Source organism: Solanum verrucosum, unplaced genomic scaffold, assembly GCF_900185275.1.
Source record: "Solanum verrucosum unplaced genomic scaffold, falcon-dt-bn FXZP01000182.1, whole genome shotgun sequence".
NCBI classification, from domain to species: domain Eukaryota; kingdom Viridiplantae; phylum Streptophyta; class Magnoliopsida; order Solanales; family Solanaceae; genus Solanum; species Solanum verrucosum.
The window spans coordinates 4013466-4078860 of NW_026020378.1; the positions used below are offsets into that span (position 1 = coordinate 4013466).

General features: G+C 33.6%; 2 protein-coding genes and 1 non-coding gene across 3 annotated transcripts; all 3 read left to right on the plus strand.

The window, feature by feature from the left end:
* Positions 1 to 11911: 11911 nt before the first annotated feature.
* On the plus strand, positions 11912 to 26573 carry LOC125838713 (probable 1-deoxy-D-xylulose-5-phosphate synthase, chloroplastic). The gene is made up of 10 exons (XM_049517753.1): positions 11912 to 12188; positions 15437 to 15556; positions 15638 to 15802; positions 15966 to 16116; positions 16382 to 16650; positions 20756 to 21038; positions 23315 to 23601; positions 25099 to 25374; positions 25710 to 25994; positions 26334 to 26573. Exons 1-10 carry the CDS (start codon positions 12045 to 12047, stop codon positions 26481 to 26483), a joined length of 2130 nt encoding a protein of 709 aa, XP_049373710.1. The 5' UTR covers positions 11912 to 12044; the 3' UTR covers positions 26484 to 26573.
* Positions 26574 to 51774: 25201 nt separating this feature from the next.
* On the plus strand, positions 51775 to 51847 carry TRNAR-CCU (transfer RNA arginine (anticodon CCU)). Its single transcript has one exon. It is a non-coding gene; the product is annotated as a tRNA-Arg (tRNA).
* Positions 51848 to 54521: 2674 nt separating this feature from the next.
* LOC125838768 (probable boron transporter 7) lies at positions 54522 to 60418 on the plus strand. Its single transcript, XM_049517806.1, has 14 exons — positions 54522 to 54584; positions 55032 to 55143; positions 55245 to 55327; positions 55410 to 55602; positions 55703 to 55841; positions 55976 to 56141; positions 56244 to 56410; positions 56851 to 57024; positions 57125 to 57220; positions 57307 to 57423; positions 57594 to 57913; positions 58251 to 58506; positions 60060 to 60185; positions 60278 to 60418. The coding sequence occupies exons 2-14, from the start codon at positions 55040 to 55042 to the stop codon at positions 60305 to 60307; spliced, it is 1971 nt and encodes a 656-aa protein (XP_049373763.1). The 5' UTR covers positions 54522 to 54584; positions 55032 to 55039; the 3' UTR covers positions 60308 to 60418.
* Positions 60419 to 65395: the final 4977 nt, after the last annotated feature.

The following is a 65395-nucleotide window of genomic DNA, read 5'->3' on the forward strand; positions in this document are numbered from 1 at the left end:
TAGTAAAAAAAACTAGATAATGATGGTATGCAATTGATATCAACTGAAAATTCAAATCTTAGTATGAAATTGGTATACATTTGGTATCCAACTGATGTCCCAGCGATAGAATTGAAAAAAAAAACTTGTAATTGAGATTTCAACTGAAATAGCCAACCTAAAACTAGTTAATGTTGCATCTAATTTGTATACATTTGGTATCGAATTGATATCACATTGAAAAAATTGAAAAAAGGGCATGTAATTGAGATTTCAACCGAATTAGACAATCTAAAACTAGTTAATTTTATACCCAATTGGTATACATTTGGTATCTAATTTATATCCAATTGGAAAAATTGAATAAAACATGTAATTGATATTTCAACTAAATTAGTCAACCTAAAACTAGTTAATTTGTACCCAATTAATGTACACTTGGTATCGAATTGATATCCCATTGGAAACATTAAATAAAACATGTAATTGAGATTTCAACTAAATCAGACAACCTAAAACTAGTTAATTTGTACCCAATTGGTGTACACTTAGTATCGAACTGATATGCCATTGGAAAAATTGAAAAAAACATGTAATTGAGATCTCAAATGAATTTGCCAGCCTACCAACAATATTCATGTTTCATTCCGATACCAACTTCATTTTATAAGTAGTTATAAATTAATTATTTCACATAATTTATACAAAAATTAAATCAATTTCATATCAACATTCATACACTATATATAAAATTCAGTTCAGACCAATATTATTCATGTTTCATTCCATATTCATGTACATAAATTTTAATAAAACAATATACCATATTTGAAAAAAAATTCACACCAATATTATTCAAACATCATACCAGATTTCATGTGCACTGTGGCATTTAACAAACGACACTAAAATCAACTAATTGGGCTACTGATATCAAACCAATATCAAATAACACATCATACCAGTTGAATACCAACATTCCATCACATTTCATACAATATTCATATATCATATATTAATGTCATATCATACAAATATTATTCAAATTTTGTACAGTTTTCACATCAATATAAGTTTCGTAACAACAATAATCCTAATACAATATTTTTAACACAAAAAATACTCAATTGAATAATTCAAAAATAAATTAAATAAAATACTTATCCTAACCACTTTTTTGCCTTTTTTTGAAATTGGGATTTCTGAGTCCTCCTTCCTTGTTATTCTTCTTGTTGATTGGTTTGAAGACTGACAATTTCGACATTTGTTGCTTTTTTATTTTTTTCTTTTTAATCTCGCTTACGAAATCTGAATCCGAATCCGAATCCGAAATAGAATGAGTCGCTTCTACAATTTTCACCTTCCTCTTTTTTTCCTTTTGATTTGCATGACTAACTGTTTTCTTTGCTTGACTAATCTTCGACTGAGAAGAAGCATCTTTTACCGAAATTTCATTATTTGTTGGCATTGCAGCACTTATCTCTAGTTCAAGAGCAGAAATCTTGACCAACGCCTCTTCTCGAGCTGCCTGCTACCTACAACAAAAGAGTTGATAGAGAGAACAAAAGAATAGAAAGAAATTTTTCATATCTGACATTCTTTTCTGCACATATAATTTTTAAAACATGTGCTAATTTTAAAACAAATACAGATCCACTTCTAGTGGGGCACAAGTAAGCATTCGCTTCTTCCAATTATCAAACATAACAAAAAATTCATACAGAAAGGAAAGTATGTTATCTTACTTTTTTCCTTCCACATCCATGGGGCTCAATCGTGAGTTCTGCTGATTTTCTCTTTTAATGAAGAAGACGAACGTTGAAGACGGTGAGAGAGAGAAAAATAGGTCTATGTAAAAGAGGAACGTGGGGGTGGGGGCGTGAAAACTGGGAAAAAAATCTTTAAAATGGTGTAAGAGATAATGTCAATTGATTCTCTATTAATGTTATCCCAAAAATGGTGTAAGAGATAATGACAATTGATTATCTTATTTCTCTTACTTATTAATTGTAAGGTAATTATAAAAATAATAATTAATTAATTAAATCAAATAAATTAAATTATGGATTAAAACTAATCTATTAATACTTGTAATTAAACTGTTATAAGTTGTAATATAAAAAAAGTACATCTAAAGGCTGTAATATTAGATATGTGGGGTGAATTTTTCTTATTTTTTTTTGTTAAGTTTGTTTTTACGTGAAATTGGAGAAAATAAATTTGATGGATGTAAGGTGGTGTTCGTTATGTAAAATGTTAATTTTTCTATATTTGATCAGTTAAAATCTTTGCAATATATTTTCTCTAGAAAATAATTTTTTTCCTTTTAAAATGAGGAAATGATTTCTATAATAGACGTATTAAAAAAAAAGTTACACATGATATTCTACATTGATAATGTCTTCCTTCGTTTTCAACCACACCTCATTTTTACCCCATAATATCGAGCTCCCCCCATCTTTATCCCCACCACCACACACATCCCTACCCTCTACCTTCACCTCTTATAGTATTTGTCTAAATTATATAAAAATATTTTTAGGATAATAATTTTTGCCAACCTATCAAAAACAAGAAAACAAATAAGAAACATATTTATTTTCCTAGAAATCATTTCTAAAATAATATTTTTAATCTTAACAAACACATCCTAAGTAATTATTAATCATATATAGTATTGCATACTAAAAATTGAATACGCTCTCGATCCATGAATAAATGTTGATTGTCAAATAATAAATTATTATACTCATGGAAACATTATACCATTAGATACTTAAAGCGACACTTTATACACACAGAGAGTATTACTATTTATATATTAGAAAAAGATGATACATTTTTTCAATAGTCATCAAGGTTCTTATTTTTAGTTTTTTTTACCAAAAACATATTACGGAATAATTTTATTAATTATATTTTAAAATTTATTATTAATATATCATTGTTAAAATAACAATTAGGATAAAAATAAAGAAAATGTGCATACTCTACTAATTAATTTAATTTTAGAATCCCAATTATCTAAGAGTTTAACTTGACTATTAGTATTTTATAGAATTACTTAATGATAATGACAAAGTCAGGCAAAAATAATTAATTTTCTTAATTTATTAAAATAAACAAGTAGAACATTAATTTATTATTATATGAGTCAAATTAATAAATTTTCATTAGAATAACAATTAGGATAAAACTAAAGAAAATGTGCATACTCTACTATTTAATTTAATTTTAGTCTCTCAAATATCTAGTAGTTTAACTTGACTATTAGTATTTTATAGAATTATTTAACGATAATGATAAAGTCAGGCAAAAATAATTAATTTTCTTAATTTTTTAAAATAAACAAGTAAAATATTATTTTATTATTATAAGAGTCAAATTAAAGATAACATTTACTATTTACTTTATTAATTATAATTAGTGGATATGAATTGATTTTCGAGAAAACTCTCAGCTAATAAGAGGATAACATTTTCCTTGATTCCTATAATTGATTCTTCTCATTATTTATCCTTTCTACCATCTCTTCTCATTATATGTTATGTCAGCTCATTTTTACTTGTCATATTTGGACTTATATATTCATTAATAATAATAATTTATAAGTTAAATAATTAATACTAAAAATATAATATAATTTTTAAAATTTTTTTATTCTTAATATATGAAAATTGACATTAAAAAAAAATTATTTTTAAATAATGGACAAGTAAAAGACGGATGAAGTATGTACTCCCTCCGACCCTTTTGACTTGACACACCTCTTAAGAAAATAATGATTGGTATAATGAGTTTATCATTTTACTCTTATTAATTGATAACGTTTTAAACATATTTACTCACTACATTTAAAAAAAATATTAATTTAATGTTAATAAATTGAAAGGTATAATAGGAGAATTTTTTTTTCTTGATTTGTTAAATATATTTGACAAATAAATAAAAACGGAGAAAGTATCTATTAAATTTATGCCGAATGGAAGAGGAAAAAAACGGAAGTGGACCAAAGCCCACGTCTTGTGATACTTATGGCAAATAAAAAAGTGAGGTTCATCATATTCTTCAATGACAGGGCAAGATTTGTAATTAAATAAAAAATATTGGACTTTTCTTAAAGTTCTTGCTGAGGTACAAAAAACAAAGCAAGAAATACAACTTTTTGAAGCCAGTTTAACTTGCAAAATCTTTTGTAAGACTTTAATAACATTTATGGCAAATAGAAAGTGGGACCCATCATATTCACCATGGGCAAGGCATAGTTTGTAATTAAATAGAAGGGAAAATACATTAAAAAAAAACCCCGAACTTGGCACAAAAACTTACTTTAGTACTTAAACTACACGGGTGTTTATATACCCCCCTTAACATCTTTTATGTGAATTATTTTCAACCCTTCGAACATCAGCCCAGTTGAAGGTTGGACATTGTTACACACACGCGTTTTCATTGGTCCACGTCGCAAAGGGTTTTAAAAATATCTTACCCGTTTTATATAACCCACTCGTTCCCAAAATACAACCCAACCCATTTTAAAACAAATATCCCTAAATCTCTCTCAAATCTAAAGACCTAATATGAAGAATAACAAGTCATTAGCGTGAAGGATTTGTTGAGTTTAGGATTTTCGTGAAGAAACAAAGGATTTACGTGTAGAAACAAAGTTACCAGGTTAGTAATCTTCGTTTAGATGATTGTAACATTTGACCGAGTTTAGGATTTTCGTAAAGCTTAGTTTTTTTTTATCTTTTCAGTTTGACGATGGATGTGTACGTTACCTTAAGGTTTCACCATGGTGGAAAACTACAACAAAAACCTCGTATTAAGTATGAAGGAGGTATTGTCACTGATTGTTTTGATGTAGATGTTGATAAATTGTCCTACTTTGAATTTGTTGATATAGTTAAAGAAATTGGCTATAACTGTTCTGCTTGTGTTGTTTATATTAAACCACCTAAATGTCGACGTGTTGTTGAAGTTAAAAGTGATAGGGATATTATAGGTATTGTACATAAATTAAAAAATAATGATATTGTTGAACACTTTATGTGACTCATTTAGTTGAAGAAGTTGTTGTGTCCTCCCCCCCCCCCCCCCCCCGAAATTGGATATCTAAATGATGTGGGTGGGGAATCTAATACTACTTTTGATAAGGAATCTAGTCAAACATTGGAAGGTAGTGAAGGTTTAGGATTTCAAGAGGCTGCACAACCTGAAAAACCTATTGTGGGTGAAGAGTTGGGTGAAGTGTTGGGTAGGACTTCTGCTAGTGTTGGAGAGGACTTGGGTAGGGCTTATGCTGGTGTTGGAGAGGACTTGGGTAGGGATTCTGTTAGTGTTGGAGAAGACTTGAGTGGTACTTTTTCTGCTACTGCTGCATCTGATATTCCAGAAGTTGGGTCTGATTGGGAAAGTGAAACAGAAGCAAGTGATGATTCAGACAATGCAGATTTGTCTGATGAAGGAGAAGATAAGTATGGTAGTGATGTTCATAATCTTAGGAAAGAGAAAAGGGCTGCTAAAATAAAAATAAAAAAAGAGAAAAGAAAGGGGCCCTAGATCTGAAGGAGTTGATTTAGGAAAAAAAAGAGTTGATTTGGGATATGATGAATATTTATCCAAGAAACAAACTATTTTTGAGGGTAAGATAGCTGGAGATGAGCCATACTTTGATTCAGATGAAGCTGTTAGTTTTGAAATAGATATTGATGAAGATGTTAATGAAGAATATGAGGTTGAACAACCTATAAGAAGACAAAGAAAAGCAAGAAGAGCAAAAAGAAATAAAAGAAAGTTGTCTTTGATCCTACCTGTCAGTTAATAGTTTGGGAGACTGGTCTTGCTTTTGAAAGTGTTAAGCAGTTTAGAGAAGCTATTACTAGATATGCAGTTCAAGAACATGTTGAATTAGATAAATATGTTAATGATGCAACTAGGGTAAGGGTAAAGTGTACAACTGGTTGTCCATGGTTGTTGTTTGGAAGTATTGATTCAAGAACATGAGATTTTGTGGTGAAGAATTGTAATCCAGTACATAAATGCAATGGCACAACCAAAAATAAATTGGTGAATTCAAAGTACTTATCAGAAAGGTACAAGAACAGAATTATTTCTGAGCTTGGCATTAGAGTTTTTCAGTTTCAAATTTTAGTGAAGAAAGAGTTGAATGTGTATGTAGGGAGGACTGTAGCAAGGAAAGCTAGAAACATTGTGTTGAAACAAATTATGGGTGATCATGTGGAGGAGTTTAAAAGAATTTTAGATTATAGAGATGAGCTCTTAAAGACTAATCTAGGCAGCACATGTGTGGTGAGACTTAGTGAAGAAACTTTTGAAGGTGACAGAAAAATGTTTCAATCATTTTACATATGCTTTGATGCTTTAAAGAAGACATTCAAAGCTGGAGCTAGAAGATGTATATGATTTGATGGTTGCTTCTTGAAAGGTGTTTCTAGAGGTCTATTACTTGTGGTCGTTTGTAAGGATGGGAACAACCAAATGCTACCACTAGCATGGGCAGTTGTTGAGGTTGAAAACACATTCACTTGGAAATGGTTTATCAAGCTTGTAAGACATGATCTTGAGCTAAGAGATGGAACAGAATTGACAACCACTACTGATATGCAGAAGGTATTTTTGTTTTCTTTTTCATTTATTCATTTGTTTGCTTTTTCATTTATTCATTTATTTTCTTTTTATTTATTCATTAAGTTAGATCTCATGTTATTCTAAATGTTGTTGTTTAAAGGGTCTTGACAAAGCTATTCAAGATCTTCTGCCAAATGCAGAACCAAGAATGTGTGCAAGACATGTTCTAGCCAACTGGTCTAAGAATTGGAAAGGCATTGAAAGAAGAAATTATTTTTGGAGATGTGCCAAATCTACATATGAACAAGAATTGAAAAGAAATTTGAATCATATGGAGAAGTTAGGCACTAGAATATATGATAACTTATTGTGGTACAATATAGAGAGGTGGTCTAAATTATACTTTAAGTTTTTCAGTTGTTGTGATAGTGTTGACAGCAACATGGCTGAAAGTTTTAATTCATGGATTTTGGGGCCAAGACACAAAACTATCATCACAATATTTGAAGAAATAAGGATCAAAGTGATGAGAATAATAGGACAATTGAGGGAGTTATGTGATACTTGGATAACAAACATATCTCCAATAGCCCTAAAGGTATTGACAGAGAACACAACAAAGTCAATGAAGTGTAACCTTGAATGGAATGGTGAATGTGGTTTTGAGGTTAAAGACAATTGGGATAACACATTTATTGTGAATCTAGGCAATTTAACATGTACTTGTAGATCTTGGATGCTAAGAGGTATACCTTGTTGTCATGTTATAGCTGCACTTCATTTTAGAAAATTGGAGCCCATTAACTATGTAGCACATTAGTATAGCAATGAGACTTATCTCAAGGTCTATAGTCACTACATTCAACCAGTTACTAACATGAAAATGTGGCCACAGTCGGCCAACCCTTCTGTTATACCACCTGCTATAAAAACACTACCAGGAAGGCCTAGAAAGTGTAGGAAAAAGGAGCAGAATGAAAACAAAACAGGAAAATTGTCCAAGAGAGGTGTTGAGATTAACCTGCATTCTTTGTCATGCAAAGGGTCATAATAAGAAGGGTTGTCATTTGAATAATCAAGCTAATGCAAGCAGAGGAAGAGAAATGGGGAGAGGATGTGAGCCTAGTTCAACAAGGTCAAGTGTTGGTTCTTCTAGAGCACCAACTGAATCACAATCAAGCACAAAGAGAGGAAAAGGTCGACCAAGAGGTTCTACAAAACATGTAATGTTTATAGTAATTCATTTAGTTGTTAATTTACATCTTAATCAGTCTAATATTTTTGTTAATCAACTTATGTTATAGGCTAGTGCTACTGGAAGGGGAAGAGGAACTGCAACTGGTAATGGAACAGGGATTGGTGTTATTGCTGATAGTTCTGGTGCCATTGGAAGGGGAAAAGGAACTGGAACTGGTTTAGCTGGAAGGGGAAGAAGAACTAGTGTAACTGCTACTGCTACTGATGTTCCTGGTGCTACTGGAGGAGGGAAGATGCCAAGAATGGTTGGAATGGGGATATTACATACACAAAGTGATTTTACAATCCACAATGTAAGTTGTCTTAATTATTTACTCACTTTTTAATTTTAACTTGTGAAGCATCTAAGACAACATATTTTTCTGAATCTAGCCTGGAATGCCTATGAACTCTTCAATAGTGACTGGAAATCTTGGGCATCATAAACCAAAATCAGACTTAAAATGGAAAGGAAAGGTTGCTGTAACTCAACAAGGTCTTCAAGAGATGAGAGAAAACAAAAGAATGAGAACAAGGTCCAATAATGCTGAAGTTTGATATGGAGACTGCTTTAGTTTGATATTTTAGCTGTTTTTGGAACAATTATATTGCATTTGTGACTGCATTAGTTTGATCTGTTTGTTTTTGAAACAATTATATTACATCTGTGACTGCATTAGTTTGATCTATGTTTGTTTTTGAAACAATTATGCAGTTGTGACTGCATTAGTTTGATATTTTAGTTGTCTCTTTTTGAAACAATTATGCAACCAGTTTTGCATTACTTTTTTGTGTATAATTATGCAATTGTGACTGCAATTTAGCGAATGCAGTTGTAAATAAAACACAAACAAATACACAAACCACCAAATTACATTAAGAGAATAAGAAGAACTCATTACAAAAGAGTCTTGCACCTAATTGGTTACAACACAAACAGTGCTACACTACACCAACATTGATCTCACTACATCAACAACTTAAGGTAACTTCATTGAACCTTTCTTCATATTTATCACCTAGAACCAATAGCTTATAGCTATAACCATAACACAACAACAAGCTACAACAAAAAAGAGCACATTCTGCTATGTTCTTCTCCATTTATTCTGCATTTCATCTTCTCAACCTCTTCTTGCAACATTTTCAATTTCATACCTAGACAATCATCATCTTGTTTGAAATCTCCCGGCTTGTCAACTTCTTCAGTAACCTCAACCAATTCAAATGCAGTGGCTGAGGTTTGAGAGGATTCTACTATATTCTCAAGCTCACTCAATTTCTGTATTAGTTTAGGAATCACAAATTTTGACCTCGGATCAATATTTTCTTTATCCTTCCAACACCAAAAGTTGCAAGATCTAGGACCCTTCAATAATGAAAAAGGATGAAGGAATTAGTGGTTAATCAAATTCTTAATCGGCTAAAAAAATTTAAACAAAAATGATCTTTACCCCATAATAAGGACATGACCAATATCTTCTTCCGGGGTTATTTGAAGTCCAAGATGTTTTCAAACGCACCACAAGTCCATGATTACAACAAACTTTTTTCTTCATAGTATAATCATCTTCTTCCATACAAAGATTTGTCAAATTAATTGATCTCATTGTGTGCTACAATTTTGTGCAAGAATTAACGAGAATCTGGAAAAAAGAGAAAATAAGAAAAAGGGAGGAAAGAAAAATCAAAATAATAGATGAAGAAGAATAGGTTTGAATCTTACATTTTGAAGAACAATTCCTTCAAAGATTCAACTTTTAGGTTTGAATCTTACATTTTGAAGAACAATTCCTTTAAACATTCAACTTTTAGGTTTGAAGAGCTAAGATTTGAGAAAAATAATGAATTAGGTCACCATTTTTTGAATGATTGGTTTGGTGAGGGAGAAGAGGTATTTAGGGTTCTTCAAAAGTGAAGATTGTTCTTCAAATGGGTAATGGGTCGGATATTACCGTTGAAGGGGTAAATTTAATTTTAAAAAAATGTTAAAAGATGACTAACGCGCCGTTCTAAGCTGTAACAACACGCGCACAAGGTTGGTGTTCGGAGGGTTGAAAATAATTCACATAAAAGATGTTAAGGGGGGTATGTAAATACCCGTGCAGTTTAAGTACTAAAGTAAGTTTTTGTGCCAAGTTCAGGGTTTTTTTTTTTGTATTTTCCCTAAATAGAAAAAGGAGAATCTTTTTAAGAGTTCTTACTTAGGTTTAAATAACAATGCAAAAGTTACAACATTTTAAAGCAAGATTATCTTGCAATTTTTTAAAGGACTTTAATACCTCCAAACTTTAATTTAATGTCAGAAAACTGACATGTTGAAACTGTCCTTTCTAATATATAGAAATTTGGAAAAATAGCTGATATATCGCTTAACTTTGTCATTTAGAACTGATATACCCCTCGTTATGAAAGTGACTCATATATACTTTTACTGTTATATAAATGCCTTACATATACCCTTTTCCTCGAACGGAAGTGAAAAAATTAATATTAATTTAATTTTTTAATTATTTTTTTGAAAAAAATATAATCCATATAGGATATATATGAGCCACTTTCATAATGGAGGGGTTAGGGGTATATCAACTCTAAATTGCAAAGTTGAAGAGTATTACTCCCTCAATTCACTTTTACTTTCGGCATATTTTTAAAAATAAATTTTTATTTATTATTTATTATTTTAAATATATTAAATAAAGACTATTATTAATACACTATATATCAGTTAGTATAAATATTATAATAAAATATTCATATTAATAACTATTTCTTAAAAAATGTATAAAATTCAAAATAAACAAATAACAACGAACGGATGAAATACTTTTTAAATATGTAAGATATGGATCGGGTATAGAATATGGATCTTTTTAAATTTTGTTTAAATTTATGTGATTTATGTCTGCGTGGTATAAATTATTAATATTTTTTGTTATGTCATGTTTTTTTAATAATTAATTTATATAGTTGTGATTGTACGAGAGAAATTTTTCAAGTGATTTTACTTATATATAATAAAGTTGAATGACTTTGTTATATAATTTCTCATAGACTTTTTGAGACAGTTATACTTAAAAGAACAATTTTTTTTTTACAATTTATAGAATTTTATCTTAGGTAGTTCATAATTTCTCTTGCGTTTTCTTTGTGCATCTATTATTTTTTGAGAGATATAAATTGATCGAATAATATTTTTTCTGACACTATATTTCCTTTTCTAAATTTTGTCCTAAAATTTTATTTATAAAAATGACCTCTTTTTTTATTTTACTAAATATTATTTATAATTTTTTTAATTAAATACAATTTTCACTATCAATTTTAGAAATTTCAAATAAAATAATAACAATGATAATACTAATACTAATACTAATAATAATAATAATAATAACAATAATAGTTCCTATGTGAATTTAATTTATGACATTAGGTAACTTATCGCAGCAGGTACTTTCATCCAAATTTGTTTCTCATAATAAGAAGTAATTTTTCTTCAACATGTGAATATTGAAGTACCACGTGGAAAGTGGCTAGCCTGCCTTATTTATCGAGTAACTTATATATTTATGAGCTAATTATATAGATATATTTTTATTTGTAATACTATGAATTTTATGAGATTTTGATATCGTCTAAATATGTTCAGATACATGTATCTCAAGATATATAGAATCAAAATTAAGTGTAATTTATATTTAGATACATTGTATGCATGTATCAAGATACATAGATAAATATAATTTGCCTCCCTCGCCTCACTCGTCACTTTCCTTTCTCGCTCGCGTATTTGATCTATTAAATACATGTGAATCACACCATTTACATATTATCTAATGTGTATCTATTATGGTTTACATGTAACTAAGATGAATAAGCAAATCTCACTTGTCTTCCTTCCACTTGCCTCTGTCCCTATTTCAGACATGTGATAGCAAAAAATATGTATTTAAATATATTTGATTTAAAATTTAAAATAAAATTATTAATTAAAGAAATAAAATATAATTATTTTAAACTATATAAATGTTTGTGTAATTAGCTAACGTCCTTACTTACTTATCTAGACGGGCCCTTTTCTGACAAACCAAAGTGATATTTGACCCATATACTTTTCATTCACCATCACTACATTTCCAGAAATGCTCTGTTTGTCCCGTTATACGCCATTTTCCAGTTGATTTTTCCGCAAGCTCTCAATTTCATACTCTAAATCTCATTTTTACCGAATTGAGTGGATGGTTGCTGTTACTTCTCAGTATCCATTTGGTATCTGCCCTCAATTCCATGGAAATTCAAGGTTACTTTCCCCAGAAACGGACTTCTCTGCTCTCAATTTTCCTTACAGACTGGGATATTCAAGATTGACTCTTCACCCCAAGGTACTTCTTTTTTTCTTCTTATCATTTTGGCATTTGATGTTGAACTATTCTTCTCATGTGCTTTTTAATTAATTTGAAGTTAGATAAATTAATTGTGTAGTAAAAATGGGATTTTCCTTCGATTCTGTTGCCTAGAGGTTCAGCTTAATCAGAGTGTTGTTTGTGTAGAACACGATTAAGTTAAAAAAGTTCTTTTCTAAAAAGTATGAAGATGGTACACTGCGTATTTCTTGAAAAGTGAAAGAAAAGAAGCATTAACAGACTAAAGTTTGAGTGAGATTACTGGTGCTATGTTACCTTTATGGTTTCATAAATTAGGGAATGTGATGCAATGCTAGTTGAGTGAGCATGTAAGTTACACATTATCCATGAGGTACCGGTAAGAAGTTGGGTGGTTGAAATAATTTTTTAAACTATAGTGTGCAAGTCAACTCGAAGGCACGTCGACTATTCCGATGGTACTATTACCGAGTAACTCTGTCCATTCAAGCTTAATCAGAATGCAAAGAGGGTTGGAATAATAATAATAATAATAATAATAATAATAATAAATATCTCGAAAATATAATTTTTTTTTTTTTTTTTTGATTTGCACCGGGTGTCCGAGTCTCTTTGAGCCCCGACTAATCCCGGGGGTGCACAGGCCCTCGGCAAGGAGTTTCCCGCAAGTGCACCACGGTTAATTCAGGTTTTACCCAGTCCGATGGCCCTCAGAAATTGTTTGCACCTAGTGGGTTTCGAACTTGAGACCTTGAAAGGGAGCAAACCCCAAGGCTCAAGTCAATTGCCAGCAGGGTTCGAAAATATAATTTTTTAATGACAGGGAAAACCAGAATGCAAAGAAGGTTGGAATAATAATAATAATAAATATCTCGAAAATATAATTTTTTTAATGACAAGGAAAACCCGCAGCCGCTACCCTTTGAGTGCGCATGGGGTAAAACCCTTGTTCCTATGCAATAGGTCGCAAACCACACAGAAAAGGTAACCTGCACTAGGCAAACCCGGTGCGACGAGCTCGACCCACAAGGCAAACCCCTTGCTTTCGCTGACAAGGGTTTTCGAACTTGAAACCTCCAACATGAAAGTCTCAGACCCATACCATTGGGCCACCCCAAAGGGTTATAATGTTCGTTTTTTAGAACTTGTAACGTCTATTTTGTGACCACATTGATTACATTTATTAGCCTTCAATTCCTTCATCAATTTGTTCAATTGAATTTGGTCTTTGAATAGCTAGACTTCAATAGAATTGAATGGCCTTTAACAATGCCATAATTGCTCAACGTATGGATGCACCATGGCGTGCTCATTTCTTCACTATAAATATCCATTATCATCCATAGGATTAAAATGGTGGCAGAGGTCCATTTCCTCGTCAATAATTTAATTCTTCTACTTCATTTTGAGCTCATGGAACAAGAAGAATAATTCTTTCTCTTGGTTCTTCTTCCTATATTTTGTAGTGGTGGATTTTGATTTATTTAATCTTTGTTAGATTCTCACTCCTAGTTTTATACTAGAAGAGTTTGTTGAATCCTAGGGATACACCTATACCAGATGAAATATGGTCAATGACATTGTCTTTGACACACGTCAAGCTTTGAAAAAAAATTCTACAATGTTCGCGGTTAAGTATTTTCTTAAAGATTTCCTCTAACATTTATTTGCCTGTGCTAGGATTTTAATCTTGGCCTCCTATGGTTTTCAATTAATCGCTCGACCACACTCTCAGGTGATGGTCGGGTTGAATCATTATAGGAGAGACCTAAGTTGCTTAGACTCTTCACTTTCGGTGCTGCACCTGTGTCCACAAGACGCGGGTGTAGGATCCATTCCCTATCCGGTCAACCGATTAAGTGTACTTTGATCAAATTCGAGGGATAAATTCTGGAAAAATTCAATGATTTCTGTAATAAAAACAAAACCTAATGTGAAATTGAAGAAAATGGAATAAACCTTCTATATACAAATTTCTATTGTCACTCCCTTTCCTATTATCGCTTTTCAGGATTCTCCTCTTGATCAATATTTTCTCTACATAATATCTCATAATTTAGATTTTAGAACTCTATTTAGATATTTGGATTATCTTTATAGCCGAATCCCCGCACCCGTATCCATACATGGATCCGTACCGTATCCCTGAATCTTTAAATTTAGATCATAGAGCATCCGACCTCTAGATCCGCACCCGAGTCCGAGCAACTTATGGAGAGGCATTATATCTTTGATGGGAAGATCACAGTTTGGTCTTAGAGCGGGATGCATCTACAGGTCCTTGTTCTTATAGTCGACTCCTAGTTGTTAGCCCTAGCCTCAAGCTAAATGTATCTCATTGCATGATTCGTGTGGGTTATCTCTAGTTTGGGTAGTATATTTGTGTAGTTGTCTGTGTGAAGACTTCTCAAGTAAGCATAATGAGGCTACTATAGTCAATGCAGCTTGTTGTTTGGAGCTGGTACACTGCCCTTCAATAAAAATGAATACTTTGTTAAAGTGAAGTGATAGATCAAAGTGGTTGGTGAATGGTGATTGTAGTCAGGAATCAGAGAATAGGACCGTGTTCGGTGGCATGCTTTTACTATATCAGAATTGAGAAAATTGTCAAAAGAATAAAAGAAAAAAGTTAGTACTATAGTGTGTAATCTCACACTTATTCCCACCGAAGAATCTAATCAAATACACAGTTTGCGGGATCATTGAATTTATTTCACTAGTCTAATAGTGCAATCACATGTATATGAATATGAAATACACTGAAGTATCACTCACCGGAGCTTTACTGGAATTGGAAAAGGTAGAAGGAGAAAATATTTTGTCGTTCTTGTTTTGTTTTGTAAAGCAAGAGTTCTGGCTTATTTAACAGAGACAAGACACCGGTTCATGAGGAGTCCTAACCATTGTGTCTTTTCATTATTTAATAATAATTAAATATATAACACATATATATTTATTTATTATTTATATGGATCCGGGTTGACCCACAGGGTGATGCGAATCTAATTCCTTCACCCACTATTCAAGATAATCCATGGAGAGGTATGTCTACCTTTCATGTATTGGATTTTCTAGGACTCAATGAAAATCTGTCAGTGTCTGTAATGCTAATGTGTGCAACACAATAATTACAATCATCTGCCTATGCCAATGGCCTACACAATTTTAATATTCAATGTCATTGCTTGTCTGTATGCCAAAAGCTTTTGAATTAACTGTTGTTTGGTCTTCAACTCTTCTTATTACAGGGTCATGTTGCTGAAATACATTCTTTGCCACATGCCGGTGATTTCACTGGTGAAAATGAGCCAACACCAATTCTTGATGCAATTGAAAGTCCCATGAACCTAAAGAATTTATCAACTAAGGTCAAATAATTAGCACTTCTCCTCATTTGACCCTTGATAATCACGGGACCATATTGGCTGACTGTGACCAACTTGGTGCAGGAACTGAAACAACTAGCTAATGAAATTCGATCAGAATTATCTTTTATCATCGCAAAATCTCAAAAACCTTCAAGTTCCAGTCTGACTGTTGTGGAGCTGACTGTTGCTATTCACCATGTATTTCATGCCCCTGTGGACAAAATATTGTGGGATGTGGCTGAACAAGTAAGATCCACTTGGTAATATACCAGAAAATGGTAGATTTCCAAGTAAATGAGTTATACTAAATAACATGTGAAGCTAGCTTTAGTTATGCAGCTCCCAATTCAGGTTTTGATTTGAGAATTTTTTGTCATCGTAAAAATTTCTATTTTGACGTTTTGGACAGACATATGCACATAAACTTCTCACTGGAAGGAGGCAGATTATGCAAGCACTTGAAAACTCAAAAGGCCGGCCTGTGGCAGCGCCAGATTTTGAGAGCGGATATGACCCCTTCGGAGTAGGGCATGGATGCAACAGTGTATCTGCTGGACTTGGTAAAAATCATGCTTCTGCTTTTCCCTTTCTCAGCTGAGGATATCCTACTTCTGCTTCTTCAATTATTTTTCAAAATTCACCACGGAAGGTTACTATAGGAAGTGCTTTCTTGTTTTATAATTTAATTCTTGTTACAAATTATTTCATAAAAAGTTGCCTGCTAAATCCATCAAAAAATTTGAATGTTTTTCCAGCCTAGATTTATATAATATTCTCATCAATCATGTAATATAGATACTTAGACTGTAGTGTCACCTTCAATAGGAATGGCCATTGCCCGAGATTTTAAGGGGAAGCGTGATCGTGTAGTGGCAGTGATCAACAATGAAACAATTATGGCCGGCCAAGTTTATGAGGCAATGCGCAATTCAGGCTATTTGGACTCAAATATGATTGTGATATTAAATGATAGTCGGCATTCTTTACACCCAAAGGTTGAGGAGGCCTCTAAAATACCTATTAATGCTTTCTCAAGTACTCTCAGCAAACTTCAGTCAAGTAAACTTTTCCGGAGGTTTAGAGAACTTGCTAAGGTATGTCCCTGCTATATTTACAAAAGTACTAACAAAATACTCCTATCCACGTTAATGTAAAGAGTTGGTTCAAATGCAAAATCCTAATTTGATATACATGTTGCACAAGTAATATGCCTTTTTCAAGCACCAAAAAGAAGAATTCTGGAATTAAACAAAACAGAAATGTTATGTTCTTCTTTTCTTTTTCGAAATTAATTATCAAAAAGAGAGCAAGATAAACCTATTGTGGCTTGCAGTTAAGGTTTTTAAAATAGTTTGTACATCACTTATTATACTCACAAAATCTACAACAAAAGTTTTTCGATTTCCACTACTTTTACTAATTGAGGTCAAGCGTGCATCTTTGTTCTATTTTTCAATAGGGTAAAGTAGATTTCATTATCCCACCACAATTTGTGGGATAAGACAACTAAATGCATTAGGAAGTAGCTAAAGAGGTGTTGGGGGTCTCGAGAGGTAACACAGGTGATCGCTGAGGGGATTGGTGGTGGAATAGAGCAGTCCAAAAGAAAGTGGATGCCATGAAGGTTGCTTATATGAAGAATAGAGAGAAAAGACGAGGATGAAAAGAGGGCTAATAGGAAGAAGTATAATGCGATGAAGATGGTAGTGAAGTTAGCGGTTACAACGGCTAAAACAATAGCGTTTGAACAAGAACCAATTTGGAGGTGGAGTACAATGATCCCAGTGATATTCAGAATTGCAACAACTACTGGGGTATCAAGCTACTAAGCCAACTATGTAAGATTGGGAAGAGGGTGGAAATGTGTCACCAAGACTTAAAGGTAAGTTTTATCAAGTGGTTGTCAGACTGGCTATGTTATATGGGCGGTGTGTTGGCCGGTCAAGAACTCGCACTCTAGAAAATGCAAGTAGCAGAGATAAGATGTTGAGATGGATGTGTGGGTGTACTAGGAGAGATAAGATTAGGAATATAGATATTCAGGACAATGTGGGAGTGGCCTCAGTGGTGGACAAGATAAGGAAGGCCTAGATTGATATAGTTCGGGCATGTGAAGAGGAGATGCACAGATGCCCCAGTGAGGAGGTGCGAGGGGTTGACGATGATGGGTCTTAGGAGAGGTAGGGGTAGGCCGAAGAAGTACTAGGAGTGGTTAGACAACGCATGACACTCCTGCCGCTTACCGAGGGCATGACCCTAGATAGGAGGATATAAAGGTCGCAGATTAGGATAGAGGGTTGGTAAATAGTTGAGTGTGGTCTAGCTTCCCAGTGTTATTATTAGTACTCTCCTACTATCTTGTTTTTCGATTTTATTATTACCTGTTTTTTTTTTTTGCTTCAGTTATCATACTATTTGTTGCTTCTATTGTTCCTTTCTCCATTATTTTCTGTATGGTCCCTTCACTGTTGTATTTTCTTTTCTTACTTATCTACTTGAGCCGAGGGTATATAATCTCTCTACCTTCACAAGGCAAGGGCAAGGTTGTGCACACACCACCCTCTCCTGATCCCACTTGTGGGATTACCCCGGGTATGTTGTTGTAACTTTCATTGATACTAAAGTACCAAGAAGGTACTAAAAGCATACAAATTACAGCACAGCTGCAACTGTTACATTCTCAAAACTTCTATAAAATCCATGTACTGATCTAGATTTTCTGCCATACTTCCCTTCACCAAAAGTATTCTTTTTTTAGACATCTATTCTTAACACCAGCTAAACATGTCCTTTCCAACCAAATGATCCAAACGATGCAAAGAGGTATCGTTTTCCAGATTTTCCTCCTAGTTTTCCTGACTTTCTCATTTTGCCAACAAATCAATAGGTCTTTCACCTTTTTTGACATCACCCATTGCACACCACTCAGAGTTAATTAGGAACAGATCCCATAGCTGCTTTGTATGATTCCAATGAAATAAAATATGCTCTGCAGATTCCTGAGAATTTTCACAGAAAAAGCATCGACTGCACAAAGGAATTTCTCTTCTCTGCAACATATCTTGAGTTAAACATGCATTTTATTATGATCCAACTAATTAAACTCAGAAATTAAACTAAGCAAATTGAACTCAACAATTTTTTGGGGAATTTTCTCGGGTTTATATTAAGCAAAATGAACTCTATTACATAATAGAAACTACTAATACGAAATGAAAATAACTGGAAGACGGAATCTACATTGATGAGATAAACTTGTATGTGATTAAAGAAAAAAGAGGAGAATTTTGGGATAGAAAAAGAAGAGGAAGAATAGTTTAGAGAGAATTGAGGAAGGTGAGGAAAATATCCAACTGATCATGCCGCTCTTGCTCTTTCCGGGAATTAGTTATAGGATGCTCACGTGCAATCACAGCCCTTCAGCTTCATTAACTCAAATTAAATCTCGTGCGTCCAGGTGTTATAATTCTATTCGTCGTTTCTTTATTCTTCACTCAGCTCATTTATTCAGGTCATGAAACATTTCTAGCTACAATCCAGCCAAAACAAGCTGCTTTAGGAGGTGCTCGTGATTTCCACGATGTTTTCCATGGCCAAGTCAAATCCTAGTGGTCTAGCTCTGTGCTATTAAATCTGAGAGTTGATGGTAGTTATATTGATCTACTGATTCTCTGACACAACATTTTCTCGGGTTTTTTTTCTTTTGATGACCGGGAAATCTATCTGGAGCCAATCCTTTGGGTCAACGGCAATATATTCTTGGGAATATTCTCTTCAGTTTTCCCTTTTTTTGCTTTGTAACTTAAAGATGGTAAATGATCTCACATACTTTATCAGAACAACTTAAAAATGGTAATTCGCTTGCAGTTTCTTTTTGAACGTAAATTGTCTCCATACTCACATTGTGAAAGACCTTTCATGAAGTGTCTGGTAGTTTTTCAGGCACTTGTGCTAGCTATTTTTGTGCGGTATATTAATGAGATGATTTGAAACATAATTATGTTACTTCAGTGAGAAAATTTTCTTGGTGTTTAACAGGTTGTAGTTATAGTTATGTTTATTGCTACCTTACATGAATTTTTCTTTTGTTTTGACGTACCAATGTTGAATTGTACAATAGTATTTCGTGCGGAATTTTCGGAAGTGCACTAAACTTAGTAGGCGTTTGAACATGCAATTTCAAAATCGCAATATGAAATCATGAGATGAAATTAGCGATTGGACACGCAATTTCACGTTGATTTCATATCATGAGATGAAATTCCATATTCTCTAAAAAAGAAAACATGATATGAGAATTCAAAATCATGATTTGAGATTTTTCAAATACAAAAACTGACTCACAAGTTTATATTTTGTAAAAAAACCCACATTTATATCTACTAACCATTTATTTCATATGTAAATAAAATTTATAATTCATATCGTTATTTTTTAAACCATCTATATCTCATGTAACGATTATTCTCACCAACATATATAAAATTCATTATTACTTCAAATCAATTCTTACTTTTCCATTTATATTCACCAAATTCATTATTTTTCATCAAATTTATTTACCAACAAATGGCTCAAAGTAACAATGTTGGTTTGTCTTCTCGATCATATGATCGAGATATGTAAGTTCAATGTGAGGAGATTGTTCGTATTATGTGGGATGATTATATTAAAGACTAGTACACTACAACTTATGTTCAATTTTTTTATTGAATTAAAGTTTAATGAATAAATATTGTATTTTTTTAGAATAATTTTGTGATAGTATATTATGCGATTTTATAAACTTCTGTTTATTTGGTAATATTGTATAAAGAAGTCGGATAATTTTAATAGCTGTACAACTTATGGGGTTTTTATGTTATGAGAAAACATGCAACATAAAAAGTCCAAATTGCATGTCCAATCAAAACTTCAACTTCATCTCATGATTTCATATTGCATGGCCAAACGCCCCCTTAGTAAAACACTAGATGTACATGTATGGTTGCTTACACATATACTAGATAAGTATGTGTAGATGAGTCTACTATTTTTTTTAGAAGGAACGTGTAGGCGAGCTTCTTGGACATGATTATCATCATTGTTGCAAATAGTGATAGACTTTTGTTATCTCCGATAAAGTTATAGTGGTAAAATTCTTGTCTTATCATGTATTTCTACTATAGTCATATTCCAAATATCTGCTGCTTTTTATAGGTATTAACTAAGAAAATCGGGAAAGGCATGTATGAATGGGCAGCCAAGGTTGATGAGTATGCACGTGGTATGATTGGCCCGCCAGGATCAACCCTCTTTGAAGAGCTTGGCCTTTACTACATTGGCCCTGTTGATGGACACAATATTGAAGATCTAGTATGTGTTCTGAATGAAGTGGCATCTTTGGATTCAATGGGTCCTGTTTTAGTTCATGTTATAACCAAGGAAGAACTGGAAGTAGGAGACAATCAAATGAATGCAGTTGCAAATAAAATTATGGAAGGTTTGATCCTGATCTCCTATCCTTTTCCTTCCTTTCACACTAAGGGTCGTTTGGAAGGGTATATGAGAATAGTGTTGAATAGTAAATAGTAATGCTAGCATTAGCAATATTGGTATTGGTTATGCTGAGATTATTTCTTATGCACTGTTTGGATTGGTGTGTTAAAAATAACATACATTGCATTATTTCTAAAAAAATATTTGTTTACAAAAATATCTGCCACAAATACGGTGGGAAGGATGTGGAAAAGGTTTTGAGGGGAAATTGCAACCTAAACCATGGTGTGTATAAATAATGCTTGCATTAGTTATACATAGGTTGTAAAAGTGTACTATACAAGGTATTAGGAATATACAAAACTAATGCATGCTTTGTTTTTTTCTAATGCATCCTACCAAACGATAGAGTATATTAAACATGTTGGGGAACTCCTCTAATGCAAATGTAGTGGGAGCAAAATTGATATAACATTTAGATGCTATGTGTTTTTTCTGGATAAGTTTTGATCAAAAGGTTCTAAACTTTTATACTAAGAGCCTGTTTGGCGTTGATGGTGGGAGACCAAAAACACTAATTTTGAGAAAAAAAATACTCTTCTTGAAAAATTAAGGTGTTTGGCAAATTAGTAAAACTGCCTTTAAATAGAAGCAAAAACAATTTTTCTGTTGTTGGAAAGAAGCTAAAAAATTCTTGCTTTTCAAAAAAAGGGAGAAGCGGAAACAGAAAATTATTTTTTCCAAGATCAAAATATCTCTTTCATATATACATATTTGTCAATATATCTCTTATTAATTTATTAGCATATCTCATAGATTTGGTTAAGTTTCATTTAAGAATTTTATTTTTTATTTTTATATAATAATTTTTTATTATTTTACGTTTATTAATTATCATTTTATATTTTTATTATTTTTAATTATATATAAATCATCATGTTAATATTTTATCAATACTTTATTTGTTTATTTTATTTTATCTATGTATAATATTGGTTGAAAATTTGAATAAAATAAAAAGTTTGATTAAAATTATTATAACAGATATTTAAAAATAGTCCCTCTCTATAAAATAATCTTACTATTAAAGGTACATTAATATTTACACTTTTTCGTAATTTGACTCTTAAAAGCATTTTTTTTACAAAGATTAGTCAAACACAATCTATTTATCAAAAACACTTTTCAAATGAATTAGCCAGACACAAATTGCTTTTTTTTTAAAAACACTTTTCTGAAAAACTATTTTAAAAAAGTGTTTCTAAATATAAACAGTTTTTAACCCTTCGGGGTGGCCCAGTGGTTTGGGCTTGGGACTTCCATGTTGGAGGTCTCAAGTTCGAAACCCCTTGCCAGCGAAAGCAAGGGGTTTGCCTTCTGGGTCGAGCTCGTCGCACCGGGCTTGCCTAGTGCGGGTTACCTCTCCTATGTGGTTTGCGAGCTATTGCATAGGAGCGGGGGTTTTACCCTGTGCGCACCCAAAGGGTAGCGGCTGTGGGTTTCCCTTGTCATAAAAAAAAAAATATAAACAGTTTTTAGCAGGAATACCAAACAGACTAAATTTTACTCCAAGGGTACCCATAACAAGCTCAATCATATTTTATGGCTTTATATGCATATGTATATCTCATTCTTCAATTGTCTTGTATTGCACATTTGCACTGTTTTAATACTAAATAATTTAGAAGACGTGGATGAACTTAAATGGACTGCATGATTTGTGAGGATTCATATAGCCGACCCCAACTTGCTTGGGATTGAGGCATTCTTGTATAATTTAAAAAAGCATCTTTCTTCTGGATTTTAAAAACTAATTTTAATCAATTGATTTCCAAATAAGGGTTGAATAAAATCCTGATTATCATCACCATTCAGATCAATTTTAGAGTAGATTTCTAGTGAATGTCAGGTAAGATGTAATCTTGATAAACTGACCTTTCTTTCTATCAAAAGTAATTTGAATTTCTACCTTTCCATATATTTGGAAGCATTGTGAGCATCGTGAGGTGATGCCATAGGACTTCATGAATACTAGCTGCCCTACCTTGACCATTCAATAAGTTTTTCCTGAGTGAAGTTCATGAAAAAAATCAAAAACTGGGTATAAATGATTTGTTGTAAGCTGTTCTGGCTCAGAAGCATGTCCGAGTGGAAGCTGATAGTTTTCAGATGGAACTCGAGAAGTGTTAAAATTGTAGTAGCAAAGTTATCCTGAATGGCAAAGCTATGTATTATTACTACAAATTCTACTAATAGTCAACCTTTTTATTGTCAAAGCAGGTGTATCTAGCTCAGGCACTATACCTTGTGGCAATCGAACATATAGTGATTGCTTTGTAGAGGCCTTGATATCAGAGGCAGAGAGACACAAAGATATTGTAGCTGTTCATGCAGGCATGGGAATGGAGCCATCACTTCACCTTCTGAAGGATGTCTTTGCAGAGAAGTTCTTTGATGTTGGGATGGCCGAACAACATGCGGTAACATTTGCAGCTGGGTTGGCATGTGGAGGGCTGAAGCCATTCTGCATAATTCCTTCAGCTTTCCTCCAAAGAGCCTATGACCAGGTCTTTCTCTCTCTCTCTCTCGCACACACTCACACAGAGATGGACACCGAGGATAAGAAAATAGACAAGGCAGCTAGTGCAAATGTCTAATAAATGGCCTGGTTCTGTCCCCACCTCCCACGAAATAAGAGGAAGGGTCTCATGCATCAACAACCAACTGTCACTTTATTTGGATGTGTAACTTTTTAGCTGTAGCAAGTAAAGGATCAATGGATACAAAAAACACACTAAATACTTGGTTCAGAATTTGTTCAGTGGATTGAAAATCATTGAATTGTAGGTCTAGTCATTGAGTCAGAGACTTCACAATTCTCATTTTCTTTATCTTAATTGACACTTCCTAATATAGGAAGAGGACATGGAGAATTGAATAGGTGCTACTAACACACTAGTCCATAGGAAAAAAAAGAATTGACTTGGACATTTTTCTAGAAGTTTCACATTTATCATATTGAAGGGGGTGGTTTATGCCCTCTTCTGGGAAGGGTTACCATTTATTTACTGTAAGCAGTACGTACCTAGGTTTCCAAATGATGGTTGCAGTTTACCTTATAATTCTCTTTCAATATTCATGATATCTTTCTGGTCTCTCGTTTATCTGACTTAGAAATTCAATTGAGATCAAGAAATGAGCAACTAAAGCAAGATCTTTGGTTGTCTGCAAATGTTTTATGAAAGTTTTCCAAAATCTCAAGCAAATGCAACCTAAAAGTCCTGAATATCTAAAAATATCATTAGACTACTTTTCCTTATCCATGTCAGATTGATTTTGTTCTTTTTGTCCCGCAGCTTTAACTTCCATGCATCATGTTCCTTAGTATTTGAAACATGTCCAGAAAAGTAACTTCATTGTTGTTATATTTCTGAGCAGTAGGTCACTCTTTATTTAATCAGCCTCACGCAGTGAGTCTGAAATCCTGTACTTGCTTGGAATTTGTTGTTTTTGTCCAAATAATCATTTTAAAGAAGAAGACGGGTCTTATCAAGAGGAAAAAGAAAAGCAATAGGGAGGAAACGAAGATGTCCAACTTATTTCAAACTTGTGAAGTAAATTGGACTTCTGTTTAGAAAATGAAGTAAAGAAGTGGTTCAATAACTTTGAGAATGTCAATTGGGCATAAAGTATATAGGACCAACTTGTTAAAGTTATTGAGATCAGCATTAAATGGTTGAACGTGTTGCTGAAAGTTTTGGTCTATAACTTGTGTCATTATCATTTTATGTGTATCTTTACTTTATCAAATGAATAAATTAAGATTTCAGTGACCGCGATGCGATGGATAGTCACTGCTATATGGTAAAATTGATCCTGTTCTGTACGAGTCTACAGGTTGATAGCTTCCAACTTCAGTTTCGTCCAGGCACATTAATAGACGACTTTTATTTGGGGTTTCTAAGATATCTTGTACCAAAGAAATGTTGTCAATTTGAACGTCAGTGTGTTAAAGATAAAGTACAATTTTCTAAAGTTCCCATCATGTTTTATTGGCTGCTTAGGTCGTCCATGATGTAGATCGTCAGAAGGTTCCCGTGCGTTTCATCATTACAAGTGCTGGATTAGTAGGATCTGATGGTCCTATACATTGTGGGGCATTTGATATAGCATTTATGTCCTGTTTGCCAAACATGATAGTGATGGCTCCTTCTGATGAAGTTGAGCTTTCTCATATGGTGGCAACTGCTGCCCTTATTGATGACAGGCCGGTTTGCTTCCGCTACCCTCGAGGTGCCCTTTCAGTGATGGAACACTCATTTAGTGGAATTCCCATTGAGGTAATACTTTGGCAAATAGATCTAGAAAGGTTCTGATGCATTCATGATAATGGTAACTCAATATTTTAGTACAGGTTTGATTTGAATTATCACCTAATATTTTCAGTTTCTTTTACTAAATCAATTTTGTAATTTACAATTGGCATTCCGTGTTTATTTTATAGAAAACTATGTATTATTACCCAGATATTGCTTTAAGGGATGTGATATATTTGAATGTTTATCCAACAACAACTTGTTTCGTAATGTGATTGGTCTACATAGCACAATCAAATAAGCCCCTTCATATTTGAATTTGCATTTATACACTTTTTTGTTTTGTTGTTGTGGAGAAGGTTGGCAGAGGGAGAATACTTACAGAGGGTAAAGATGTTGCTTTACTTGGCTATGGATCCATGGTACAAAATTGTCTGAGAGCTCAATCACTTCTTTCAAAGCTTGGTGTTGAAGTGACTGTCGCTGATGCAAGATTCTGCAAGCCCCTTGACATACAACTTCTTAGGCAATTATGCAAGAACCATTCCTTTCTAGTTACAGTCGAGGAAGGCTCTATAGGAGGATTTGCATCACATGTAGCACAGTTCCTCTCACTCGATGGACAGCTCGATGCAGGAATTAAGGTAAATTTCAAATCGCTCCTGAATCATTTTGCTCAATGATAGCTGTAGGAGTTCTTTTCAATACGACCACAAGTCACATTTCCACATTAGAAGTTTGAGCTGCTTTCCTTTAATTCTTCTGACTCGTGATTTAGAAACTTTTAATAGAATGCTAAGCTTATATGCCTCCTTCCCCTCTCCCTCTTTCCAAGCACAGCTTCTTTCCACGTTACTGAATCTGAATGGACATCTTCGACTTGGAATATGTTTTTGAACTTCATGGTTTCTTCTAATATCATTTTAAATACTATATGGTCTGAGATTAAAGGTTAAACTTCTCTTTTGATGATCTATTCTTAGTGGCGACCAATCACTTTGCCTGACAACTATATCGAGCAAGCATCACCAAAAGAGCAGCTTGCTGTTGCAGGACTGACTGGAAATCACATAGCTGCAACTGCACTGAGTCTGCTTGGCCGTACTCGAGAAGCTCTTCTTTTGATGTGCTAAATTCTATTTAATTGTTCTTGTAAAGTGTAAATATCTTAGGCCCTCCTATACATACTTATGAAGTGTAGAAGTGGAAAATACACAAGGTAGGAGAAGAGGAGGGAAAGAAGAAAATAAACAGGATGAGGAAGTTTGTGATAGGAAAGAAGCAGTCCATATTTCTGAGAGTAGGTGCAACAATGTACCTCATTTCTTGAGTGACAATGGCCCATTGGCTTGGCAACTTCTAACATTCGCATCTGAAAAGTGTGGTCTTGTGAAGGCCAAACATCAAAGCGTTTTCGCCTGATGTTAAGTATGGCTTGCCATGGCAAAAGTTTAGACATTTTTTACTTGAGTATTGAGGTGCGTGGTTAAAGTTTGTGTCATGCATGTCTAAATCTTTTTTTGTCCCTAATTATTTTTGAAGGGTTATGTTTTTTTGAAAGGTGCATAAGAAGTTAAAATTAGCAGTATTTTCAGTTTCAATGAATTTGCATGACTCCAGCCCAGATTCATAATGTGTTGACTGACCTACATGTAAAAACACACAACATGTGATAATTAGAACCACAAAGCTTTTCATATATACATAACTGACCTACATGTAAAAATGGCCTCAACTTTTAGATATGTGTGTTTGAAACTTTGACAAAACATAAGAATTTTGTATCTCATATTTTAACATCCAAATAAGCTCGAATTTGAAACATAACTTTCATATATCATAAAGATCATACCTCAATCATCAATTTGTCAACATAACAATAAATCTAACAAATTCATTTAATTTAACTTAATACATGTTAAAACTGATTAAAATTTTAGTCATATGTGTCTAAATGCAGAAGGAGAAAAAGGCAAAAAGAAGTATGTGAATTTGCTTGAAAGTTACCTAATATATTGAATATTGGTATAAAAAAAAAGTGTAGGATAGATATTACTTAAATGGGGAGACCAAAATAGGAGGAGTTCTACTTTTGATTTTTAATCTTTTTTTAAAAACTTTATCAAACACTCTCAAAACTCAAAAGCTAAAAATGACTTACAAGTATGTTTGACCAACTTTTAAGTCAATCCAAATAAGCTCTTAAACTTGTATAAAGTTAAACAAGTAGACACATAAATCATATATGACATAATAAATGTAGGACACGAAATTCTATAAGTTTCCATTTTTCATATTTTCACTGTTAAGTTATAGAAATAATAAAACAATTACCCCAAAAGTACTGTACTTCCGATATATAGTCGAAAAGTACACTATCTTCTTTTTCTTTTTTCCCACTTAATGTTTGATATCCACGTTAAAGTCAGACTAAATTTGAATACATTCCGAAAAATTTCATATTGAAAGATTTTGTAAATATATTGAAAAATATTTTAAGAATACACTATCATCCAAATATAAATGCATATTACTACAATATATTATATAAGGGCGGATCGTAGGTTTTCGGAATCCTCACATACTTGGGTAAAGAGAAATTTCATTTTGATTAGTAATATATTTGAAAAATATTTTTAAGTGTAACAATTTTTTTAAAATTCTAGTCGCTTTTTTATTCCAAAAAGTAAAAAGCAGAACGCATGCAGTGCTTCACGTTAGTTTCTCCTTTCTTGAAATAATAATAATTACAAAGTCTACTAAAAAGAAATCAACCAATAAAATATTTTTTTTACCCAAATTTCAAATCAAATTTGAAACCAAAAAAGTGAGAAAAAAAGAAACACTCAGGTCAGGGTTAAAAAATTGCTTTTGATTCTCCCATATTCTCTTTTCGTTTGTTTTTTTTCATGTTTTTGTGTTTATTTTCTGTTCTGAAATTCCATTTAATTGAAAGAGGTGTAAGTAGTGCATGACACAGTCATTGCCACTTTACTCTATTATTTTTAACTAGTGGAGAGCATAAAATTGAAAAAGTAATAATGTGATCTTAATAATATAAAGCTCGTTTAGTTGGGAATAAATTATATCAGTATTAACTATTTTAGGTTGTTTTTCTATCTTTAATGTATGTGAAATAAAAATAATATTACAATATCAGGATAACTAGTTTTGAGATAAGTTATTTTGCAATTTTATTCCAATCAAATATGGGATAGACTCATCCTAGAACTAATTCCAAAATTAATTATTCCTTATCCCTCATACCAAACGAGCAATACATCATTAAGTGATTCTGCGAGTATTATTTTATGCATAATTAAACATATTACACACACAAAAAGGGAAGTTAATTCTTTCTTTGTTCAATGATTTTGATAGTAATGAGAATGAAAATGAAAATTCATCTTGTGGTTCAAATTGATATATGTTGGTCTAATTCTTTGATTTGCAATATTCTATTTTAGAAGTTAATTTTTTGGGTTTTAGTTATTCATTTTAAATTAAACTTCTGTATTTAAATTAGTTGAAATTATAAAGTGAGAGTCTATATAACCACAAAATCTAAGCCTCAAATCATTTGGTTTTCTCTTCACTAAGTTCTCTTTTATATTTAGTTATTCAAGATGATCGATGTCACTTCTTCTCGACCATCAAATAACGATAAAATATTGAATTTGGATTCTCTTGAATCCGATCGTGCTAAAAGAAAACAAATTTCAGAACCTCGCGTCCTAATCTATTGAAAATCAACAAATTAACTTAAAATTCTGAATCCGCTTAAATAAAACAAAAGGACAAGAATATCCTTAGTTAATTCAGATAAATTTGCTGGACCACTTTATTCAATATTCAGTCCATTTTGTATATTTATGTGACTAATTACGTCCTTGATCACTCAGTGTCACATGCATAAAAAGCAATGAATAGGTAATCGATTATTGTAATTAATCCCATGTAATTAATGGTATGTTTTTTGTTACATAATAAAGTCATTAAACTAACCTACCACATGAAGAGTTGGAAACAACAAATCACATGCAATAACCATATACTTTGCTTCCTTTTTCACATCACTAATCAAATCATGACGTTCATGCATGAAGAAGCAAAGATTTGGGTAAATCTTCTTTTCACCTTTTTAAGAAGATTATTAGTACTTTCTTGATCGAGATTTAAATTTTATGAGTTTTTATAAATTAATATACATTAATAATTATGTTTATAGTTAAATATCTTTATAAATATTTAGTAGATTTTTTATTTATTGTTATATATACAGATTTGGATAAAAGTTATCAGGTTTTCATACTCGTTACCATTTATGTGAATGTGTTTTACTAAGCATAGAATTTAAGGACAAAAAAATATACTTCTAAAATTTATCGTCTAAAATAAATTATAAATCTTGATGTCGCTACATAAAGTATTTTAATTGTGATAAAAATAAGAAATCATACATTTTAAAAAAACTTTATTTTTTCTGTAAATTTTATATCAAGTTAAATAACATCACATCAATTATTACCGTGCGAAAGAGTATACCATAACCGAAATGGTGTCTCTCTTTGCTTGCGTGTGTATAATCCTATATAAGTCTTTAAAGCACATTGGGCAACATGCACTATGCATGTTCATGTAAATTAAATATAAGCCTAAGTCATCCACGGCCATTCAAAGTTGTCCGCATATTTCAGTTAGACATCTCAATTAAGGCTTGTACCTATTGAACACCTTATTTGTTCAAAAGTCATTCCTATTAAACACAAAATGCTAATATGGCTAAAAAAGTGTGTTCCATCCTCCTTAAGCGCGTTAAACAATTGATTTTTTATTTATTATTTATTTTCCAACTTATACTGCTAATATTTTTTAAAATTAATTAACAAAAAAAAATGAAAAAAGAAGAAGAAAAGTCGTCTTCTTCCCCACACCCCTCTTTTCATCATTTCCTTCACCCACACCCCTTCCACCTCTCTTTCTTTCTCTCACTCTCTCCAACTCTTTTTGATTTTTTCCTTCTTTCATTTTTTAGTTATTACATAGATCTAAGTTTCATATTTTCCGGCATAACTCCATTTTCCTAATGAAGATAACATTTTTTTTCCAGCAAAAGTTAATTATTTTTCATATAATTGTAATAAATGATTAGTAATGGAAAGAAAATGAATGGAATGAGTGAAAACTTTTGATGCTATTCGGTTGAAAGGGGAATTAATTTTTATCTTGGGTGTGCAACCATGTCATACTACTTGGGGTGAAGAGGCAAGGCTTACTCATTGTGATCGCACGATACCGCCGGGGAAAGTGATAAGTACATGATTTGACGAAGAGGACCGGTGGCGTAGGTGTGTAGGTGGCCTTTTTTAGAAAAATCGTTTTTGTTTTTTAGTTAGTTTTTTTTTAAAATAATTAAAATAGACTAAAAGAGTTATTTTTTAGAATTTCATTTTTAAAATACATTTTTAGATATGAATTACACATGTCATCATTTAATTCATCAATTTGTCATGTCACTGCCATGTCACAACAAGTGTATTACACACATCTCACATTTTGGGCTGATTGTCAAAAAAATGTCAAATAGGTATCAATTTTAAGGGGTATAGGTGTTCAATAGGTACAAGCTTTAGTTGAGGTGTTTAAACGAATTATGCAGACAACTTTAAGGGGCCGTGGATGACTTAACCCTTAAATATATTTCCAAACTCGTGAGATATTTCTCTCTCGGTTAAATAATAGTTGTTCATTATTAACTTTGCATACTTCTTAAGAAAGTATAACTGGAAAAGTAATTTTACTGTATCACTCTTTGAATATAATAAATACAATGTCTTGAAAAATGTAATAGAAAAATTGTTATAATTAATGACAAGGATAAACTAGAAACTAAGTGTCACGACCCAGACCATTGTGACCCACACTAACCCTCCGGTGGAAAAACCACTACTACAACCCAAACCAAACAACTAAACCAAAAACTAAAGCATTTAAGTTACGGAAGCAAGTTAAATAGCTAAAAACTGAAGTTCCCATAAACTTCCAAAAGATATAACAACTAAACAAATGCGGAAATACTACAGTAAATGTGCCAAAACATCTAACAATGAACAAAAGTCTACACAAGGGTCACGACCCCAAACTAACGAATTAATAACTAACTAGAAAGTCTAAGTCCGAAATATGGACATAGACGAAAGGAGAACTCATGGCAGCCTGAAAGAACCGGCTCACCCTTGAATTCGATTGGCGATCACTGATCTTCTAAACGAGGTATGTCAATAACAGATTGAAGATGCCCTGTACTCAACAAAGAAAGAGTAAGTGCAGTATCAGTACACAACCACAGTGTACTGGTAGGATCACGCGGCTATCCCACTAAATGCAACATACACAAGCCAATACAACAATATAATCACATGCATATAGCAAACATATACAATATTATCAACATTTACGAACAATGAACAACGAACAACTTCACATTTCTCAAGATATACAAATATGATAAGTCATTGGTCCTCTCATGGAACCCAAACCCAAACAGTTAGCATACCAAAACGTGGTACCCGATCCAATGATTATGCCGGAGCGTGGCAACCGATCCCATATTTATGCCGAAACGTGGCAACTAATCCCAAGTTAGTGTGTCGGAACGTAACACCCGATCCATTCAATAAGCCACAATCATAATCACAAGGTACATTCTCATAATCATACAATCAAGTCATGATTCGTGACATTCATCATTCATATATCCTCATTTACAATTAATGTGATCAATAAGGCAACATTCGCATACATACATGCATCATAATGAAGCAAGAACGAACATACATCACACAATCATAGAATCACAACCATCACCCACCTTGAAACAAGCTTGAAACCCTAAGAAACTTGATCATTCCCTTTCCAAATTCGTTCTACTTGTTCTTGGTCTACAAACAATCAATATAATATGAGAATCAATAAACAATCACTAATTACCCGAATTACTAACAATTCTACCAATCCTAGATCATACTCATGATACCAAGTATCCAAATTAGGGCTTTTTTCATCATAGTTTCTAGATCAAAACCCTCACCCATTGATAATTACCCATTTGATTAGGTTCTACGGATCGAAAAATGGATTCGGGGAGTTAAAATCTTACCTTTAGCCTCAAGAATGGTGGAAAACTGTAAAGAAAAGCCCTGGGTACGTTCCTTAGCTCTCAAATTTGAAAAGTGCAGAATAAAACATCTTTTTTGTTTATTTACGACTTTAAGTCGCGCCTGGCCCGCCACAACGGTCCTCACCCCGCTACAGCGGCCCCGCCTTGGCGACTGAAATCACCGCCAAAGCGGCTTGCATGAAACAATGAGCAAATTAAAGAATTCCAAAACCCCAATTTCACAACACGTCTTCAACCAACGATACTCAGAAACTACCTGTTCATGCTAAGATCAATTTCAGGAGTTCTACTCGCCTGGATTCAATTATGTAAAGTCGTACGGATTCCTTAACGACTTATTTAACTACTCATGAAATCAAAATCATAATTAGATCACCCAACTGCTACCAAATTTCTCTATACTTTAGTGACTCCAATTTCATCCAAATCTAGACTATATTGGGAAATTCCAAGTTACTACGAAAAAGTTTTCTGACCCAAAATATTTCTCCGTTATCTTTTCTGATCGTTATAATAGATACCAATTTACCCATCACTCGTCCCCGAGTGACAAACTTAGGAAAATAAGCTAAGAAAGAAATGAAGTAGTACTTAAATCGACGAAAAATTGGGGATACTTGTCTCGCATGTCCCTCTCGGTTTCCCAAGTAGCTTTCTCAATTGGACGATACTTCCATTGAACTTTCACGGATTTAATCTTTTTGGTCCTCAGCTTACGCACATCAGGATCAAGAATTGCAACCGGTTCCTCCACATATTGGAGGTCTTTGTCTAACACAATTAAGTCCCACTTTATGATATAATCTTCGTCACCATGATATCTCTTCAACATGGACACATGAAATACTGGATGAACTCCTAATAAATTAGGAGGTAAAGGCAATATATACGCCACTGGCCCTACGCATTCAAGAATCTCAAAAGATCAATGTATCGCGGACTTAGCGTAACTTTCTTGCCAAATCTCATCACCCCTTTCATGGGTGATATTTTAAGAAGAACATTCTCACCGATTTGAAACGCCATGTCTCTTACTTTATGATTCACATACTTCTTCTGTCTACTCTGGGCTGCTAAAAGCTTAGCTTGAATACTCATCACCTTATCTTGAGCATCCTTCACTAAATCAACCCCAGAGGTTTCACATCTCCAGCCTCAAACTATCATATGGGTGATCTACATCCCCTCCCATAAAGTGCCTCAAATGGTGCCATATCAATGCTAGAGTGATAACTATTATTATAAGAGAATTCACACAAAGGTAAGAACTTATCCCAATGCCCTCCAAAATCAATCACACATGCCCTCAACATGCCTTCTAACGCTTGAATAGTCCTCTCCGACTTTCCGTCCGTCTGTGGATGGAAAGTTATACTAAAAGTGAGTTGTGTGTCCAATTCATCATGTAATTTCCTCCAAAACTTAGAGGTAAACTGAGTACCACGATCTGAGATAATAGAAAGGGGCACCCCTTGTACCCTCACTATCTCTTTCACATAAACTTTAGTCAATTGTTCAGCATTGTAATCTATTCTTACTGGAATAAAGTGGGTTGACTTAGTCAATCTATCAACCACTACCCAAATAGAATCAAACTTCCCCAAAATCTTGGGAAGACCAACCACAAAATCCATGGTTATCTTCAATTCCGAAATTGGCATTTTCTGAAGTAAACCTGCAGGCCTTTGGTGTTTATACTTCACTTGTTGAAAATTCTGACACTTAGCCACAAACTCCGCTATATCCTTCTTCATGCCCGGCCACCAATAAATTTGCTTCAAATCCCAGTACATCTTGGTCACACCCGGATGAATAGAATATCGCGAACCATGATATTCCACTAACAATTTCTGAATCAAGTCATCTACTCTAGGAACACAAATTCTTCCCTTAAAAGTGAACGCACATTCTGCATCAAGAGTGGTCTCTTGTGTTTTACCAATCACAGTCTTGTTCTTAAGTTCATTCAAATTTTCATTCTCAAATTGTTTGGCCTTGATCTCCTCAATGAATGTGGCCCTTACTTCAATGTTTGCTAACACCCCACCTCTTTCAGAGTTGCTCAACTGGATGAATTTAGACTCCAACTAACACCCCACCTCTTTCAGAGATGCCCAACTGCATGAATTTAGACTCCAAGGTCTGGATTTCCTTAGCTAAGGGTCGCTTGGATACACTCAAGCAAGCTAAACTACCCATACTCACCATTTTTCGACTCAAAACGTCTGCCACCACATTAGCTTTGCCCGGATGGTATTGAATGGTCACATCATAATTCTTGAGTAACTTCATCCACCATCTCTGTCTCAAATTCAGATCATTTTGAGTAAACACATGTTGCAAACTACGATGATCAGTAAACACCTCATACTTAACACCATAAAGGTAATGCCGCCAGATCTTAAGAGCAAACAGTATCGTTGCCAACTCCAAATCATGTGTTGGGTAATTCCTCTCATGCACCTTTAATTGACTCGATGCATAAGCTATAACATTCTTATCCTGCATCAACACATCACCCAAACCAGAATGTAAAGCATCACAATAAATAATACAATCTTTACCTTTAATCGGTAGTGCCAAAATAAGTGCGGTGGTCAAAAGAGTCTTGAACTTTTGAAAGCTCTCCTCACATTTTTCAGTCCATTCAAATGGTATCTCCTTTTTGGTCAAATTAGTCAAGTAAGTGACACTAGAAGCAAAGTTCTTCACAAATCAACGATAGTAGCTAGCGAGCCTCACAAAACTCCTAACTTCCGTCACATAGCTAGGCCGAATCCAATTCTTAACCACCTCAATCTTTTGAGGATCTACCGTTACCCCTTCTTTTGACACTACATGTCCCACAAAATGCAATAGAAGTCAACCAAAATTCACACTTAGAAAATTTAGCATACAACATTTGTTTCCCAAGAACATCCAGAACAATATGAAGATGATCGACATGCTCTTTTTCACTTTTTGAATAGACCAAAATATCATCAATGAATACTATAAAAAACAAATCAAGAAATGGATTGAACAACCCATTCATCAAACTCATGAAAGCTGCAGGCGCATTAGTCAAACCAAAAGACATAACTAGAAACTCGTAGTGTCCATAGCGGGTTCTAAATGTCGTCTTGAGCACATCCTCAGGCCTAATTTTCAACTGATAGTAGTCAGACCTTAGATCAATCTTAGATAAAACTGATGCACCTTGCAATTGGTCAAAAAGATCATTTATTCAAGGCAAATGATACTTGTTTTGAATAGTGACCCTATTCAATTGCCGGTAATCTATACACATTCTCATACTACCATCTTTTTTCTTAACAAACAAAACTGGAGCACCCCATGGGGAAGCACTAGGACAAATAAATCACTTATCAAGAAGCTCTTGGATTTGAGCCTTAAGCTCTCTTAATTCTGCTGGAGTCATGTGATATGAATGGATTGAAATGAGATGCGTTCCAGGTTCTAAATCAATGTAGAAATCTATATCTCTATCTAGAGGCATACCGGGCAAGTCATTAGGAAACACTTTTCTAAATTCTGACACCACATGAATAGACTCAATAGATGGAGACTCAACCTCAACATCCCGAATATGAGCCAAATAAGCCAAACAACCCTGCCCAACCAATTTTCTAGCCCAAATGGAGGATATAATCTTAGTTTGTTTAGGCTTGTACACCCCTTCTCACTCTAATTTCCCTTCCCGAAATTTCTAGAGTTACAAACTTAGTATTACAATTAAGCACAACATAATAGGGGGGACAACCAAGTCATGCCTAAGATTATATCAAAGTCAGTCATATCCAAAATCACCAAATCAGCCCACGTCTGAAAACCCATAAACAAAATAGGATAAGCACGATAGACATGAGTGGTTATGACAGACTTTCCAACTGGGGTAGAAACATGGATGATGACATCAAGTATATCACAAATCATAGCTAATTCTGAGGCAAATCACATGGACACATAAGAATAGGTGGAACCCGGACCAAATAACACATTAGCCATCCGGTTATAAACAAGAATAGTACATGTGATCACTGCGTCGGACGCCTTTGCCTCACTCTTACCAGGAAAGGCATAACATTGAGCCCTATCATCTTGACGAGCTACTTCTCTGTCTGGTTGCGTTGCACCTCTGCCTGCGTTACCATTTCATCTACCCCTACGACCTCGCTGATTACCTCTTCGCCCACCTTATGGACGCCCTCGACCATTATTACCATTTCTCGCGGGTACCACTTTTCTAGTTTGCTGTTACACTAAATCCATCATGCGCAGGTGGGGACAATCTCTCTTCATATGCCCAGGTTCTCCACAATTGTAGCAAGTATGATAAAAAAATAGTCTGCCGCCCGTCGAAGACGCAACTCCCTGGCTATCCTGAATCACATTATGAGGTGGAGTTCCTTAGTCGTTACCTGTAGAGGCGGGAATAACGAACTGAATTGGCTTGGCTGCAAGCGTTGGCCTTTCGAACCCCCTGGAGTAAGAACCTTGAAAGTTACCCGAGTTCTTGACCATTTTAGCCAATGCCTTAGCTTAACCGTCTCGCCTCACCCCCTCTACTTTCTTAACAAAGTCAGTTACCTCATTAAAGCTCCTCCCTGCAAAGGTCATATGAACAGATAATACCTACAACTCAGAATTTAGTTCCTCAATAAATAAACGGATCTTGTCTTCCTCAATAGTCAGCAATTGAGTAGCATATCTAGACAAAGCATGAAACTTGGCCTCATAAGAAGCCACAGGCATACCACTTTGCTCCAAAGTCATGAACTAATCCTTCTTGCGATCTCTCAAAGTCCTAGGAACATATTTCTCTAAAAAGAGAGCATGAAATTGGGTCTAAGAGAGTGGGGGTAATGTTGAAGATCTACACTCCACATAAGCTCTCCACCACTGCTTAGCCTCACCTTGAAGTTGGAAAGTCACGAACTCAACCCCATGCTGATGGACAATTCCCAACTTATGAAGCCTCTAATAGCAGTCTAAGATAAACTCATAAGCATCCTTATTCTCAGAACCAACAAATACAAGAGGCTTTAGCTTAAAAAACCTAGTCAACATCTCATGCTCATTACCAATCATAATAAAACCCAACAAAGGACGAAAGAAAGCATCATTACCTCCCGTACCACCCACCTTGGACGTAGTACTAGCAACATGGGGATTAGCGGGAGCTTGAGTTGCTTGAATAGAGGGAAGCACTCCAAGACCAACCAACCCTTTCAAGAATGACATGATCTGTTGAGCTAACACTGGGTCCAAATGAGGAATACTTGTAGTTTCAGCTTGCACCTCTTCCTCTTGTCCAACTTTCTCAACACTTTCAACCTCAACATTCTCCTTTATCTCTTCATGATGCGCATGATGGGCCTCATTTTAGGGAGCATTTTCGACCGGTACCCTATCTCTAGTAGGCACCACTTTTCCTCGGCCTCTACCCCTAGCTCTTCCTCTACCCATGCCTCGATTGTGACCTCTCGCTGCAGATTCCTCAGCTGGAGCATTGACGCGAGCTACGGGACTGACGCCGTTGAATCTATTGTTAACCATCTGCGGACAGAAGAGTGAAGGAGGTTATATACCAATTTGAATCGCTAGTTATCAATTGGAATCAAGTCATAACACGAAATGAGACAAGAGAAAACATAGAGATTTTCTAAAGTCCTATAGCCTGTTGAAGAAAAGTAAAGGTGTCCCCGTACCATTCTGCAATACTCTACTAGACTAGTTTTGGTACATCGAGATCAACAAACTGAGGCTCTGATACCAACTTTATCACGACCCAGATCATCGTGATTGACACCCACACTAACCCTCTTATATGAGAACCACTACTACAATCCAAACCAAGCAACTAAAACATTTAAGTTACAGAAGCAAGTTAAATATCTAAAAACTGAAGTTCCCAAAAGATCTAACAACTAAACAAATACGGAAATACTACCAAGAACCTGAAAGTCAATGTACCAAAACATCTAGCAATAAACCAAAGTCTAAACAAAAAGGGTCACAACCTAAAACTAACGAACTAATAACTAACTAGAAAGTCTAAGTCTGAAATGTGGACATAGACGAAAGGAAAACTAATGGCAGCATGAAAGAACTAACTCACCCTTGAATTCGATTGGCGATCAATGATCTTCTAAACGAGGTATATCAATAGCCGATTGAAGATGCCCTGTACTCAACAAAGAAAGAGCAAGTGCAATATCAGTACATAACCACAGTGTACTGGTAGGATCGTGCGGCTATCCCACTAAGTGCAACATACATAAGTCAATACAACAATATAATCACATGCATATAGCAAACATATACAATATTATCAATATTTACGAACAACTTCACATTTCTCAAGATACACAAATATGACAAATCATTGGTCCTCTCATGGAACCCAAACCCAAACAGTTAACATACTGAAACGTGGTACCCGATCCAATGATTATGCCGAAACATGGCAATCGATCTCATAATTATGCCAGAACGTGGCAACCGATCCCAAGTTAGTGTGTCGAAATGCAACACATGATCCATTCAACTAGCCACAATCACAATCACAAGGTACATTCTAATAATCATACAATCAAGTCATGATTCGTGACATTCATCATTCATATATCCTCATTTACAATTAATGTGATCTATAAAGCAACATTCACATACATACATGTATCATAATGAAGCAAGAACGAACATGCATCACACAATCATAAAATCATAACCATCACTTATCTCGAAATAAGCTTGAAATCCTAAGAAACTTGGCCCTTCCCTTTTCAGATTCTTTTTGCTTTTTCTTGGTCTACAAACAATCTATATAATACGGGAATCAATAAACAATCACTAATTACCCAGATTACTAACAATTCTAGCAATCCTAGATCATACCCATGATCCCAAGTATCCAAATTAGGGCTTTCCCCACCATAGTTTCTAGATCAAGACCCTCCCCTATCGATAATTACCCATTTGACTACGTTCTACGGATCGAAAAACTAATTCGGGGAGTTAAAATCTTACCTTTAGCCTTAAGAATGGTAGAAAATCGTGAAGAAAAGCCCTCGGTTCGTTCCTTAGCTCTCAAATTCAAAAAGTTCAGAATAAAACGTTTTTGGGTTTATTTACGACTTTAAGTCGCGTCTGGCCCACCACAGTTGTCCTCACCCCACTACAGCGTCCCCGTTTGGCGACTGAAATTACCTCCAAAACGGCTTGCACGAAACAGTGAGCAAATTAAAGAATTCCATAAACCCAATTTCACAACACGCCTTCAACCAACGACACTCAGAAACTACCCGTTCACGCTAAGATCAATTTCGAGAGTTATACTCGCCTGAATTCAATTACGTAAAGTCGTACAAATTTCTTAACGACTTATCTAACTACTCATGAAATCAAAATGATAATTAGATCACCCAATTACTACCAGATTTCTCTAGACTTTAATGACTCCGATTTCGTCCAAATCTGGACTAGGTTGAGAAATTCCAAGTTACTACAAAAAAGTTTTCCGACCCAAATTTTTTTCTCCGTTGGCTTTTCTATAACGACGAAACCCGATCGTTACACTAAGTGTATATTTTTCATAAAGTGGACAAATATTGTAAGACATCTCAAAATAATATAGTAAACAACTATTGTTAAACACGTCCGGGGTGTAACATTAGATTTGGTATAAATGAGTTAATTATTAAGTTATGGCTTAATGACCTGGGAGACCCCTGTACTTGACTCCGTTGTAAGTTGGACCCTCCTACTTATCAATTTGTCAACTGAACCCCTAATCTCATCATCACGTAATATTTTAGCCCTTTTTTCATCTGACTAGTGTGTGTGAAGTACAATTGCATACACGTGGACTTCCATGTCATTTTTAATGACATGTAAGAAATTACATGTTATAAATTAAAAAAATCAATTAAACCACTTTTGTAATTTCTGGAAATTTTAGATAAGCATTTTTTTAAAAATATATTCCAAATAAGCATGTTCTTCATATTTATTCCAAATTGAACACTATTATGCCCCGTTTGGCCAGGCAATATGGTATCATAATATGGAATCATGAGATCTAATTGAAGTTTTGTTTGGACATGCGATATGAAAATTTTGTGTTATATATTTTCTCATATTCATAAGAATCTCATAAGTTGTAAAACTATTAAAATAACCCTAATTGTTTATTCAATCTTACCAAAAAAAAATAATTATAAAATCACATAATAAATTATTACAAAGCTATTTGTTTCCTACTTGAGTAACTGTTTCATCAAACTTTAATTCAATAAAAAAAATTGAACATTAATTGTAGTGAACTAGTTTTAAATATAATCCTCCCACATAATACAGACAATCTCCTAACATTGAACTTGCATTTCTCGATCACGTGACCGAGAAGACAACCAACATTGTTACTTTGAGCCATTTTTTGGTCAATATCATCCGTAACTATATTTTCATGATCATGGACCATAAATATTTCATTGCTCCTTTTCACAACTAATTATGTAACACTGCACAAGTTATGACAATTTTCACTTGTGTGTCAATATCATAATGGTTCATGCTTTATTTCAGTATTTTGAATCTATTTTTCCAAGCTCCAAAGGTCCGTAGGGTTGTTTTAACAAAATATAAACTTGTGGATCAATTATTGTGTTTAAAAAACCTCAAATCATGATATGGAATTCCCATATAATTCCATATAATGATTTTTGGAGAATATGGTATTCCATCTCATGATATGGAATCTTTAGATGGAATCAGTGTGAAATTGCATGTCTAAACACTGATTCCATCTCACGATTTCATATCGTGATATGGTATCGCATGGCCAAACGCCTACTAAATTCATGTCAAATAGATGAGATTTTTCCCCATTTGACTTGAAAATTCAAATACAAGTTCACTTCCAAAAATCCAACTAATCCCAATCACAATTTTGAATCAATTTCACAAATTCACAAGACCCATTTGTTATTTTTCAAGCTTTCTCTAACTTATCAATGGAGTTTTAATTTTTCAATATCCACCATTATCCTTTGTGTTAATCCATAGTTAGACCTCTTTTTTGAAGCCTAAAAAAACAAATACTAATCTCAATACTTTTAGACTAAAAGCTAAAATCTAAAAGACTTTTAGACTAAGTGGTTAGGGTAGGCGGCTGATTTGTAATGAAAAAGAAGTGTGGGTTGAGAAGAAAGTGGATGAAGGAGAGAATGAAGAGGAGGAGAGTGAGTGTGGTGGATGAAATTCCAAGAAGCAAAAGAGAGAAAGGGGGCTGGGGACGGAGGAGAGAGGGGTGGGGTGGGAGAGGGATGGTTGAGGAAGATGTTTTTTTTTAAATTAATAATTATTATTTTTATTTAAATTTTTCAAATGTAAAATACCTTATTTACTCGCTGTCAAACGCGTGTTATCACGTAAATTTCTAACTCAACATTATCAATGCCACATAAGTTCAGTCAATTGTCAAAGGGATTTAAAATATTGTGTTCTAATGAGTTTAGGGGTTCAGTTGACAAATTGATAAGTAGAAGGATCCAACTTACAAATGAAGCCAAGTACATGGTCTCCCAGGTCATTTCGCCTTAAATTATTAAAGAGAAAAAGAAAAAACAAGAGTGATCAAGTTTATCTAACTATTGACAATCTAAAGAGTATTAATTATTTATATTCTTGCAACACTTTATGTACACAATATTATTTTATTTTAAAAAAAAAAAAGGAATTTTTTGACCTAACACATTTGACTAGTAAAATATGCATGAGTTTGCACATGTGATCCAACATTTAATATGTATTCTTACTGTATTTAATTTGTTTTTGTTTCATTTTTGTTATCTCATGTATTAAGGTTAGCAAAACAGAAACAGAAAATAGATGAAGCAGATAGAATATAAATAATTCGAGTCCACAAAATCCAATGTGTTTCCTTAAGAAATTTAATCCCCTCAAGTACCCGAAGTTGCAGATTAATTTCTCCCAAGATAAAATGGATTAACCTATTAGAGAAGTAGTGGTACCTCAAACTTCAATAATTTCAGCGAACGCAAGAACAATAACGAGAGCACACACAGATTCAATCGATCGACAATTTTGTTAATGTAAGAAAATATATGCAGAGATGAAAAAAAAATTGTGTTGAAAATCGGAAAAAGAGTCTCTATTTATAGGCATTTGCAGCAAAGAACGTGTCTGTTCGACAATGGTGTGAACGCTTCTGTTCAGACATGTCGTTCCAGAATGTTGTGTCTTTGAGAAAAATAACGTCTTTTTGGAAGGAACAGGTCCCTTCAGAACAATGTTACCGTTACACACGAATTTCAAATAAATCTCGTTACGCAAAATTAATTTTGTAATTAACTAACATCCTGAATTAATTTATAAGAGAAAGGAAATCAATTAATGAGATTGATTAAATAATTTTTGTCCAAAAATATTATCAATCAATCACATCATTTGTCAAATCCAAAGCCGAAGTCGAGCGAGCGACGAGCGACGACGGCGCGAGGGGGAACCTTTTTCTTAACCCTTTAAGAACTAAAGGAAGTGTTTCCTTATATAAGGAAAACAATTTTTCTTTCTTCTACCAATATGGGAGAAATGACTTTTCATTTGCAATTTGCAATGACTTTTCACTTTCCCTCCAAAATTGGTTCCCCCACATTTCCATTTCTCTTCTTATTTCCCATTCACACATTGATGTAACCCAACAATCCCCCACATGAATGGGAAATGACTATTGTTAAAACATATGCATAAAAAATTTGTGTGTCTCGTAAGTAAGGGTTAATCGCATCTGGATAAGTAGGTTTCCCTTTAAACTTTTCGTAGTGAACATATATCGGATATACTCGATCAATCAGTAGATTTAATATATTTGAACCGTCGAACTTTGGTGTATACCTAGACAACATAAGTCACACAATCAACCCTTGAACTATTTTTTATTCTCATTGTTTTGTTCATTTCAGCCATGAACACGTCTTGGTTAATAAGTGCTTAGAGAACTGGCCTTACCGGATTCTCCTTGAAGCGGCTTACACTTCACACTTACATAGGTGGTTTCTAACTATGTATCCCGTAGATACGCAATGTGATATACCATGTATCAAACTTGGAAACCATTAAAAAGTCCTTATGTCTTTATCTTGGCTACTAAATATTGTCTCATCATGAGAATGGCTATAAAATAAATTGACAATGTTGAACTGTCATCTATGACTTTGTTTGATCTCCTTGAACTTAGATCTTGGGATCTCCAGTCTTTAGGTAGAGTTACCGCCACGATGACTTGTTCTCGGCCATAGTCCCATTCCCATCGATGATCTCTCAACTCCTTCTTTAGTTAGGCCTTTTGTAAGTGGATCCGACACATTATCCTTTGACTTCATATAGTCAATTGTGATAATTCCACTAGAGAGTAGTTGTCTAACAGAGTTATGCCTTTGTCGTATGTGACAAGACTTCCCGTTATACATAACACTTCTAGACCTTCCTATTGCAGCTTGACTATCACAATGTATGCATATAGGGGCCATTGGTTTGGGCCAAAACGAAATATCTTCTAAGAAATTTCGAAGCCATTTAACTTCTTCACCTGCCTTGTCTAAGGCGATGAATTCAAACTCCATTGTAGAGCGAGCTATACATATTTGTTTGGATGATTTACAAAATATTGCTCATCCACTAATAGTGAAAACATATCCACTCGTGGATTTCGTTTCAGTTGACCCAGTAATCCAATTTGCATCACTATATCCTTCAAGAACTGTGGATATTTGTTGTAATGCAGAACATAGTTTTGAGTGTCATCTAAGTACCCAAAAACTCTCTTCATTGCCATCCAATGATTTTGATTGAGATTACTTGTGTATCGACTCAGTTTACTTATAGCGCAAGCTATGTCTAGTCGTGTACAATTCATGACGTACATCAACTTCCCAATACTCTGGCATAATCCAATTGAGACTGACTTTCACCTTTATTCTTAGCAAGATTAAGGTTCATATCAATTGGGGTTTTTACCCTTTTGAAATTCAAGTACTTGAACTTTTCAAGTACCTTTTGAATATGATGAGATTGAGACAATGCTAGACCGTTAGGAGTTTTGTGAATCTTAATTCCCAATATCAAATTGGCAACTCCTAGATCTTTCATATCAAACTTGCTAGTGAGCATACACTTAGTAGCTTTTACATTAGCAATGTCCTTGCTCATTATCAGCATGTCATCCACATATGGGCATACAATGACCTCCTGATTCGGAGTGTCTATAATGTAGACACATTTATCACATTCATTGATCTTAAATTCATTGGACAACATGGTTTGATCAAACTTTGCATGCCATTGTTTCAGTGCTTGTTTTAGTCCATAAAGTGACTTAACAAGTTTGCATACTTTCTTTTCTTTATCGGGAACTACGAAACCCTAAGGTTGTTCCATGTAAATCTCTTCCTCCAGCTCTCCATTTAAGAAGATAATTTTCACATCCATTTGATGGATTTCAAGACCGTATATTGCAACTAGGGCAATTAACATTCGAATTGATGTAATCCTAGTCACCGACGAGTATGTGTCAAAATAATCAAGACCCTTTTTATGTCTAAAGCCTTTGACAACAAGTCTTGCTTTATATTTGTCAATAGTTCCATCATATTTCATCTTCCTATTGAAGATCCATTTTGAACCCAAGGATTTGTTCCCTGGAGGAAGATCAACCAATTCACAGGTATGATTGGTTAATATTGATTCAATCTCACTATTGACAGCCTCCTTCCAAGAGGTTGAGTCGCTAGACAACATAGCTTCCTTGAATATTTGAGGCTCACTTTCAAAAACGAATATTACAAAATTAGATCCAAATGAAGTAGTTATCCTTTGACGTTTATGGCGCCTTGGACGCTCTTCATTAAGTTCATTCTCTTTTGGTTCTTCTCGAGGTCGTTTAGACCCCCCACTAGATGACTCAAGTCTAGTTTTATACAGATAGATATGTTAAAAGAATTCAGCATTATCTGATTCCATTACCGTATTGTTATGAATATCCGAATGTTCGGACTTATAAACCAAAAATTGACATGCCTTGCTATTTGTGGCATATCCAATGAATACACAATCCACAGTCTTAGGCCCGATTTTCACCCTCTTAGGTATAGGAACTTGGACTTTGGCTAGACACTCCGCACGTTGAAATATTTCAAGTTGGGTTTTCTACCTTTCCATTTCTCATATGGAACAACATGTGTCTTGCTATGAGGCACTCTATTGAGTATTCAACTTGCTGTAAGGATAGCTTCCCCCCACAAATTTTGTGATAAACCTGAACTTATAAGTAAGGCATTCATCATTTCCTTTAAAGTTCGATTTTTCCTTTTCGCAATTCCATTAGATTGACGAGAGTAAGGAGCAGTAGTTTGATGGATAATTCCATTTTCCAAACATATTTCTGCAAATGGAGATTCATATTCTCCACCTCTATCACTTCTGATCATTTTGATCTTTTTATCCAACTAATTTTCAACTTCAGTTTTATATTGCCTAAATGCATATATTCCTTACCATTTAGCAAGTAGACATATCAATATCGAGTGCAATCGTCAATAAAAGTTATGAAATACTTTTGTCCTACCACGTGTTGGTGTTGACTTCATTCACAAATGTCAGTGTGAATCAGTTCTAAGGGATATGAATTCCTTTCAACAAACTTATAAGGATGCTTAGCATACTTAGATTCAACGCAAACTTGACATTTTGATTTATTGCACTCAAATTTAGACAAAACATTTAAGTTAATCAGTTTTCGCAAGGCTTTGTTATTAATGTGTCCCAAACGTTCATGCCATAAACATTTAGACTCAAACAAGTAAGAAGAAGCAGGATCTTTATTCATATCAACTGCAATTACATTGAGTTTGAAGAGGCCTTCAGTGAGGTAACATTTTCTTACATACATCTCATTCTTACTTACTACAACTTTATCAGAAACAAATACACATTTGAATCCATTCTTGATAAGAACTGGTATAGAAACTAAATTCTTTCGCAATTCTAAAACATACAAGACCCTGCTTAAAGTCACCACTTTGCCCGATGTCATCTTCAAGTGGACCTTGCCAGTTCCTTTAACCTTTGCAGTAGCAGAGTTCGCCATAAATAACTTCTTGTCTGCTGGTGCTGGAGTATATGATGCAAATAATTCTTTGTTGGCACAAACATGGCATGAGGCACCATAATCTATTCACCATTCTCTTAGATTTCCAACCAAGTTGCATTCTGACAGCATTGCACAGAGATCGTCCATCTCTTTTTTGGATTCAGCCAAATTTTCTTGATCCTTCTTCTTGTCCTTCTTGGGACCCCCGACATTCAGTAGCTCTATGACCACGTTTGCCACAATTGATGCAGTTTTCATTGAAATTCTTCTTAGGAGGATTGCTCTTTGGACCAGATGTTTTCTTTCTTTTCTTTGATTTTGTGGGATCTTCTTCAACAATATTTACTCCAGATATTGCTGAATTACCACGTGACTTCTTTTCTGCGGCCTTGTTATCCTCTTTGATTCTCAGCCTTACCATAAGATCTTCAACAGTCATATCATTGTGTTTGTGTTTCAAGTAGTTTTTGAATTCCTTCCACAACGGTGGTAACTTCTCAATAATGGCCGCCACTTGAAAAACATCATTCACAATCAATCCTAGATTAAAGATTATGTGAGTATTAAGAATAGACTTAATATGTTCAACATAGGCATTAAATAAATTTATACCTTCAGTAAGGAGATCATGGATTATGACCTGCAGTTCTTGAACTTGGGTAATGACGGTCTTACTGTCTATCATCTTATAGTCCAAAAACTTTGCCACAATGAACTTGTTCATTCTGACATCCTCTGTTTTGTACTTCTTTTCTAGAGCATCCCAGAGTTCTTTTAAGGTCTTGACTCTACTGTACACATTGTACAAATCATCTTGCAGGCCACTAAGAATATAGTTTTTACATAAAAAATCTGAATGTGTCCATGCTTCTGTCACCAAGAATCGTTCTTCAACCGGAGTTTCATCCGACATAACGGGAACATTTTCATTAATGAGCCTCTGCAGACTCAGCGTAGTCAGATAGAAGAACATCTTCTGCTGCCATCTCTTGAAGTCGACTCCAGAAAACTTTGCAAGTTTCTCAGCCGGTGCAAGGGCAACAGTTGAACGATTGTGTGCAACCGATGTTGTTGCAGCACTCACTGATGTTGTTGCAGCACATACTGTTACAACATTTACTTGACTTGAATTTGTCATTTTTCTGTCACAAATGGCAGACAATTTTAGTATGTGAAATACTAACAGTAAAGGATAAATCCTTACACAGCATGTTTCTGATTTAACAATAAAGTTTTTATGTTCTTTTGATCGTTAATCGAATGAATTTTAAAAATTCAAACATAGTAGAAAACCATAAAAGTTTTAATCTCTAGAAACCTCAAATATAGAAACTACTAAATTTCTTAAATTTGTATCTCATGTATTAAGGTTAGCAAAACAGAAACAAAAAATAGATAAAACAGACAGAATATAAACAATTCGAGTCCACAGAACCCACTGTGTTTCCTTAAAAAATTTAATCCCCTCAAGTACTCGAAATTGCAGATTAATTCCTCCCAAGATAAAACGGATTAACCTATTAGAGAAATAACGGTACCTCAAACTTCAATAATTTCAGCGAACGCAAGAACAATAACGAGAGCACACACAGACTCAGTCGATCGACAATTTTTGTTTATGCAAGAAAATATATGCAGAGAGGAAAAAAATTCAGTGTTGAAAACCGGAAAAAAAGTCTCTATTTATAGCCACTTACAGCAAGGAACGCATCTGTTCGACAATGGTGTGAACGCTTCTGTTCAGATATGTCGTTCCAGAATGTTGTGTCTTTTGGGAAAAATAACGTCTTTTCGGAAGGAACATGTCCCTTCAGAACGATGTTACCGTTACACGCGAATTTCAAATAAATTCCGTTACGCGAAATTAATTCTGTTAATTAACTAACATCCTGAATTAATTTATAAGAGAAAGGAAATCAATTAATGAGATTGATTAAATAAATTTTGTCCAAAAATATTATCAATCAATCAAAGTCGAAGCCAAGCGAGCGACGACGGCGCGAGGGGGCACCTTCTTCTTAACCCATTAAGAACTAAAGGAAGTGTTTTCTTATATAAGGACAACAATTTTCCTTTCTTCTACCAATATGGGAGAAATGACTTTTCATTTTCCCTCCAAAATTGGTTCCCCCACATTTCCATTTTCTCTTCTTATTTTCTATTCACACCTTGCTAAAACCCAACAATTTTTTCTTAGAATTTTTTTAGTTGAATATATAAGGTCATATTTTCACCTCAACTCAAGATCGTAGTTGTGTATATGCTTATCCCCAAGGATGTCATAATAGAAAAAATTTATCTGAATACACAACTTCTTTTACCATAATTTTTAAAAAAAAATTCATTTGAAAAAATATATATTCTATTTTCTCCTATTTTCGGATACATCACTTTACGCAATGTATGAGACATATGCGATGTATCGAGACGTTGAGTGATGTATCCAAAACCAAGACATTGACAGGGGCGGAGCCAGCCTTCTGTTACGGGGTACATCCGAACCCCCTTCGACGGAAAATATTACTATTTATACATGGTTAAAATTATTTTTATGTATATATATGGTAGATGTTGAACCCCCTTCGGTTAGTTCGTGTGTTTAGTTCTTCGAATTTTGAACCCCTTTATTAAAAATTCTAGCTCCGCCACTGGTTACATCGATATATCGAGACGTTGAGTGATGTATCTGAAACCAAGATACGATGTATCAAGATGTTGAGTGATAAATCCAAAATTGTGACGTGATGTAGATGACGTTTTGGGATATATCTGAACTCCACCAAATTTAAGGGATTTTTATAATTTGGAAAAGAATAGAATATGATGTAATTAGCTCTTAACACTATGAAATTTGTGTAAAAATTCCATAAAATTCTTCAACAAAAATTTATATATATACATATTATAAATATCTAAGTGTGAATACTAGTAATTTTATATGGTTAATGATATGAAAAATATTGAAAAATAAAAATAAATCTCACTTAATTTTAATAAAATAAACAATAAAAATATTTTTTAAATATAAAGAATATGTAAAATCAACTCAAAAATAATCAGTATGGGTCAGTATTTGGGGCGTGGTTATTTTATTACCATCAAAACTATCATTAATAAAGGAACCATGATAAAGATATCTTTGAAAGGAATTTGATTTCTTTCCTCTTGGGGGAAAGTAATAAGGTTCATCCAGTGATACACTCTCCGTTAATTTTATTTATTCATTATATTAAATATTTTTATTTATTTATTTACTTTTAACATATTTAGAAAAAAATAAATTATTATTTAGCATTAATTATTCATTTCTCAAATTCATTAAAATATGCAGACTATTTCTATTAGGGAAAATGATGCAGAATAGCAAGCATTTAGCCTATATTAGCTATTATAGTTATAGTTTAAGAAAATTGTAATTTGCGGATACAATTTTCTCAATTATTGTTATTCGCCTGATTTGTATAAACTCAGAATTTGTATAATTTTGTTCTTGATTGTATAAATTCAAAACATAGCAAATCACAGCCTCCATAGCAAATGAAACTATAGCTATGAAGCGCAATTATCGAAACTATAGTTATATTTATTATCACTAAAATTATATTTTTTATTATTTTGTACTCTAATAGGCATAGAAAATTATATAAACAAGTAGAAATAAATGGAAGAAATTCACACTCCACGTCCCAATGAATGCAACTCGTTGACCTCCTACATCCATCAGTTCATGAACATCCTCTTATGCATATCAATTATCATACTTCATAAATGAAGCTAAAATCATTTAAATCATTTCCCTTTCCAAGAAAATCATTAATTTTTTTCATTCATGAACCTTCTTATAAAGTACCCAAAGCAGCAATTAATCATGAACTTTTTTATAGGATGATGGACTGTAATTAGGTGTCAAAGAGAGTTGAACTAGCTAGCTGATTTATTTCCATAAGTGAAGTCTATATTAGTTCTGGCTGTGTTTGTTTGGTGCATCTCAAAAGGAAAGTAATTATTTAACAAAAAAAAGAAGTAATTATTTAAACCAAAAAAAATAAAATAATAAGAGCTAGATTTTTATCAAGAGATATAAAATATAAAGGGAAAAGAGTCTGATATACCCCTCAACTTTGATATTTAGAGCTGATATACCTCTCATTCGGAAAGTAGCTCATACATATCCCTATTGTTACACAAATGAATCACATATACCCTTTTCCTCTAACGGAAGTAAAATAATAATTTTAAATTAATTTTTTTTATTAAAACAATAATCCATGTAGGGTATATTTTATTCTTTTTAAGTTTTTTTAATTCAACGACTAATTTGAATTTTTTATTTTGATGGTCAAATTTATTCTTTTCACTTATTTTCTTATAATCTTTACTATAGATATCCTAAAAAAATTACATATACTAAATTAATTACAATAGCAAAAAAAGTAGTTTTATTTTTTTCTCTTTTTTTTCATTCACATTAATTTTTTTTCTCTTGCATTCTATCATTAATATGTGCTACTTGTACCTTCTAGTGAATGTACTCATTTTTTTTATCTTATCTAATTTGATACGACTTCACATTTATCTTAGCATTCACATTTCTGCAACAATCATCTTGTGGATATATTGGTAATCTTATATTTGTTTTAAAATCTTATCCTTCACTTTGATGGTCATTCCTCTATCACATAATATTTTGGTAATACTTTTCCACTTCAACCATCTGATTTTTATTCCTACGAGTACCATCTTCATCTATATATATATCATCTATGGATCATGAATTTTTTTTCACTTTTTAAAGAGTTAAACTATGAAAAACACGCTTGGTCATAAAATTTCGAAATTCAACTTGAAGTTTAACTACAAAAAATTTTAAAAATAGCAAAAATGTGTTTTCACTCTAAATTACTCATAAAAGATTAAAAAAAAAAAAAACTCCAATTTGCATTCATAGCTCCGATTTTAAAATATCAATGATAATAAAAATTACTTTTTTTTTTTCATATTCCACAATGAAACTTTCACTTTAGATTTTTATCTTAGTTAAGTAATTTAAATATAGCATTATTAAACAACAGCGCCTGTAGCTCAGTGGATAGAGCGTCTGTTTCCTAAGCAGAAGGTCGTAGGTTCGACCCCTACCTGGCGCGTTATATATTTTGTTTTGTTAATTTTTATAAGGATAATGCAGTTACTAAAAAAAAAGACTGTCAAAGTAATAAAATAAAATTGTTTCCAGGCCAATGATTTTATTAATCTCTTTTTTACTCAATAAGTAATTTGCGATCATTGTATTTTTGCATATTTTGCCTTTCATGAGTAGACAGACAATCTTTCGGTGGGAGCATTAGAAGCGACAAATTAAAAGAAAAGTATGAAAAAAAGAATTTGAGATTTCTTCAGGTAATAATTTATAGTGAAATTGAAACAAAGTGTGGTTACTATTCTAAATTACTCATTAATTGTTTAATTTTCTTACTAATATATCTAGTTGATTCTAATATTACTAATTAACAATATTAAAAATTATTCAATTTGCAGAAGCTTTATTTATTTTTATTTATATCCAACAATATTATTTTTTTGCAACTTGTACCCAAGATGTTTTCATTGAATAATTTCAAATTTCATATTATAGTTATACAATCAAATTTTACTTAAAACCAAACTTGAATTAAAATCTACCAAACTTGCACTTAAGACCATCAAACATATAAGAAGACACCGTATCCAATTTAAATTGTACCGAAATCACCAAATCAACACGAACATTTCCCATGTAATGAGCATTTTTAGTGAAAGTTTTGGATAATTAGTACTTATAAGTATTATTATTAAGATTATTTTATTTAAAATTTTGAAAATTGATTAGCAAGTACCAACACCGTAAAATATCATCATGTAAACAGAGGCGTATTCAGGATTTCATAAGGATGGGTGCATTATTACGAAAAGATATATTTAAGATATAAATTTAATCGGTTTAACCTTTACGTTCTTAACACTGAACTGTTAAACTTTAAAAATTATAGGTCCAACATATATAATAGTACTAGTTTTAAATTTTAATATACACATTTGATTTAATTATATAAAAATTATACCGTGCTAATTTTTTTTAGGAATTTTCAATGTTACACATTTGAAATTTTTTAAAGATTAAAGCAAAAAAATAAAAGAAAAATTGATTGAAATGCCAAAAGTGCTACCGATAACCACTTGGAGGGGTGTTAGTAACAAAAATAAGATAGATATAAGATTTAAATTTCTATATTTGCTTAAAGAGGTGCACCCAATCTTCATCGTATTGTTATATGTTACTTTTAATGTGGGTTCACACTTCTATATTTAAATATTTTTATAAAAATATAACACTACTATATATAATCTAGAGAGGGGAGCATGGGTTCACGTGAACCCACGGAACCCCCTCTAGATACGCCTCTGCATGTAAATCTTTATGTTTAAATTTTTATATTTAAATTTACGCTTAAAAATTTATTCAAAAAATATATTTTTAAAAAAGTGGGTTGGTCCATAAACCACAAGCCCGACCCGCTCTAGCGAATTTCAACGTTGTACTTGTTAAATTTGATATATAGTAAATAAAATGCTACCAAACATGCTACTAGTTAGCTTGATTTTAGTACATGTGTAATTCACTTCATAACAAGCAACAAACTATTCTATAAGTATTAAATGACTTTTAGGGTGTGTTTCGAATGATAAAATTTTAATTAATCAATTTTATTGAAAAATATTTTCTCTGGATAAACAAGTTCCTTAAAATGAGAAGACGTTGAGAATACAAGTTTCACAAGTGACATTCCACAATAATCTTGGTCTTCCTCACCCTTCATCACATCTAATCTTCACCCTACCTCCTTAGCCCCATCATTACCCTTGTCTTCACTTTCAATAAATTTGTAATCATATATAAAAATAAATAAATAAAGATAATATTTAATATTTATGTCGAACACAAAAAGAAGAAGAAGTAAAAAAAACTCACTTATTTTCCTACCATATCAAACACATCCTTAGGGATTGTTTGGAATGGGATATATAAAATTATCCCACCATATATATATATATGAAATAACTTATTCATCAATATTATAGTACAAATGACAGACCCATAGTCCTAAAACTAACTAGTACACCCTCTATTTACTTGTCCACTAATTTAAAAATACGTTTTCACTTTTAACATATCAAAAAAGACAATCATTTTTTCCTATTTTACCTCATTCATTTTCCAAAACCCATCAATATACATCAATAAAATACTCATATCAATCATGATTTCTTGATGGACGTGCAAAATTCAAAATGAAAGTAAAAGTGATCAACGAGAATGACTAATCAATATTATTCTAAAATTATTATCTCTTATTTTCGTACCAAAGGACCTATTAAAAGTATAAATAAATACATTACATTACTTTTTTTCCATAAGAAAATAAGGTAAAATATTTGAGAAAGATATGAAATAAAATTGAAAACCAAAATATGTTAAGGCGAACATGAACCGCGCGCTACCATGAGCATATAACAGACTAGAGAGTATTCAAAAAAAGCAAAAAGAAAAACTGTCTTCCTCTTCTTCGTGCCATTAACGGATGTCGAGAAAATAGGAAGAGAGCGACGGATATAGAGAGAGAGAAAGGAGAGCCAAAGAGTTTTTACTTGCTTTATTTCTCCTCTTATATCATTTATTATTAGACTCTTCCCATCTTCTTCTCCAGGCGGCAAGTTTTGCCGCCGGATTGGAAAAAAATAAAATCTTCTTCATAGATTAACCAAATCATCACCCTTTCCATTCCTTTTTTTTTTTCTTTTCTTTTCTTTTCTCCTCTCTTCCTTTCCTGCATTATCTTTGATTTGGTAATACTACTATTCTTCAACATTAATCATTTTTTGTATTGTATTGTGTTGGGTGTGATGTATACATGCGATTTCGTGTTTTTTATTAAGTGGGTATCACCAAATTTCTCTTCCACTTTGTGGGTATTTCGCCGTTTTGTGAATAACTGAAGAAAAGGGGGGAATGTGCTTGGGTAATTGTGTGTTTTTTTCATTAAAAAATTTAAAATGAGGAACACAATATATGGTTTGTTCTGGGTGCGTGCGTGCGAATTTTGCATATGTTGTTCTTTAGTTATTTTGTTATTTTTATGCAAGTTGGCATTGCATGATTTGAAGGAAAGTTTATTTTAATAGACATTCTTCTGATGGAGAATAAAAGGAGTTAGTAATAGTTTTCATGGTTATAATTTGTAGTAGTTTACTATTTGTTATGTGTTTAACCAGTTAAATTTATTACATTTGCAGTTTCACCTATGGAGAAACCAAAAACTCCCTTCAAGGGAGTCATTGATGATGTTAAAGGAAGGATGGCATGCTATAAACGCGATTGGCTCGACTCATGTGGTACAGGCGTGAGGTATTTTATGTTATGTTTGAGCTGAATATGAACTGGGACATTAATCTATTATTACTACGTATTGATGAAAGTGTTGGGTTTATTGTGTAAATGAATTTTAGGATATTGGCTCCAACAGCATACATTTTCTTTGCTTCTGCTCTTCCTGTTATTGCTTTCGGGGAGCAATTGAGTAGAGAAACAGGTCCGCGCTAAATTTTTTTTCCATATATGCGATAATCATGTAATGTAAGTTGGATTAATTTGTTGATATATTGAATTGACAGATGGAGCTATGAGCACAGTTGAAACTCTTGCTTCTACTGCTATCTGTGGAATCATCCATTCAATTTTTGGTGGACAACCTCTCTTGATCTTAGGAGTTGCAGAGCCAACCATCATCATGTACACCTACTTGTACAATTTTGTGAAGGATAGACCAGAAATGGGGCCAAAGCTGTTTGTCGCCTGGGCAGGATGGTGTGGAATCTACTTTTTCCTTTGTTTTCTCCAAAATGGTGTAGCAAGAGCTTCCTGGGGTTACCAAATGCGTAAATGTTACTAACCATATGTTTGACAGGGTTTGTGTGTGGACCGCGTTGATGTTGTTTCTTCTTGCTATATTCAACGCTTGCAATATCATCCCTAGGTTTACGAGGCTTGCAGGGGAACTCTTTGGCATGTTAATCACAGTTCTTTTCCTCCAAGAGGCTATAAAGGTACTTGTTGTTGTCCATCCTTTTGAGAATGTACTCTTAAAGAGTCTATAAAACAAAAAGGACTAGAAAGAATTTTCATTTAAAACTAGAAGAAATATCATGCTCCTCATTACTTTTTGTTCTTCGAGTCACAGGGAGTAGTGAGTGAATTTTCAATTCCAAAAGGTGAAAATCCGGAACGAGAGGAGTTCCACTTTGAATGGCTCTACACGAATGGGTTACTGGCAGTTATTTTCTCGTTTGGTGTTCTTTTAGCTTCTCTTAAAAGTAGAGGAGCTAGATCATGGCGTTATGGTACAGGTATGTGACAATATCTGCTTTATTGAAGGGTGAATTTGGATTTTGGATATATTATTGTCTGTTAAAAGTCAGAATCTCTCATACATCGACTATTATGAACAGGTTGGATGCGAAGTTTTATAGCCGACTATGGGGTTCCCCTTATGGTTGTGTTGTGGACAGCAATGTCTTTCGGTGTGCCTGGAAAAATTCCTTCTGAAGTTCCTCGAAGGCTCTTTTGTCCTCTCCCTTGGGAGGCTAAATCATTATACCACTGGACTGTGATCAAGGTGCTCTAAACTTCACGATGACACCCTTATTCACCTAGGCTTCTTGAGTTCTCCAGCTGGAGTGGCCAATAAGATCTGGACTGCTTCTATATTCTGTTCAGAGCATATCTTGCTCCTTCAGTTAGGTTTCATAAAAGGGGATGTCGTAAAACAAACAGAGACATTAGAATTCATCATCAACATCCTTTGTTTTTATGTATGTTCTTATATACAAAAAGCTTTTGAAAGTGGGCCATACAAATGGCTTGTGGCACATGAACTTTCTCCTATAGGCTATAGTAATTCGGAAGTCAGTATAATACATGTCAAGATGTAGCTCCCTCTTTGGGTATTTTCTGAAAAAAGAATTTTGAACCAAATTTATGGATTAACTCTATGTACGTCAGTTAAGTCGGAAACATTCCTATCCTGTATAATTTAGTTTATGCACTTCATTGCAGGATATGGTAAGGGTCCCGGTGTTGTATATCTTTGCTGCCTTCATTCCAGCTCTGATGATAGCTGGTCTATACTTTTTCGATCATAGTGTTGCTGCACAGATGGCACAACAGAACGAGTTCAATCTTAAAAACCCATCTGCTTACCATTATGATTTGTTTTTGCTTGGAGTCATGGTATAGATTTTCAGAACTTTTTCTATGTAAAGAGATAAGCTTTAGTTCACTTCAGGTCTTCCACTCTAGCTCAGTCTTCATCCTGAATTTATGGTTTCAGACTTTGATATGCGGATTACTTGGGATTCCCCCTTCAAATGGGGTACTTCCGCAATCACCAATGCATACAAGGAGCCTTGCTGTACTCAAGAGACAGGTAGATAATGCAATAAGATGTTCTCTATTTATTCTCATCTGCGTGATTAATTGTCCTACTAACACTACTTGGTCCCTCATGAGCAGTTAATTCGGAAGAAAATGGTGAAGAGTGCGAAGGAAGGTATTAAGCAGAATGCAACAAAATCAGAGATATATGGAAAGATGCATGCTGTCTTCGTTGAGATGGATGCTACATCAAAGGTAAGTGCTGGAACCAAGTATAACTGTTGCCAATCAGGGATGCATAGGTCAATGTCCATATGGCCTATTCATTTGCCAAAAAAAATGTGTTTATTTATTTTCAATACCTCTAACTAGTTTGTGTTGAGACATAGTTATTGGAATATAAGAAATTTCTTTATATTATGCAGCGCACAGCAGATAAGGATTTGGAGAACTTGAAGGCAGCTGTAATGAAACATGACGATGGAGAAAATGGAACAGACGGAAAATTTGACCCTAAGAAGCACATTGATGCACACTTGCCTGTCCGAGTAAATGAGCAAAGAGTTAGCAACTTTTTGCAATCTCTACTTGTGGGATGTAGCGTGTTTGCTATACCTGTGATCCGGAGGATACCCACCTCAGTTCTTTGGGGATATTTTGCCTACATGGCCATTGACAGTCTCCCTGGTAATCAATTCTGGGAGAGGCTGCTGCTGCTTTTAATTCCTTCGGGTAGAAGATTCAAGTAAGCCACAAAAAACTATTCCTCATAACTAGGTCTTGAAAAGTCCCTCAAAACTTTTGGTCATGTTCACATTAACACCTGGATATCTTAAATTGTAGGAGTTTTGTGTTGTTACGTAATTATGCTAGCCTAGTTCTTATTCGAACTTAGAACTAGAGGAAAAGTGACATGTATTTTGGCATTGGAATCCTTGTTATTGATCATAAACTACTTTTCTGTTTCACTTTTATGGATGACCATGCCATAGTTATATACATTAGATTATTCAAGTGGTAGTAATTGATTGGTTAAACAGTAGCATCTTTTAAGTGCTATTTTGTGATGGTTCTTTTGACAGGGTCTTTGAAGGGCTCCATGCCTCCTATGTTGCGTCGGTCCCATTCAAATACATTGTCAAGTTTACAATGCTCCAGTTTGTGTATTTCTTAATTTGCTTTGGAGTAACATGGATACCTATCGCTGGAATACTATTCCCTGTGCTTTTCTTCCTTCTCATAGCTATAAGAGAGCATGTTCTTCCCAAGTTTTTCCCATACGAGTATCTTAAGGAATTAGATGCAGCTGAGTACGAAGAAATTGCTGGTGTTCCTAAGGTAAATTATTTTTCCTACCTTTCCTGCATCCTCCTGTGTAAGTGTAAATGATATAGGTGGGCTTTTGTGCACATTTTAGTTTATTATTTTTGCTCTAATTGCATTCTTCTTAATACTGGATGCTCCATCTTTGTTGCATTCAGCTGCAATATTACTTGTTCCCTGGCCATATGATGTAGTTTTGTACCTCACTGAAGTTTTGCTTTGGAGATAACTGAAAGAAAGGATCCTTCACAGATTTTCTGGAGACCACAGATAATAGAACTGGAAGGAATTAGACCAAGCAAATACAAGCTTGTGTTAATTAAAAACCAAAATATAAGTTGGCAACATGGATGTAACTAGACCAGACAATAAAACTTGTTAATTACACCCAAGAGATAAGATGGCTAATTATGTGTCTAGATAAAATAAATAAAAAGACACAATTTTGACCATAATTCATTGAACCTACTAAGAGATAGATAGAACTGATGATCTCAAGATGCACTCTTGCTACCACATAGGTCAACTACAGAACCATTATTGTGCAAGTGTCTATTAACATGGAATTCAGGTCCTGAAAGCATATGATACAAAAGCCCATAATTGATTGAGGAAATTGGACTTCAAACTCTAAACACCTTTTCACTTAAAATCTTCCTCTTCAATCCAGATCACTGAAAATCTTCCTTCTAGATAGCATGTCCTTGATAACCCTCAAAACTCAAAAGCCCATACAAGATTTTACAGAAATATTCCCTTTTAACTTCCCGGACTGCTAAAAGTGAACTACCATTTCCTTTACAGGGTTAATTTTTCTTGTTTTCGTTTTAGTAGGTTAAAAGCCTTAAAAGAAGAGACAAATATGTGAAAGAACATGTCAATAAGCTCATAAATAAATTAATACAAAAATACAACAAACACCAATATTTCTCATTTTTTTAGTATGAGTTTAACTAAATGTTTCTTTTCCAGTATGTCGATTCTGGAAAATAATAGCCAATATCAGCAACAAGACACCTAACAGTTTCTGTTCTTTTTTCATTATTCCAGCTCTATTTATTTTGTTCTACGTGTCCGGCATTCAAAACCCACTAACCCGAGTAATCTGGATTCATGCGGGGTAGGTAAAGGACTTCCTACCAAGAAGTTATCCATTACAGTTATAAACCCAAGATGTCTGGTTGGCAAAAGGCGAAGAGAGTTCCCAACCATCTCCAACTACTATTGTCTTCCTTCCATCTCTACTCATACTTGACAGCCAATTCTACTTACTATCCTATCATACCCCTAAACAAGATTAGAACAAACTTCTCCACCACTCTCACAATTTCAATTTCCAACAACTTAATCATCTTACAGAAATGTGACTGTCTAATTAGAATTAGATCAACCTTTTATGAAAAAGTTGATAACCCCCTGGATCATTCAACTGCTACATTTTTCTGTTGCATTCAATTTTCTTATCACTTCTTCTATGTAATACAAACAACTGGAGTGTCTTGTTGATGAGAACTTTGAGGGTCCCTTAGGATACCCGTTCTCACAATGGTTTATGTATCTATCTGCAGGAGAGAGAGATAGCTGATGAAGAAAATGATGATGATTTCTCTGATTCTGAGATATTGGATGAGATGACAACACACAGAGGTGAACTAAAACATAGATCTGTCAGCCTAACCGAAAGGCAACATCAGGTAAATTGGCTTTGTCAAATCGTCCAACATTAGCAGCTTCCATTTTATTACGTTGGAAGAAACTGATAATGACCCCATTTGATTTATGTCAGGTTTATCCACACGACGCTTCTGAAATGTAATGGCACCTGATGCATCAATGTAAATGATATAACTCATTGTGACTCTCAATCAAAGTACTTCCATGGAGGTCATTATAATTTTGACAAATCCTCTCAGTTGTGGAAAATGTGCAATAGAAACAATACATGAAAAGAAAGATGAGAGTAGAAAAGAGCGGGAGATGGAGATATAACAAAAGAAAAAAAGAAAGGGAAAAAAAAGCACGAGATATTCTGTACAAACTTTTAATTTCCTTTCATAGTACCCAAGCTAAGTAATATAGAAGTTTGATGCTGATTGAAAAATTTGTATAATTCTGGATGCTTTTTTTGTGTGTGTTATTATTTCATTTTTGGCAAAGGTTGAAGATGTAGACTAGATGATGTATGTGTTATACAAATGAGTCATTGTGGAATCTGGTAACTTTGCTTGTAAAACTACTTTCGATAGTAAAACATTTGAAAATACATTGAACAATTAGGACTCGTTTGATAGGATGTATTAATCAAAATAGTCCATGGATTAAAATTTAGTTCATTGTTTGGTTACTTTATTTAACCTAATTCATGGATTAGTTATACCTCATACAAAGTCTTATCTAATTCCTAGAAAAGGGAGGGATAACTAATCCAAGGTTTAACAATCCTTGGATAAGACCCCTAAACGACTAAACTATCTCCAAATCTTTTTTCCTAATTTTTTTTTTTGTAATTTAATGCTTTTTATTTATTTATATGAGAATATTTATAAATATTCTTTTAAATTCTCCAAATTCGTTCTATGTGATTTGATGATTTCCCAAATTAATATTTTTTTCTCCATGTGTTGATTTGTTATATTGGGTTGGTTTTTTCATTTTTTTTTAAAATGTAGTTCGTCGATTGACCACTTGAACTATTAAAAAAAAAGGCTTTGTGTATTTGAACAATTTAAGTAGCCTTAAATCTATGTTAAGTTCAAGGTATATTTGACCAACAAAAAAATTAGAAATATACCGTGCTATCAAGGATCTCTATGGTGGCATATCGAGTTTTGGGCTAAATTCATCCCTTAACTATGAATAAAGCTTAGGTTACATCCTTGTACTATAATAGTTAACAAGAAACATCCTTTTAGTATTTAAATAAAACAAAAGTTAGTCTTCTGTCTATTTGAGTTAAAAAAAACTAACATTGCTTTTTCAAAAAGTGATTTTCTCTCTCCCATATCCCTATTTTGCCCCTCTCAAATTTGTCCCATCATCTGTCTTCAAGTTCAATAAAAAGCATTTGGTATAGTCTAATCGTTTTTTCCTTTTCACATCTTGAGCACTTTAAAAAAAAAAACATAAACCTGCAAAATTGCAGAAAAACAACAAAAAAAACTGGTAAACTAGCAGCAAAACAGCAAAAAAATGCCCAAAAGAGTAGAAAACTGAAAAGAAGAAAAAAAACTCATGATTTTAGTAAAACAGAAAGTTAATGTAACAACAAAGACACCACAAAATAAGCAAAAAATAGCAAAGTCTAGTGTCATTAAATCATCATAAAGCTAAAACATTTTTCATTAGTTCCATGCACAAGAACATAACAAATGAACAACAAAAACTAGTCACATATCATTAGTTTGATACATCAAATATCCAAAAAAAAGATCCAAAACTAAAAATGTAGTTTCTTCAATGTTGCAACTTCATAGAGAAAATGGAAAACTCTGACGTTGTTGGCTGACTTGAGATGTACCTCTTCTAACCTAAAATAAGAAATTAAAATATTAAATATGAATAGTTATACAAGTAAGCTACAATAAAAATAACTTAAATATGAATATTTGAATATTCTTACAGGTAGCTTTTCAACATTTTGGCAACTTGATGCTTCCTCGACCATGATGGAGTCCAAACTACAAAGGTAGTTCGATGGATGAATTTCAATGTCATCTGAGGAGAAACTGCAAGTTCTACTGTTGTGGCCAGGTTTACCACATTTTCTACAATCAACTGATTTTTGTTTCCGTTTTAACTTCATCCTGCTCGCCCCTGGCTCATCATCTTCTTTCCTTCTTAATTTTTGTTTCTTTCCTTTCTTCTTATTATTCAAGTAAGACGGTGGAAATGGTGGAGGATTCAGTGACTTAGGCCATAAATCAGGGCCATTCATGGGCAATATTGAAGCTTCATAAATTTTTCGATATGTATCAACCTTGTAGCAATCATCAACATAGTTTAAAACCTCATCATTTTTCAACCAAATCGAGGATATAGCATGTTTACAAGGAACTCCTGATAATTCCCATTGCCTACAACTACAGGTTCTGTTATATAAGTCAACAGCCCAATTATCACCTTCGACCGACCCAATTACCTCATAGTTCCACATGTTCGACCTTTGGGGAATATAATTAGCAGCTTTCTTCATAGTTTTGGCTAACTTCTTCTTAATAGTAGGACAAATATCATTCAAGTTCCATTTTTCAGCTTTCTCCCTATTAGAATTAATTCTTGTCATGAGTAAGTGCCTAATGGTCTCCAAAAGTTTAACAATTGGTTTATCTCTTTGCATCAAGAATAAACTTATTAAAAACCTCACATTGGTTGTTCAAAAAGAATGTCACATTTAGGAAGAGGTGAGAAATGTGATCTTGACCATTCACTAGGCACTTTAGCAGAAAGCCATGCACAAGCATCTTTATCTAATTCAAACAAATCAGTCATACAAGCATCAAACCTGTCAATAGTTGTTGCTGAAGCTGCCTTCCAAAGAGCATTTTTTAAAGCCATTCCAGAATATCCAGCTCTCTTGAAATTGTTATGCAAATGTCGCACACAAAATCTATGAGAAACACCAGGCAACACTAAATCAAAAGCTTCAATGAGCCCTTTTTGCTTATCTGACATAAAAGTCCGCAAGTATTGCTCTTCAATCTCAAGATCATTCATCAAGTAGGTTAAGAACCATTGCCATATTTCCTTATTTTCTTTCTCGACTATTGCATAAGCTATTGGAAAGATGTTATTATTTCCATCCAAAGTAACAGCTGATAGCAATTGTGCCCCATACATAGTATTCTTCAGCCAACATCCATCGACCCCAATAATCTTTCGACAACCAGCCTTAAATCCTGCTTTACAAGCTGCAAAACAAATATAAAACCTCTGAAATCTCATTGGCTTATTCAGAATCTCATTTGGAGTTAGTTTCATGAAAACAGAAGTTCCAGGATTAGTTCGAACAATTTCATTGCAATAATTCCATAATATACCAAACTGATCATTTATATCTCCATCGATCATTGCAATAGCTTTTTCCTTTGCCCTTCTTGCTTGATGCATACTCACATGCAACTTTAATTCCCTACTCAATGTATCTCTGAATTCTGATGTTCTCCAGTTCTTATTTGATTTAACTCTATCAACATACTTCCTTGCAATCCAACTAGAATTGATGGTTTTGTTGTTATAGTTCCACCCAAAACAAGTATGCTCGGAAACAAACGTCTTGATTTGAAAAGTAGATATATCCCTTTGCATTAGTGATCCCAATATCCTCCACTTACAAGCATTAGTTCTGCATTTGGCCCTAGCTCTTTCTCTGTCATCTTTGGTCCACCGAATTGACTTTCCTATTTTGGCTTGATTTGCAACCACGGCTTCCTTGAATTCCTTTTTGTTATCAAATACCATTCCCAGCTCTAATTCAGGATTAAAGGCACCTATTTTTGGGTTATGCTTTGGAAAGTTACAATCTTCAAATTCAGAATCGCAATCACTATTCAAACTCTTTGTATCATCAAAATCTACACAATCTGAGTCACCCTCCTCATTCTGCATCTTTCTATGCATCTCTTCACTTACATAATTTTGATTTCCATCATTTTTCTTCTTTTTCACAGTTATATTGATCCCAAAAGATTCAACAGAAGGATCAACATTTTTTAAAAATAACAAATCATCCTCCTCCAAAGAATAGTTAGAATCATTAAAATCTTCATCGTCAAATTCATCACTGTGTGCCTCTGTGTCATTTGCCAGCAAAGAATTCTTTTTCATCTCATTTCCACATTGATTATCATCATGATAAAAATTCAAATGTTCAAAATATATCTCAACTACTCTGTCCTTTGGAATGCAAGTAACAACTTTAGCGGCTTCCATATTACTCCCAACTAATCGAACCATATAAGAGTTTAAACTATACTTGTGCCAAAATACCACAGATTCCTTGTCATAACCACATTGTTCCGCCATATTCTTAAAATATATTAGATTAATCATTGTACTGTCGACATAGTCAAAATATTCGATTTTTCCACCTATGTAGCCTCTTGTCGAACTACGCACAAATGATCCACCATGATGTACTTTAATTGTGAAAAACAATGACTCATTCATAGAATCTGCACATATAATACAAATCTGAATACATAAAGCCAACAAAGAACTACAAGCTCATTATAATGAATATCCAGAAAAAAAAACCTTATATATCAAATAAAAAACTTAATATAGCTTTTCAAAATCAATAATACTTATAAATCAATATGAAAGGCATTGCAAATGATATTAAAAAATGCTTAAAATGTCTTGAATATCGATAATACCATAGTTGGGTGTGGACGATCGACCACGTAAACTTCGAATCGACATTGTTCCAGTTAGTTGTTATGCTGCAACCCGTAATATCAAGTGTTTTTAAGAATGAAGATGTTTTAGTTTGAGAAATAGAAAATTGGAAATATTTTTCGAATCAGAAAAACTAGAAATTTTCAATGATTTTTATTCCTTTACCTTGTTTGTGTTTCGCTCTCTGCCCTGTTTTCAACTCTAGTTGAAGAGAAAAATTTGTTCTTGATCTTGATTATTTTGTCAAGTTCAGAAAATATTGAGCTTCCTTCTTGGTTTTGCTGAATATGGAAGACAGACGATGGGACAGGTTTGAGAGGGGCAAAATAGGGATATGGGAGAGAGAAAATCACTTTTTGAAAAAGCAATGTTAGTTTTTTAACTCAAATAGACAGAAGACTGACTTTTGTTATATTTTAAATACTAAAAGGATGTTTCTTGTTAACTATTATAATACAAGGATGTAACCTAAGCTTTAGTCATAGTTAAGGGATGAATTTAGCCCAAA

Bases quoted from the DNA above. Each gene is read 5' to 3' on its own strand.
- LOC125838713 (XM_049517753.1), top strand. From the start codon at position 12,045: ATGGTTGCTGTTACTTCTCAGTATCCATTTGGTATCTGCCCTCAATTC. The intron at 15,557-15,637 runs GTCAAATAATTA...AACTTGGTGCAG, and splicing joins TAAAGAATTTATCAACTAAG to GAACTGAAACAACTAGCTAA. The intron at 25,995-26,333 runs GTAAATTTCAAA...ATCTATTCTTAG, and splicing joins AGCTCGATGCAGGAATTAAG to TGGCGACCAATCACTTTGCC.
- LOC125838768 (XM_049517806.1), top strand. From the start codon at position 55,040: ATGGAGAAACCAAAAACTCCCTTCAAGGGAGTCATTGATGATGTTAAA. The intron at 55,842-55,975 runs GTACTTGTTGTT...TTCGAGTCACAG, and splicing joins TCCTCCAAGAGGCTATAAAG to GGAGTAGTGAGTGAATTTTC. The intron at 57,221-57,306 runs GTAGATAATGCA...CCTCATGAGCAG, and splicing joins TTGCTGTACTCAAGAGACAG to TTAATTCGGAAGAAAATGGT.